This window comes from Magnolia sinica, chromosome 9 (genome assembly GCF_029962835.1).
Source record: "Magnolia sinica isolate HGM2019 chromosome 9, MsV1, whole genome shotgun sequence".
In the NCBI taxonomy this organism is placed as follows: Eukaryota; Viridiplantae; Streptophyta; class Magnoliopsida; order Magnoliales; family Magnoliaceae; genus Magnolia; species Magnolia sinica.
This window is the reverse complement of record NC_080581.1, coordinates 78439450-78504145: the sequence shown is the minus strand read 5'-3', so window position 1 is coordinate 78504145 and position 64696 is coordinate 78439450. Positions and strand designations below refer to the sequence as shown.

Here is a 64696-nt window from a genome sequence, read left to right as displayed (position 1 = left end):
CTAAAACTTTTTTCTTTTAGCCACAAACTATACAAACATACTTACCCTAGCTCCAATCCTATTACCATTGTTGCTATTTAGAAAACACCATGGAAGGAAAAATCAAAGAAAGCATTCCATCAACAAATATATAGAATTCTCTTCTTCCCTTCCTCCAAAGTGCTAGAGTCCAGAAAAGCATCCCTACGCCTACTCCATATCCAACTCCAAATCCTAACCACATTAATTCCCAATCATATTTCCTTTCGGAATGCGATGTTGACAGAGTGGGCGATGGTGCGCTCTTTGCATCTTCGCATTTGTTTGATAGTGGAGGTCCACACAATCCTAAGTTTCTTTTGAATGATTCATTATTAAATGTAAGAAACTGTCGACTTTGTGGTATTGTTCCCACAAGGAGGTTTTGTGAAAGATTCAACACCTCAAGAAATGTCAGCTCTGCTAATTGCCAAGGGATCTCTCCTGACAATTTATTTTGCGAGAGATCTAATGACTCGAGATCCCTTAATTTCTCAAATGATGTTGGAATTCGACCTGTTAAATAGTTGTTGGACATATTGAGCACATGGAGCGACTTCAAATCCCCAATTGATTCCGGGATATCCCCTTGAAATTTGTTCTCTGAGAGATCCACTACGGTGAAGGCAGTAAGGATCTTTACCAATTCCATTTGTAGCCCTTTGTTGACTAGAGATACTTTGTTTTGATAATATATGGAGCCTTTTATCATTTTGCCAAGGACCGATGATTGGGATTTCTCCTCCCCCATCATTGCCTTCCAGCTCTTGAACATATTTGATGGCAAATTACCCTCGAAGCAATTGGAAGAGAGATCGATGATTTGTAATAGTGGGAATGGGTTATTTGTAAGAGGATGCCCAATGGTGCCATGAAATTGGTTAGATCTCAAGACAAGAATGCGCAAGTAGGAAAAAGCTTCCATCCATAAGGGGAAGGTATCATGCATGTGATTGTTTCCAAGGTTTAATACCTCCAAAACTTTGCAGTTGGCCAAAGACCTTGGCACTTGGCCTTCTAATTGATTTTCACTGAGATCAAGTGTTTGTATGTTACATCCCTCTTTAAATGTCTGAAGCAATGTTCCATTGAAAGCATTTCCTTGAAGATTCAACACAATAAGGGCATCACCAATCTCACTGAAACACGGTGGAATCTGACCAATGAAGCGATTGTAAGATAAATCAAGGACCGTCAGGGATTTTGCATTGCAAACTGATAGAGGGATTTCTCCACTTAGGCTATTGTTTGAAACTGACAAGAAAATGATGGAGGGCGATGGGATTGGAAGTGAGCCTTCAAGAAATGTTAGCTCTGTTAGCTTCCAAGGGAACTCCCCTAACAATTTATTTTGTGAGAGATCCAATGACTCCAAATCTCTTAGATTCTTAAATGAAATTGGAATTCGGCCTGTTAAATAGTTGTTGGACATATTGAGAACATGGAGCGACTTCAGATCCCCAATTGATTCTGGGATATCCCCATCAAATTTGTTTCCTAAGAGATCCACTACGGTGAAGGTAGTAAGGATCTTTACCACTTCCATCATTAGCCCTTTGCTGAGAAGAGATACTTTGTTTTGATAGTATATGGAACTTCCGTTCATCATTTTGCCAGGGACCAAAGATTGGGATTTGTCCTCTTCCATCATTGCCTTCCAGCTCTTGAACATATTTGATGGCAAATTACCCTCAAAGCTATTGAAAGAGAGGTCGAAAATTTGTAACAGAGGGAAAGGGTGATTTGTTAGAGGATGACCAATGGCGCCATGAAATTGGTTGGATCTCAAGATGAGAACACGCAACTGGGACAAAGCTCCCAACCATAAAGGGAAGGTGTCATGTATTTGATTGTTTCCCAAGTTTAATACCTCCAACATTTTGCAATTGGCCAAAGACCTTGGCACTCGGCCCTCTAATTGATTCCCACTGAGATCAAGCATTTGTATGTTGCATCCCTCTTTAAATGTCTGAAGTAAGGTGCCATTGAAAGCATTTCCTTGAAGATTCAACACAGACAGGGCATCACCAATCTCACCCAAACATGATGGAATCTGACCAATGAAGTGATTGTGAGATAAATCAAGGACTGTTAGGGATGTTGCATTGCAAACTGATCGAGGGATTTCACCACCAAGGCTATTGTTTGAAACTGAAAAGAATAGGACGGAGGGTGATGGGATTGGAAGTGAACCTTTCAACATGTTGAAGCTAAGGTCAATAAACTGAAAGTCACTCAACAAAAGATGGGGAGATGGTTTTATTCCCTGCAGAACGTTGTGAGAAAGATTTAAAGAGATTAAAGACCCATTGCCAACCTCCCATATCCATTTGGGTATTTCACCACTAATTTTATTGTAGGAAAGGTCCAGTTCCATCAACTGCACTTGATTTCTCAAGAAATTTGGAAATGTGCTGATGTTGCAAGAACATAACAACAAAGATTGAAACTGGGGGATGGAAACAAATGTGGAATTACCACTGCCATATTGGACTGACAAGTTGTTATCTGAAAGATCCAGAGAGTTAAGATTTTTGAGGTTTTGAAATAAGCCTAGCTCCACAACACCACTGAAATTATTGGAAGAAAGGTGAAGTAGTTGAAGCTTGGTAAGTTGAAAGATAAATCTGGGTATCATCCCCTGCAATTTATTGCTATCCAAATGGAGGAACTCCAGCTGTGAAGAAGAGGCATTGTGGAACTCACCAAGTTGACCACTAAGTTGGTTACCTCGCAGATCCAACAGTAGTAATGATGAGAGTGAAAACAATGATGATGGAATGGTCCCATTAAGCAAATTATTCCATAAGGTTATCTCTTTGAGATTTTGAAGCTCATTTCCATAGGAGGAAGGAATTGGACCGCTCAATCTATTGTGTGAAAGATCCAAGAATTGAAGTTTGGTAAGGTTTGAAAGTGAGGATGGTAATGATCCAGACAAGTTGCAATTGCTGAGGTCTAATTTACTCAAGAATTTGAGATTACTGACCGAATCTGGTATCTTTCCTGAAAACCCTGTGCCTGAAAGGATCAAAATCTGTAGAGTATTGTTTTGAGGGAACTCCGGCAAATTGATAGCTACAAGTGGATTGCCTGATATTTCAATGATTTGTAGATTTGGCAGCTGGAAAACACTCTCAGGGAATTTTCCATGCAATCCACACTCTGTAAGGAGCAGGGACGTCAAGGAGGATAAGTTCCCTATGAAATTGGGTACTGCAGAGGAGAGATTGGTATAGCTGAGGTCGAGTTCAGATAAGAAATGGAGCTGTGAAAGGGAAGAATAGATGGAGCCTGAAAGACCACATTCTCGTAAGCTCAACTTGCGGAGAGTAGGGAGTGGCAAATCTAAGGTCTGGCCCTGCAGTAATATGTGTACCCAGTCCAGATAGAGTTCACTCAGATTGGACAGGTTTTGGACGACTGCTCCAATGCTTGGGTTTTCGAGTTTCAGGTGTTTACCGGAGGAACCATTCCAATATTCATTGAAAGAAAGATCGAGAGAAACCAAAGAGGTCAAGCGGGAGATTTCCAGTGGGATTTGGCCATAAAAGGAAAACGAAGAGAGGTTGAGATGGGTCAACCTGGTGAGCTGGTCAAACCCAGATGGGAATGGAGAGTGATCGAAGTAATTGTAAGCGAGGTTGAGCCTCTGGAGGCTCTGAAGACGAAAGAGGCTTTCAAAATCAATCCGACCAGAGATATAGAGCTCACTGAGGTCGAGGCTGATCACGTGACCAGTGGGTCCATCGCACGTGATGCGTTCCCAAGTGCAGCAATCGGTATTGTTTGAATTCCAAGAGGGGAGAGTAGAGAGGGTGTAATCATCAATGAAGTTAAAACGATGCTTGAGGTGGAGTAAAGCAGAGAAGTGATGATGGTTGCATTGTTGGGTAGTGAGAAAGAGAAGAGATGATAAAAAGAAGAGAATGAGAAATGCTGGGTTGTTTTTAGAAGAAAGGAAGAGAGCCATTGGTCAATAATAGATGGGTGTTGGGAGTTTGGGATGTGTAGGAATAGGAAGCGTCAGCTTTATTTATAGACAAAGAGTGAAGAGGTTACTACTGTTAAGGCTCATACGTGTGAAATACGAGAGCCGCTCGTGGTGCCCGTTTGATTTTCCAAATTCCAATATATGTGGGGCCCACCATGAAGTATGTGGCTTATCCACACCGTCCATTCATTATTTCAGCTGAATTCAGTTAATTAGAAAACAATTGAGGAAGATCAAATTCTCAAGTGGACCACACCACATGGAAAAGGGAATTTAACACCGACCGTTAAAAACTTCATGGGGCCACTATTTCCTTTGGTGTGGGCCACTTGAGCTTTGAATATGAATTATTTTTGGACTCAATCACTAAAATGATCTCGTCAAATAGATGAACGGTGTGGATATAATAAATACAACATTGTGATGCCCATGCAACTTTGATCTCATTTGACGAGCTCGGCAAGCGTCAGCGGTACGGGGATTTCCAGCCAAAGTCTTTCCCATGAAGTTCCTGCATTGTGATGCTAATGGGGCCCACCGTGATGTCTACCAGAAATCCACACCGTGCATCCGTTTTGAGAGATTATTATAGTATCTAAGACCAAAAGTGAGGTGGATCCAAAAATCACGTGGGCCGCACGGGAGGAAACAGTAGGAATACAGTGACCACGGTTTGGATAGCATATAAACATCTAGCTAGATTTGGATTGCATTGTTGGTACTGGTTAGTGGTTGATGTTCTCTAAGCCTACCGTAATGTATAGTTTTTTTATACACTTAGGTGAACAATACCATTGTTTCCTTTGGTGATTGACTGCTATATAGGGCATATCATGATGTACTTATTTAATCCACACTGTCCATCCATTTTACTAAGATAATTTTAGGGCATGAGCCCAGAAATGAAGGAGATTCAATTCTCATGTGGACCATTTTAGAGGAAACAGTGGTGATTAAAGGGCCACCATTAAAAACTTCTTATGGGTTATAAAAGTTTTGGATCAAGCTGGTTTCAGTTTTTATCCTTCATCCAGGACTGTGTTCTTATCAACAGGGGATGACAAATGAACATCATGATGAGCATTATGGTGGCCATTCAATTAGCATCCTTTCTTATGGTATGGTCCACCGGAGATTTGGATCCTCTTAATTTTTGGGTTCATGACCTAGAAGAAGCTGGAAAATGGATGGATGGCCTGGATATACAATACATACATCAAGGTGGGCCCACGGTCATGGCCACACCCAATCTGGAAACCTCATCCTAACTATATATGCAATCCGCATCCAAAGAAATTTGCTGTTTTTTTATTTTTTATTTTTTTAATTTTTTATAATAATATTAATTACTAATTTTACTTTTAGATGTCTATTTAATTCTTTTTAAGCAATTTTATTAATTGGTGGATATTTTAATTATTTTAGAAAAAATTATAAGAAAAGTGGGAGAAAACTAACAGAAGGTACCTTGACAATAACTTAGGGCTGTACATGAGCCAAGCTAGCTCAAAAAGCTCGCTCGGCTCGGCTTGACTCAACTCAAATGATGACTCAAAGTGAGCCAAGCTTCATATGACATGGCTCGTTTTAAAAATGAGCGGAGTTCGATCATAATGGATTTCAACTCGACTCAACTCAACTCAAAGCTTGAGCTCAAGCTCGACTCGAATATTATATATATATATATATATATATATATATATATATATATATATATATATATATATATATATATATATATATATATTTAAAAATAAAAAATTTAAAACTTAAACCCTACTCTATTCGTCTGTCCCTTTCTTTCTATTTTCCCTTCCTTACCTAACTCGCGTGCGCCTAAGCTCCGCTCTTTCCCTCTCTTGTGCTCGAGCTCCACAGTCCCTCCATCCATCTCTCTCTCTCTCTCTCTCTCTCTCTCTCTCTCTCTCTCTCTCTCTCTCGTCACTCCATTGAAAAATGTTGGGAGCTCTCTCTCTCTCAGCACCAACAATAAGGTACCTCTATAGCTTTATTTAATATTGTATATATATTATTAATTAAATATTTGATTTACGAGTTGGGTCGAGTGTGGGTTGGGTTAGTTAGGTCGGGTGGCTAGGTTGAGTCAAGTATCGATTGGGTCAGGTTGCTGGGTTGGGTTAGGTTGGGAGCAGACTCGACTCGACTTGATGTAAGCTCGCCTCGACTTAATCCACTAGCTCACATCGAGCTCAACTCAAAAGGTTTAACAAATAATCCAAGCTCCATTGGTAAGCTCGAGGCCAAGATCGAACTCGAAGAGAGCACGAACGAGCCAAGCCAAGCTTGGCTTACCTCGACTCGACTTGCCTCGATGTACAGCCTTACAATAACTTCATTGAGGAAGTACCTTAATAAAAATTTAATTTATAAAGGTATCAGGATGTTAATGCCACCTTAATAAGGTACCATTTTGTAAAATTCCTTTTGATGGAATTTAAATAAGGCGCATGATAGAAACAGTGAGGATTGAACATCAATGGTTGAAATGATCTTGGGGTATAGAAATTTTAGATCAAGCTAATACTTTTGTATTTTCAGTTCCTCCCCAGTAAAAGTGACTTTATGAACAGTAAATAATATATAAACATGATAGAATCAGGGAGATTTCAACTGTAGGCATTTTCCTACTCGCTTTTTCTTACTGTATGGCCCACTTGAGTTTTGGATCTACTTCATATTTTGGTTAATCTCATAACAGAGTCTGTTAAAATGGATGGACAGGGTGGATTTCTAACAAACATCACAGCCGGCCCCACCTAGCTAGCTTCTGAGTAGGGAACTTTGGGCCGCTATTTCCTATTGTGCTGCCACTTAAAGTTTTGGATTTGCCTCATTTTTGGGCTCATGCCCTAACAAAACCTAGAAAAATGGATGGAGGAAGTGGATTTCTCACAAACATCATAGTTTGGCCCCACTTAGCTTCTAAGTACAGGAACTCTCAGCCACAGTCTATCCAAGCAATCCACGTACTGGATTTAGATATTCAGACGGTCCTGATCCTTTTAGGCAACATAGATAGATAAGGTGGATTTCTCACAAATTTCACATTGGCCCACTCAACTTCTGAGCATAGAAACTTCCTGTGATAAGTTGTCTTAGGTAATTTGCATCCCACATTTAGATATTTAGATGGACCAGATCCTTTTAGGCAAGGCATCCACACACTGATAATCAACTGACTACATGAACTGGTATCATTGGCTGTTATCATTCAAGGAAGGCAACGTCAAGCATTAACCATCTCTATCTCATAAATGCCATCAATCCATTTTTTTTCAAATGGAACACTTCCACACGCAAACACATATACATGCATGAATTTGACATTGCCCATTAGACATGGAGCCCAATGTGCTTTATTTTCCAAATGCTCTTGGAATTCCTAACTAAACAATCTCGCCAAGTCAAGCAAGCCATGACTGTAAACAGGTCAAGCACAGACACCATTTATTCATGCAAAAGTGTCCGTGCACTTCTTTTTTCTTTTTCTTTTCTTTTTCTGTTTTTAGTTATTGACTATCCTCATTTCTACATTTCTTACTAAGTTGGTAAATTATAGTTAGCGCGCGCGCACACACACATATATATACACATGCATAACTGTACGTACAAAACTGGATGGAAAACTCCCATAAGCCTTACCAATGTATATGTGAGAATCATTTTTCCATTGTTATTTATGGTGTGATCCACTTGAGCTTTGGATATGACTTATTTTTAGGGTCATTCATTAAAATAATCTTGCCAAATAGGTGAACGATATAGATATAATAAATACATCATTGTGCGGCACATGTAACTTTGATCTCATTTGAACCGTTAATACAACTCCGAGCTCGCATGCGTGGATGCAGATTTCCAGCAAAAAAAAAAAACCTAGTGGGGGCTACCATGATGTTTGTGCGGAATCTACATCAGTCTTGTGAGATCATTCAGGGACTTTAAACTAAAAATGAGAAGTATCCTGTACTCAAGTAGTATGCATTAAAGGAAAAGGTGCGAAGGGAGATTTTTAAACGTTGAAACCTCTCCTAGCATCATTCCTACCGAGATGAACTGAAAACACAAATATTAGGCTGATTTAAAACTTATGTGGCCACACGAATATTTTATTTCAACTGTGAATGTTTAATCCTCACGTTTTCAGCCCACTTTAGTATTGGATCTTACTCTCTTTTTTTTTTTTTTTGTCTCATTTCCTAAAATGATCTAAAAAAAAACATATGAACGGAGTGGGTTTCGCACAAACATTATGGTAGTCCTCACCTAGGTTTCCAGGGACTTATTCTAAGGAATTAAGGAAATCACGCGCGTGGGGGAGCATTAATAAGGGCGCGGATTTCCTGCCAAAGGCTTTGGCAGGAAGTTCCTGTGCTGGGATGCTAAGTGGGGCCCAGCGTGATGTTTATAAGAAATCTACACCATGCATCCGTTTTGAGAGATCATTTTAGGAAATGAGGCGAAAAATGAGTTGGATCCAAAATTGAAGTGGGCTGCGGTGGGAGGAAACAGTAAGAATTCAATGACCACCTTTTGAAACATTAGTATGGTCAAAAAGCTTCATATCATGCATAGTTTTTGGTGTTTTCACTTCATCCCAGTGAGAATGAACTTATAAACAGTTTGGATGGCATATAAACATCAAGGTAGATGCCATAGAAGTTTCAACGATGGTAAACTCTTTCCACAGTTTCCCTTCTGGTATGGCCCAATTTAATTTTGGATCCACCTAAATTTTTGTAGCATGAACTAAAATGAGCTCTTAAAACAGATGGATGGTGTGGATTTCTCACATACATCATGATGGCCCCACCTAGCATTCCCGCACCAGTCAAGTTGGTCGCGTGTGGTACAGCAGCCTTTCCGCTTCTGCGTGGCAGAATTTTACGAGAGCATACTTCTTTATTATTATGTTATTTACATCCTGCTACCTTTTTAAAATGATATCACTTTTTTTTCTAAAATAACTAAAATGCCCACTAATTAATAAGGTTGCGTAAATAAGTGTTATATATATATATATATATATATATATATATATATATATATATATATATATATATATATATATATATATATATCAACCGGCCGCGGATTGCATTGCTGGTACTGGTTGCTGGTCGATGTTCTATGAGCCCTAGAGTAATGTATATTTTTTATACACTTTGGGTGGAAACAACGGTGATTGAGTGCCTACTATTAAAAACTTTCTAGAGCCCACTTGACATTTGGATATTCCTTATTCTTATACTCATGCCATAAGATGATATGGAAAAATGAGTGGATGGCGTGGATAAATCATATATGGAGCCCATAAAACACCATAAGTGGGTGTCTTTGTAGCAGAAATGTCAACGGGCCAGATCAGGGATTAGTCTCTGCCCGGATTTTGAACTCTTTCTGGCTGACTGCTATGTTTTTTCAGGCCAGAACCTGGCACACTGACACCCATACTTTGTGATAGGTTAAAACCTATCTGGATTAGGTGCCCATCCATATTTCTGCTTCTTTTGAGAGCATTAACACAAATAATAATAATAATAATAAATAAGCACGTCCAAATCTCAAATGGACTACAGTGTTGATTGAATTCCCACCATTAAAAATTTCCAATGGCCCACTGTAAAACCCACCTTGAGTTTATTTGCCATCAAACCTATTGATAAGGACACAATGACTGGATGAAGGGAAAAACAAATATCAGCTTCATCCAAAACTTTTGTCACCCACCAAATGTTTTTAGCAGTGGATGTTCAACAACTATTGTTCCTCCAGTGTGGTCCACCTAGATTTGGATCTACTTCATTTTTTGGCTCATGCTCTAAAATGATCAGGAAAAACTGTTGGAAGATGTTGATATACAATACATGTAAGATTTCGATAAAGTGGGCATTATTGATTAACGGTCTGAATTGTCCTAAAGGTTGAAAAATGTGATCGGGTAAACTAGTGGGCCCCACTGATACTTCCATAAAATATACGTAAGGGGTGGAATGCTATAGCTGTGATATACACACTGCTATTTCAGCGAAACTAGGATCTGCTTGCGTGTGGAGCCTTTCATAGAGAAGTTTTAATGGTTTCAAACTCTTTTGCTCTCTGCTAGTATTTAGCAGGCTGGGTCCCCAATCCAGCACCATGACAGGAAGATAATTCCATCATATTTTCAGTAAGGAGGTTTATCTGGTATTCGATTTCCACATTAAGAAATCTAACAATACATACACCACGGCTAATAGAGTACCAATAGGATCCTTGCTCTTGCTCGGGTGGCAGAATCCCAGGAGTTTCAACACCTGGTCAAGGGTTCGAGTATCCATAGGTGGTGAAATGTGTGTGCTTGTGTAAAAAATAAAATAAATAAATAAGAGTACCAATACATTACAAAGCTCACGATAAGCATTATGGTGGGCATACATCAAGATGGGCCCCACGGTCAGGGCCACACTGAATCCGGAGATCCTCATCCTAACTATGCAATCGGTGTCCAGAGAAAATTGTTGATTTTTTTTCTTTTTTCTGATTTTTTATAAAAACATTAATTAATAATTTTATTTTTGGATATCTATTTAATTTTTTAAGCAACTTTATTAATTGGTGGATATTTTATTCATTTTAGAAAAAATATAAGGAAAGTGGAAGAAAACTAACAGAAGTACCTTGACAATAACTTCATTAATGAAGTGCCTTAACGAAAATTTAATTTATAAAGTTATGAGGATGTAAATGCCATGTTAATAAGGTACTATTTTGTAAAATTTATTTGATAGATTTAAATGGGCTGCATGACAGAAACATTGAGGATTGAACATCAACTGTTGAACATTTGTGGGGCTATAGAAGTTTTAGATCAGGCTAATACTTTTGTGTTTTCAGTTCTTCCTAATAAGGGGGACTTTATGAACAGAATCAGTATGTATGGATGACATATAAACACAAGAGACCTAGGGAGGTCTCAACTATAGGCATTTCTCTGCCCACATTTTCCTACTGTGTGGGCAGGTTATCCTTGGCAATCCGCATCCCACATTCTGGTATTCAGATGGACCTGATCCTTTTAGGCAAGGCATATATATACACTATCCTGATTGTCTGGTGATTGGCTTCGATCAGGTGGTCACTACTCTATCTTGGCCCCAGTCTCACAAATCAGGGCCAGACATGTATCAAGATGTGAATGATTGATAAAGCGAATTATAGTCATCACATTCTGTATACATATATGGGCCCGGCTCTTTGAATCAAGGCATCTTCATCATGAGGATTGCCTAGTGAGTGTGTCTGATCTTACACGTAACTTTTTCTGTGTGTTTATTGAGTGCGGAAAGAAGGTGCACTGAACAAATGTATGCATGCATGCATGCAAGCACAAATATGATCTTTTGTCGTACATATTATTCATGCACCGTGTCCTACCTTATAAGTTGACTGACGGGATCTTTTTTTGTTTCTCCAGCCAGGGCATCTATGCGGTGACCCTACAGTCTGTAAATTCCATGTTATTATCACGTGTGGAGTCACGTACCGTGCACAAGTGGGGCCAACTTCACCTTTTACCCATGATGTAATGTGGAAGTTGGGCTTAAGCCTTTTAGATGGGTGGGATAAACTTTGCCCTATTTCCAAACACTGATAATCAACTAACTACATGAACAGGTATCATTGGCATTAATCATTTAAGAGAGGTGGCATTAAGTATCTCACTTTCCATCTGTAGTGCATTTTTCTTGAAATGGAACACTTCCACACTCAACACGGCACGTATACATGCATGACTTTAACAATTGCCATTAGATGTGGGGCCAACATGCTTTAATTTTCAACTGCTCTTGGAATTCCTAACACAACAATCTCACTGGGTCAAGCCAGCCATGAACATCAGCAGGTCAAGCATCGTGGCACCTTCTATTTATGCAAAGGAGTCCGTGCACCTTTTAAAAAAAAACCATTGACTGCCCTCATTTCTCCATTTCTTACCGACTTTATAAATTATAGTTAGCAAACAGTACAAGCTACAGAATAAGATGACAAATTGTCGTACAACTAGAGAATCCTTGCGCACGAACGCTGTCAGTATCCCATCGTCCGCTACTCCCCTGCCACCAGCCAATGGCTGGTGGTCATTGCTATGTGGGCCCACCATGATGTATGTGTTTCATTCATGCCGTCCATCTATATTTGTAGATCATTTTATGGTATGAGACTAAAAATGAGGTATATCCCAATCTCAGGTGGACCACATTACAGGAAAATAGTGTTGAATAAACGTGGAACATTAACAATTTTTTGGAGGCCATAAAAGTTTTGGATCAAGCCGATCTTTGTTTTTTTAATTCATCTGGGTCTATATGACCTAATCAACAGATTGGATGTCAAATAAAGAGTACATTGGGCCTTAGGAGAATTTTAATGGTGGATATCCAATCACTATTGTTTTCATATGGTGTGGTCCACCTAAGATTTATATTCCTCTCGTTTTTGGTATCAAGCCCTAAAATGATATTTAAAAATGGATAAATGGAATGGATGAAACAGATACACCATGGTGGGCTTAGAGAAGTGTCCCATGTTAAAAGTTGGGATGTGTATACGCAGGGATAAAATCTTTCCCCCTTAAAAAAACAATAATCACTGAACGCATTCTTCATTCCCCGTTAAGCTAGACTCCCTGAAAAATTTCAACACAAAGGACTCCTATCACTGAAAATTTTCAACGTAAAATCATGGAGTGCTTTCCTTCTTATGCGTTAACAAACACCACTAAACATGGAACATTTTCCAAATTTCGAGTTAAGTACAAAAATTCAACATTAACAAATAGGCCCTCAGCTAGTTAGTAGCTAACCCGCATCCCATGAAAACGAAAGAATGATAGAATTGATAGCCAATCTCCACACATCTGCGCCGATTTTCTGGGAAAGCCTTTCGCAGAAAGTTCGCAACGATGCCAGGTGGGCCCACAGATATGTTTGTTAGAAATTCACCATGTTCATCCGTTTTGAGTGTTTATTTTAGGAAATTCGACAAAAAATGAGGTGGATCTAAAACTCAAGTGGGTCACACAAGAGGGAAAACTGGGGGAAAATTTTCCTACCGTTGAAACTTTTCTGAGCTCTACCTTAATGTTTTATATGCAATCCAAACCGTTTATAAGGTCATTACCACTGAGATGAAGTGAAAATACCAAAAAAATTTGCCTTAAATAAAATTTGTATCGCCCAAGAATGTTTCAATGATTGACAATGAATCCCCACTGTTTCCTCTCGTGTAACCCACTTAAGTTTCGAATACACATTATTTTTTGTTGCATTTTCTAAAATGAGCTATCAAAGCAGATGAACGGGGTGGATTTCTCACAAACATCTTAATGGGCCCCACCCAGCATCCTTGCACAGGAACATGCTTTGGCCGAAAATCTGCGTCAATTAGCTAATGGCCCTAATTCTTTAAGGAAGGCATCTACATGGTCAGGATTGCCTGATCAACGCTCAATCTCACTAGATTGCTAACATGCATGTTCCAAGTGGATGCTATCATAGTGGTGTCTCTATTCTACCATGACTAAAGACTTTAAACCATGATATTTACTTCAAATCCTTTTATAAAGAAGTTGTGGTACACAATGTACACAATGACAACCACCGTTGAAGCCTTCCTAGGGCCACCATAATGTTTTTTCACCATCCAACCTGTTCATAATTGGGAAAGAGCGCAACTAAGGGTCACCGCCTATCAATACAGAGATGCTCGACATTACAACCACTACAAGAAAGAGGGTTTTTAGCGACGAAATTTTTAGCGACGAAACATATTTTCGTCGCCAAAAGTAACTTTTAGCGACGAAATAGTTTTTCGTCGCCAAAAGTGTACTTTTAGCGACGAGATTTTTAGCGACAAAAATTTTCGCAGCTAAAAATCATGGATGAGACTTTTAGCGGCGAAAATTTTCGTCGCTAAAGGCCGTAACCACCTTTTCCACTAAAACGAATAGATTACTTTTAGCTACGAAAATTTTCGTAGCTAAAAATCATCGGTGAGACTTTTAGCGGCCAAAATTTTCGTCGCTAAAGGCCGCAACCAAAAAATGAGTAGATTACTTTTAGCTACGACGATTTTCGTAGCTAAAAAATGTGGATGAGACGTTTAGCGACGAAATTTTTCGCCGCTAAACGGTGCAAACGTTTTACTTGTAGCTACGAAACTTTTCGTAACTAAATATCGTAGATGTACTTTTTAGCCACGAAAATTTTCGTCGCTAAAGGCTGCAACAAACTTTTCCATTGGCTACAAATCGTGGATGAGACTTTTGGCGACGAAAAGTTTCGCCGAGAAAGGATGCAAACGATTTACTTTTAGCTACGAAAAATTTCGTAGCTGAATATCGTAGATGAGATTTTTAGCCGCGAAAATTTTCGTCGCCAAAGGCTACAAACAATTTCTCAGCTTATTCGAATCGATTACTTTTTGCTATGAAATTTTTCGTAGCTAAAATTTGTGAATGAGAATTTTAGCGACGAAAATTTTCGTTGCCAAAGGCTACAAACAATTTTTAAAAAAATTACTTTTAGCTACGAACCGTTTCGTAGCTAAAAAACCTGGATGTTACTTTGATGACGAAAAGTTTCGTCGCTAAAGGCCGCAACAATTTTAAAAACAAGGATAAGACTTTTAGCGAGGAAAATATTCGTCGCTAAATACTTTTACCTACGAAATATTATATAACAGGTGTTATATAATATATTTCATCATATTCACATTCACATCCATCTAAACCCAAACTATGTAAATTCATCCAAACATAAACTGCATCCATCCAAACACAAACAATCTTATAGAAAAAAAACAAATGAAAAGAGAAAGAACATATAAGAGGTGATCCAGACAAATGAAAAGAAATCAGGTTTAGGTTATAGGTTATAAGTTATAGGTTATAGCTTTAGGGAATTGAGAATAGGTTAAGGTTTAGGTTTAAGAAATCAGGTTCTGGTTCAGGTTCGGTATTGGGTTTAGGTTTGGGTTTTCAAGTTTAGGTTTAGGTTTAGGTTAAGGAGTTGAGATTAGGATTAAGTGTAGGTTTAAGTTTAAGGATTTGAGATTACATTTAGGTTTTAGGTTTAGGTTATATGTTTAGGTTTAGGTTATAAGTATAGGTTATAGGTTTAAGTTTAAGTTACGTTATAGGTTAAGGTTTAGGGAATTGAGAATAGGTTAAGGTTTAGGTTTAAATTAGGTTATAGGTTAAAGTTTAGGGAATTGAGAATAGGTTAAGGTTTAGGTTTAGGAAAATCGGGTTCGGGTTCGGGTTCGGGTTTAGGTTTGGGGTTTCAAGTGTAGGTTTAGGTTAAGGAGTTGAGATTAGGATTAGGTGTAGGTGTAGGTTTAGGAATTTGAGAATACATTTAGGTTATAGGTTTAGGTTATAAGTGTCAGTTATAGGTTTAGGTTATAAGTGTCGGTTATAGGTTATACCTTTAGGGATTTGAGAATAGGTTAAGGTCTAGGTTTAAGAAATCGGGTTCGGGTTCAGGATCGGGTTTAGGTTTGGGTTTTCAAGTTTAGGTTTAGGTTTAGGTTAGGGAGTTGAGATTAGGATTAGGTATAGGTTTAGGTTTAGGGATTTAAGAATACATTTAGGTTTTAGGTTTAGGTTTAGGTTTTAGGTTTTAAGTTTAGGTTAAGGTTATAGGTTTAGGTTAGGTTTAGGTTATAGGTTATAGGTTATAGGTTATAGCTTTAGGGAATTGAGAATAGGTTAAGGTTTAGGTTTAGTTTTGGGAAATCGGGTTCGGGATTGGGTTTAGGTTTGGGTTTTCAAGTCTAGGTTTATGTTTAGGTTAGGGAGTTGAGATTAAGATTAGGTGTAGGTTTAGGTTTAGGGATTTGAGAATACATTTAGGTTTTAAGTTTAGGTTTTGGGATTTGAGAATAGGTTTAGGTTAAGGTTGTAAGTATAAGTTATAGGTTAAGGTTAAGGTTTAGGTTTCGGCTATAAGTATAAGTTTTGGAATTTGAGAATAGGTTTAAGTTAAGGTTATAAGTCTAGGTTTAGGTTATAAGTTATAGGTTAAAGTTTAGGTTTAGAAAATCGGGTTCGGGTTCGGGATCGGGATCGGGTTTAGGTTTGGGTTATAGGTATAGGTTTTGGGATTTGAGAATAAGTTTAGGTTAAGGTTACGAGTCTAGGTTTAAGTTATAGGTTAAGGTTTAGGTTTAAGCTATAAGTATAGGTATAGGTTATAGGTTAAGGTTAAGGTTTAGGAAATCAGGTTTGGGTTCGGGATCAGGTTTAGGTTTGGGTTATAGGCATAGGTTTTAGAATTTGAGAATAGGTTTAGGTTAAGGTTGTAAGTATAGGTTATAGGTTAAGGTTAAGGATTAGGTTTCGGCTATAAGTATCGGTTTTGGTATTTGAGAAGAGGTTTAGATTAAGGTTATAAGTCTAGGTTTAGGTTATAGGTTAAGGTATAGGTTTAGGTTATAGGTATATGTTTAGGTTATACGTTAAGGTTTAGGTTTAGAAAATCGGGTTCGGGATCACGTTTAGGTTTGGGTTATAGGCATAGGTTTTGGGATTTGAGAATAGGTTTAGGTTAAGTTTGTAAATATAGGTTATAAGTTAAGGTTAAGGTTTAGATTTCGGCTATAAGTATAGGTTTTGGGATTTGAGAATAGGTTTAGGTTAAGATTATAAGTCTAAGTTTAGGTAATAGGTTAAGGTTTAGGTTTAGGTTATAGGTATAGGTTTAGGTTATAGGTTAAGGTTTAGGTTTAGGTTATAGGTATAGGTTTAGGTTATACATTAAGGTTTAGGTTTAGAAAATCGGGTTCGGGTTCGGGACCGGGTTTAGGTTTGGGTTATAGGTATAGGTATTGGGATTTGAGAATAGGTTTAGGTTAAGGTTATGGGTCTAGGTTTAGGTTATAGTTTATGGTTTAGGTTTAGGCTATAGGTATAAGTTTCGGTTATAGGTTAAGGTTTAGTTTTAGAAAATCGGGTTCGGGTTCGGGATCGGGTTTAGGTTTGGGTTATAAGTATAGGTTATAGATTATGAGAATAGGTTTAGTTAAGGTTATGAGTCTAGGTTTAGGTTATAGGTTTTGTTTTAGGTTTAGGTTATAGGTATAGGTTTAGGTTATAGGTTTAGGGAATGGTTTAGGAAATCGGGTTCGGGTTTGAGATTGGGTTTAGGTTTGGGTTATATGTATAGGTTTTGGGATTTGAGAATAGGTTTAGGTTAAGGCTGTAAGCATAGGTTATAGGTTAAGGTTAAGGTTTAGGTTTAGGTTTCGGCTATAAGTATACGTTTTAGGATTTGAGAATAGGTTTAGGTTAAGGTTATAAGTCTAGGTTTAAGTTACAGGTTAAGGTTTAGGTTTAGGTTATAGTTATAGGTTTAGGTTAGGTTATATGTTAAGGTTAAGGTTATAGGTTTAGGTTTAGGTTTAGGTTAAGTTTATAGGTTTAGGTTTAGGTTAGGTTATAGGTTATAGGTTTAGGTTTAGGTTATAGTTATAGGTTTTGGGATTTGAGAATAGGTTTAGGTTAGGTTATAAGTTATAGCTTTAGGGAATTGAGAATAGGTCAAGGTTTAGGTTTAGGAAATTGGGTTCGGGTTCGGGACCGGGTTTAGGTTTGGGTTTTCAAGTTTAGGTTTAGGTTTAGGCTAGGGAGTTGAGATTAGGATTAGGTGTAGGTTTAGGTTTAGGCATTTGAGAATACATTAAGGTTTAGGTTATAGGTTTTGGGATTTGAGAATAGGTTTAGGTTATAGGTTTAGGTTTAGGTTTAGGGATTGGAGAATAGGTTTGGGTTATAGTTATAGGTTTAGGTTTAGGTTAAGGTTATATGTTAAGGTTAAGGTTATAGGTTTAGGTTTATGTTAGGTTATAGGTTATAGCTTTAGGGAATTGAAAATAGGTCAAGGTTTTGGTTTAGGAAATCGGGTTCGGGTTCGGGACCGGGTTTAGGTTTGGGTTTTCAAGTTTAGGTTTAGGCATTTGAGAATACATTAAGGTTTAGGTTTAGGTTTTGGGATTTGAGAATAGGTTTAGGTTATAGGTTTAGGTTTAGGGATAGGGACTTGAGAATAGGTTTAGGTTATAGGTTTAGGTTTAGGTTAAGGTTATAGGTATAGGTTTAGGTGAAGTTTATAGGTTTAGGTTTGGTTAGGTTATAGGTTTTTGGTTAAGGTTTAGGTTATAGTTATAGGTTTTGGGATTTGAGGATAGGTTTAGGTTAGGTTATAGGTTATAGCTATAGGGAATTGAGAATAGGTCAAGGTTTAGGTTTAGGAAATTGGGTTCGGGTTCGGGACCAGGTTTAGGTTTGGGTTTTCAAGTTTAGGTTTAGGTTTAGGCTAGGGAGTTGAGATTAGGATTTGGTGTACGTTTAGGTTTAGGCATTTGAGAATACATTAAGGTTTAGGTTTAGATTTTGGGATTTGAGAATAGGTTTAGGTTATAGGTTTAGGTTTAGGGATAGGGATTTGGGTATAGGTTTAGGTTATAGGTTTAAGTTTAGGTTAAGGTTATACGTTTAGGTTTAGGTGAAATTTATAGGTTTATGTTAGGTTAGGTTGTAGGTTTTTGGTTAAGGTGTAGGTTATAGTTATAGGTTTTGGGATTTGAGGATATGTTTAGGTTATAAGGATATGTTTAGGTTAGGTTATAGGTTATAGCTTTAAGGAATTGAGAATAGGTCAAGATTTAGGTTTAGGAAATCGGGTTCGGGTTCGGGACCGGGTTTAGATTTGGGTTTTCAAGTTTAGGTTTAGGTTTAGGCTAGGGAGTTGAGATTAGGAATAGGTATAGGTTTAGGTTTAGGCATTTGAGAATACATTAAGGTTTAGGTTTAGGTTTTGGGATTTGAGAATAGGTTTAGGTTTAGGGATAGGGACTTGAGAATAAGTTTAGGTTATAGGTTTATGTTTAGGTTAAGCTTATAGGTTTAGGTTTAGGTGAATGTTATAGGTTTAGGTTAGGTTAGGTTATAGGTTTTTGGTTAAGGTTTAGGTTATAGTTATAGGTTTTGGGATTTGAGGATAGGTTTAGGTTAGGTTATAGCTTTGGGGAATTGAGAATAGGTCAAGGTTTAGGTTTAGGAAATCGGGTTCGGGTTTAGGCTAGAGAGTTGAGATTAGGATTAGGTGTAGGTTTAGGTTTAGGCATTTGAGAATACATTAAGGTTTAGGTTTAGATTTTGGGATTTGAGAATAGGTTTAGGTTATAGGTTTAGGTTTAGGGATAGGGACTTGAGAATAGGTTTAGGTTTAGATTAAGGTTATAGGTATAGGTTTAGGTGAAGTTTATAGGTTTAGGTTAGGTTAGGTTATAGGTTTTTGGTTAAGGTTTAGGTTATAGTTATAGGTTTTGGAATTTGAGAATAGGTTTAGGTTAGGTTATAGGTTATAGCTTTAGGGAATTGAGAATATGTCAAGGTTTAGGTTTAGGAAATTGGGTTCGGGTTCGGGAACGGGTTTAGGTTTGGGTTTTCAAGTTTAGGTTTAGGTTTAGGCTAGGGAGTTGAGATTAGGATTAGGTGTAGGTTTAGGTTTAGGGATTTGAGAATAGGTATAGGTTATAGGTTTAGGTTTAGGGATAGGGATTTGGGTATAGGTTTAGGTTATAGGTTTAGGTTTAGGTTAAGGTTATAGGTTTAGGTTTAGGTGAAGTTTATAGGTTTAGGTTAGGTTAGGTTATAGGTTTTTGGTTAAGGTTTAGGTTATAGGTATAGGTTTTGGGACTTGAGGATAGGTTTAGGTTATAAGTATAGGTTTAGGTTAGGTTATAGGTTATAGCTTTAAGGAATTGAGAATATGTCAAGGTTTAGGTTTAGGAAATCAGGTTCGGGTTCGGGACCGGGTTTAGGTTTGACTTTTCAAGTTTAGGTTTAGGTTTAGGATAGGGAGTTGTGATTAGGATTAGGTGTAGGTTTAGGTTTAGGCATTTGAGAATACATTAAAGGAAAAGGTTTAGGTTTTGGTATTTGATAATAGGTTTAGGTTATAGGTTTAAGTTTAGGGATAGAGACTTGAGAATAGGTTTAGGTTATAGGTTTAGGTTTAGGTTAAGCTTATAGGTTTATGTTTAGGTGAAGGTTATAGGTTTAGGTTAGGTTAGGTTATAGGTTTTTGGTTAAGGTTTAGGCTATAGTTATAGGTTTTGGGATTTGAGGATAGGTTTAGGTTAGGTTATAGGTTATAGCTTTAGGGAATTGAGAATAGGTCAAGGTTTAGGTTTAGGAAATCGAGTTCGGGTTCGGGACCGGGTTTAGGTTTGGGTTTTCAAGTTTAGGTTTAGGTTTAGGCTAGGGAGTTGAGATTAGGATTAGGTGTAGGTTTAGGTTTAGGCATTTGAGAAGCTTTTAAGGTTTAGGTATAGGTTTAGGGATTTCAGAATAGGTTTGGGTTATAAGTTTAGGTTTAGGTTTAGGGATTTGAGAATAGTTTTAGGTTATAGGTTTAGGTTTAGGTGAAGGTTATTGGTTTAGGCTAGGTTAGGTTATAGGTTTTTGGTTAAGGTTTAGGTTATAGTTATAGGTTTTGGGATTTGAGGATAGGTTTAGGTTAGGTTATAGGTTATAGCTTTAGGGAATTGAGAATAGGTCAAGGTTTAGGTTTAGGAAATCGAGTTCGGGTTCGGGACCAGGTTTAGGTTTGAGTTTTCAAGTTTAGGTTTAGGTTTAGGCTAGGGAGTTGAGATTAGGATTAGGTGTAGGTTTAGGTTTAGGGATTTGAGAATAGGTATAGGTTATAGGTTTAGGTTTAGGGATAGGGATTTGGGTATAGGTTTAGGTTATAGGTTTAGGTTTAGGTTAAGGTTATAGGTTTAGGTTTAGGTGAAGTTTATAGGTTTAGGTTAGGTTAGGTTATAGGTTTTTGGTTAAGGTTTAGGTTATAGGTATAGGTTTTGGGATTTGAGGATAGGTTTAGGTTATAAGTATAGGTTTAGGTTAGGTTATAGGTTATAGCTTTAAGGAATTGAGAATAGGTCAAGGTTTAGGTTTAGGAAATCAGGTTCGGGTTCAGGACCGAGTTTAGGTTTGGATTTTCAAGTTTAGGTTTAGGTTTTGGATAGGGAGTTGTGATTAGGATTAGGTGTAGGTTTAGGTTTAGGCATTTGAGAATACATTAAAGAAAAAAGTTTAGGTTTTGGTATTTGATAATAGGTTTAGGTTATAAGTTTAGGTTTAAGGATAGGGACTTGAGAATAGGTTTAGGTTATAGGTTTAGGTTTAGGTTAAGCTTATAGGTTTATGTTTAGGTGAAGGTTATAGGTTTAGGTTAGGTTAGGTTATAGGTTTTTTGTTAAGGTTTAGGCTATAGTTATAGGTTTTGGGATTTGAGGATAGGTTTAGGTTAGGTTATAGGTTATAGCTTTAGGGAATTGAGAATAGGTCAAGGTTTAGGTTTAGGAAATCGGGTTCGGGTTCGGGACCGGGTTTAGGTTTGGGTTTTCAAGTTTAGGTTTAGGTTTAGGCTAGGGAGTTGAGATTAGGATTAGGTGTAGGTTTAGGTTTAGGCATTTGAGAAGCTTTTAAGGTTTAGGTATAGGTTTAGGGATTTCAGAATAGGTTTGGGTTATAAGTTTAGGTTTAGGTTTAGGGATTTGAGAATAGTTTTAGGTTATAGGTTTAGGTTTAGGTGAAGGTTATTGGTTTAGGCAATGTTAAGTTATAGGTTTTTGGTTAAGGTTTAGGTTATAGTTATAGGTTTTGGGATTTGAGGACAGGTTTAGGTTAGGTTATAGGTTATAGCTTTAGGGAAGTGAGAATAGGTCAAGGTTTAGGTTTAGGAAATCGGGTTCGGATTCGGGACCGGGTTTAGGTTTGGGTTTTCAAGTTTAGGTTTAGGTTTAGGCTAGGGAGTTGAGATTAGGATTAGGTGTAGGTTTAGGTTTAGGTATTTGAGAAGCTTTTAAGGTTTAGGTATAGGTTTAGGGATTTGAGAATAGGTTTGGGTTATAAATTTAGGTTTAGGTTTAGGGATTTGAAAATAGTTTTAGGTTATAGGTTTAGGTTTAGGTTAAGCTTATAGGTTTAGGTTTAGGTGAAGGTTATTGGTTTAGGCTAGGTTAGGTTATAGGTTTTTGGTTAAGGTTTAGGTTATAGTTATAGGTTTTGGGATTTGAGGATAAGTTTAGGTTAGGTTATAGGTTATAGCTTTAGGGAATTGAAAATAGGTCAAGGTTTAGATTTAGAAAATCGGATTTGAGAATAGGTTTGGGTTATAGGTTATAGGTTAAGGTTTTAAGTCATAGGTTTTGGTTTAGGTTAAGGTTATAGGTATAGGTTAAGGTTTAGGTTTAGGTTTAGGTTTAGGTTTAGGTTATAAGATATAGGTTTAGGGAATTGAGAATAGGTTAAGGTTTAGATTTAGGTTTTGGATTTAGGTTTAGGTTTTAGGTTTTAAGTTAAGGTTTAGGTTTAGGTTTAGGTTAAGGTTGAGGTTTAGGTTATAGGTTAAGGTTTTAGGTCATAGGTTTTGGTTTAGGTTAAGGGTATGGTCCCTGCAAAGCAAATACAGATATAAACAAGGCCATCCGACGCAAATGCCAGGCCCCTTCCAATGCTATCTATAAAAAATGGACAGCTTCATCATGGTCATAATAGCGGTTCCCTCTTTCCAGGGAACCCTGCTCTTCCGAATAGCTCCGACGCACATCCGGGTCTGCTCCATTAATTTGGATCAAATACATAAACACGGCCTGTCCAAATGGCCAAGACCCTCCAATGCTGTCCATAGGAAATGGATAGCTTCATCATGGTCATAACAGCGGTTCCCATCTTCCAGGGACCCCCGCTCAAGATCTAGATAGCTCTGACGTACATCCAGGTCTGCTCCATTAATTTTGAGCAAATACATAAACACGGCCTGTCCAAATGGCCAGGCCACTCCAATGGTTTAGGCTTTCTTTATCTTCCATTGAATGCTTTCAAGGTGCAGATGGCCATTGAAACACACATACATCTTGGGAATTGCTTCTCAAAACCGCAGACTGGTTTTGTTTTGAAACTCGTTCATCTCACCTAAAAACCTGTCACATAATGAATCATTGTAACCACAATGATAACTATTGTCTATGCACTATAATGAACAAATTATTATTATTATTATAGATATTTGTAATTACAACATGGATGTTGGAGTCACTTATGAATGGGTAGAATTGCATATAAAGATTATAATCGACCTTAGAAATATAAATGCCATTATAGATAACTGTAATTACAACATGGATGTTGTGTGTGTCTATTTCATATGCACCTCAACATATATGTCTGTGTGCATGTGCAGGTGTGTGTGTGTCCATATATATATATATATATTGTATTAGAGAAGGGAAGGAATTATTTAAATCATTAACAAAAGAAATATATGAATATTAAAAGATGTTGACTTCTTCATAAAATGCTCAGGCCTATAAAGAAATGGAACCAATGTCACCCATGAATATCTACTATATAGAATTTCTTAAGGGCCATAGAAGTTTTGGATGAAGCTTATTTTAATGTTTCCCCTTTGCCCATGCCCGTATGATCTTATGAATAGGTTGCATGACAACTAACCATCTGCCAAAGGTTCATATAAAACCTCTATTTTAAGGAATGGCTAGAGGTCGGTGCTCTGTGGACCCCAACATGAAGTATATGTCCCATCCATGCTTTCCATACATTTTTTCAGATAATTTTATACTATGAACCCAAAACTGAGGTAGATCAAAATCTCAAGTTGGTCACACAGTGTTGATTGAAAGCTCACCATTAAAAACTTCTTGGGGTAAGCTAATATTTGTTTTTTGCCTTCATCCAGGTCTGTATGGCCTAATATACAGGTTGGATGTCAAATAAACATTACAGTGGGCCCTATGAGGTTTTTAATGGTAGATATTCAATTACTACTATTTTCCCATGGTGTGGTCCAAATGAGATTTTGATCCACCTCATTTATAAAATAAATATTTAAAATGACGTGTGAAAATGAATGGACAATGTGGATAAAACACATAAATCATGGTGGGGCCCACATAGCACCGACCACTAGCCATCAGGCTGATGGCAGCATTACCAGCCAAACCACGGCCCTATTTTAAATGGTTAGCTATCTCATTTATCTATATATAAACAATGTATTTTGCTCATAAAGTGGAACTATCTCATTCAAAATTTGGCAAAATTTGCAGTGGATGTGGACATTCATCATTGCCTTTCATATATGGGCTGTAATGCTCAGTCTAAGATTTTTATATTTTGGCATTGCTCATTTAAATTTTTATTAAATAAATGCCTTAGATCACAAAAAGATCCCAAATCTAATATCCTCATGTATTTTACTCTAGTATTTAGGGGTGTCTTTTAGAAAGATTTTTTAAAAAAAATCTTTTCTGGAACTCTCATTCAGCTTATTGTAAATGTTATTTAATTGTTTATGTGGGGCCTACTAAAATGTATGGATATGTTAACTTAGTCTTACAATGATGATAGGATACTCAAAAATTAGGTCTATAAATTTTGTAGGAAATTAGGCATATGCAATTGTTAGGTAGGCCACACCATCGAAAACAATGCACATCGATGTTAAGGTTTAAGTTCATCCAGATGTTTTTCTTTTACATGGGCTCAGTCATTATGTATTAATGATTTGTCTTAGGCATTGCTTGTTTGTTTTGCACATTTTCTGGGGTGAAACGACTTTATTTTTGTAGATGATAAGTAACACCAAAACAAACAGCTAGACAAGGCTTCAGAAAGCTTAGATCCCTACAATGCTGAAAGTATGGAGAACAAATCCCTAATCAAAGAAAGTGCCTTACTAATACCAATTAAACTCTATATGTTCTTTCAAAAGATAAAGTCCAAACAAATCTGAATCAGATAGACTAACCAGCCTGAGAAAGCAGTCAAAGAAGGCAAAACATGGAAGCCGTGAATGAACTTCCCAAAATCCTAAAATCCCCCATTTTGAGGTCCTAATTGTCTTATTTGTTTGGACAATGAGAGAGATTGAGAGAATCCCTAAATCCAGCCAGTTTGGACAATGAGAGAGATTGAGAGAATCCCTAACCAGCCTAATCAAAGCAGTCCTCAAATCCCCAAAATCACAAAATCCCTAAATCCCCCATTTTGGGGCCACATTCAAATCGAGAATCTACAAACTACTAACTCCTAATTTCCTAAATCGGCATTAATATTGAGAGAGATTGAGAGAGAGAGATATACCTCGCTGTCGTGAATGAACTTCAACCGAGCCGACGGAGAGAGAGAGAGAGAGAGGCCGTGCATGGGTAGGGCGCTCGGCAACGGTCCGGAAGAGAGATCAGAGAGAGAGGAAGAGATAGACGGAGAGAGAGAGGAGGCGAGAGAGACATAGAGAGGAGAGGGCGGAGAGATCAGAGAGAGAGGAAGAGAGAGATGGACGGCGAGAGGACGGAGAGGGAGCGAGAGAGAGAGAGAGAGAGAGAGAGAGAGAGACAGAGAGGAGACTGCCGTTTGGTTAAGGTAGTCTCTCTCGGAAACAGATTGGCTACTCCCCCTGACACCAGCCATTGGCTGCTGGTCGGTGCTCTGTGGGCCCCACCATGATGTATGTGTTTCATCCATGCCGTCCATTTATTTTTACAGATCATTTTACGGTGTGAGACTAAAAATGAGATATATCCCAATTTTAAGTGGACCACATTACATGAAACAACATTGAATCAGCCTCAACCATTTAAAAAAAATTTGGGGCCATATAAGTTTTGGATCAAGCTGATTTTTGTTTCAACGGTGTGAAATTTTAGAGAGTAAAAGATGCTAGCTTAATTCCCCCACTGTCATCAATGATTGTAGATGAGAGAGCTGGAGATTAATACCGCCGGATCAAGGGCTAGAATTTGCCTGACTTTCGAGAGCGGATGGCCAACCTACATACTTTGGCATAGTGAGTAATCTCTCTAAGTCCACGCGGGATGTATATGTAATATCCACGCCATATCCATCCGTTTTATCAGCTTATTTTAGATCATGACCATAAAATTGAAGCATATCCATAGTTCAAATGGACCATTTCAGAGGAAACAACAGAGATAATGACCATCCGCCGTTGAAGCCTTCCCAGGGTCCGCAGCTATGTTTACATGCCATCCAACTCGTTTCATGGGTTACAGAGACATGGATGAAGGGAAAATACAAATATCGGCTGGATTGAAATTTTCTATAGCACCAAGGAAGTTTTCAATGGTATACATTTAATTCCCATGGTTTCTGCTACCGTGGTCTACTTCTAGCTTTGGATATGCTTTAATTTTGAGTTCATGCTCTTAAGATGGCAGCAACTGTATTTATACGCTTTCAAGGGCGGTAGTGTATATAATAATGCATCTTGGATAGTGACCGTGTATTATGGAAGACATCTTCTTTCGGATGCGGCTGAAGTTGAGACCTTAAGCAGGGGTGATTTTTTGGGCCTAAAGCATTCCATAGTCTTCAAGTTTATACATATGTACAGTCCATTTTTTACCATAACAATGTATCCATCCAATTTAAATGAGCAATGCCAAAATATATATATGAATCTGTTTGACTTAATCAAAAGATTGGATGGAAAATAAACATTCCAGTGTATCATAAGAAGTTTTTATGGTATAGTCTTGAGTTTTGATACACGATTTTGTGATAAAATGAGTTGAAAAAACTATTGCACGGTAGGTATATACATGCATCAAGGTGAGCCATGGTCAGGGAAACATCTCAACTATATATGCCAAGGGGTGATGCGTCTTCCACCATCATTGGTCTTTTCCTTTTCTTTTTTCTCTGTTGTTTTTATACGACGCGTCTTCTACCTTTTGTCTTCCAATGGTGTCATGCCTCATATAAAAACGACCTGATGAACAGTTGGGATTCAGTGACCACCGTTGAAACTATATATTTTAGTTACTTTGAATTGCAGTCACTTGTATGGAGAATTTATCTTTGACTATTCTTGGGCTGATGCCTACTACAGTTTTTTGGGCAACTGAGTTGAAATAGATAACGTCAATATCTTTGTACAGACTGGATAAAAACCAGAAAACTGAGTTGAATAGGATAACATCCAATATGGAAGCCACGTCGATGCACATGTTCATGTCGATATTTGTTTTATAGCTGGCAAGCAGTTATACTTTTATGCTGCAACATGTAGAGTTTTGTTCTATGAGAACTCGCAATCAGTTCATCTTAGTTCATCTTGAAATTTAAGAGTCACAAATCCGGAAACCTGTAAACATGCCGTTTGGTTGACAGATAGTGATTGGATATCCACCATTAACTGTCTGTTGGTTTTTTCCTTTTAAGCTTTTATCCAGACCACATGTAAATTATAGTGATTGGATATCCACCATTAAAACCCTCATAAGGCTCACTGTACTTTTTGTTTGACATATAATCTGTTGATTAGATCATACAGGCCCAGATGATGGGAAAAAATAAAAACCAACTTGCTTCATTCATTATAGGTAGCAAATAAACCTTACATTGGACCCTAAGAAGTTTTTAATAGTGTGGTCCACCTGAGATTTATATTTCCATGTGATATGTCCATACCTTACAAGATCCTCCAAATTTCCAAGAATATTTGATATTATTAGTCTCAATTTCATCATTAAATTTCAATTAAATACTTTTATTTAGTATCATTTTTAAATCCTAATTTCATTTATTCTGTGGGGCCCACATGATGTATGTGTTTAATCCATGCCTTCCCCGTGAGGTCAAGTTGTGTGGGCCCAACCATGGCGTGTGTCAAACATCAACAACATGCATTTGATGGGTCCCCTTTAAATCATGGGATATCCCAAAAATCAGCCATATACAGAACTCCAGTGGGCCATACCATCTAAAATCATGTGAAGACATGCCTAAAACATATAAAAGCACTTGGTGGGCCCCACCTGAAATTTGGATGCATCTTAAACTTGGTATGATCCCTCGTCCAAGTGGCACACACATAATGGATGGGCTGGATTTGTGGACCACATATCTATGGGCCCAAAAAATAATTATGAACGTTTTAATGGAGGGTAATCCCTCTCAACTTTTGTATGTGGTGTGGCCCACACAAGTCATAGATTGATTTGATTTTTAATCCTTGGGCCCAACATAGGATGATGCATCTAACTGATGGGGTAGATGTTTGACACGCATCATGGTGGGGCCCACAGAGCCATACCAGACCCCGCCCCAAATTTGGGCGCGCTCTCAAATAGTGGCCCGCCCAAAGAAAACCCCCAAATCTCTCTCTCTGTCTCTCTCTCTCTCTCTCGCCCTCGCACGCGCAGGCTCCATTACTTAACCCTATCTCCCTCCCGATCTTGCTCCAACTCTCTCATCGTCCACCCTCTCTCTATTCAGTCCCCAATCTCTCTCTCTCTCTCTCTCTCTCTCTCTCTCTCTCTCTCTCTCAGATTCAGCACCTCAGAAAACCTTAGAGGACCCTTCATCATCTCGATTGGAGTTCCATTATTGACTTGTCTCGGTGCATCTGGAACTACTGGTTTCCCTCTTTGTTGCTAGATTGAGAGGCGCCATTGCAAGAACTCCAAGAAGAAAAAGGTATATGCTTCTTAAAAAAACATTGGATTTTCTGTTTTAGATTCGTTTTCTTCATGAAATGCATGGATTTGGTTTCATTTGTGGTGGTTTCTGTCTCTATTGGCGGTGAGATCTGGATGATTGGATCCGTGTTGTGGTCTGATATGAGTGGATTTGATGTGATCTGGTATGAAATTAATTATAAAAATTTAATGGATTCTTTTCCTCCTTTGGCCCAGCTCATAGAATAGAAACTGTTTCTTGCAAATGACATTGTTTATGTTATCAATGAAAATTTAACGCAGGCTAAGGTACCTGCATCTGTCCTGCCCGAATCGACTATGTAACCCACAGGGAAAAAAAGCACCGAAGAAATTCAATGCTCTCAAAATCATTATCATATCACAAGTTGTAAAAGGGGATAAATTGTATTGAATCACAAACAGTATTGTAAATCATAAGATTTTTTCTGATTTCTTAAAATTTTTAAGAAATCAGAAAAATTAAAACTCATCAATTATCCACTTTCCATAAATGTGTAAAAAGTAAAACATGTTATGATATTGGCAATTGATAACTCGTACATGAATTCAGTGTCACCAAAGTCCTATAATTTATGATTTTCGATTGAGTTGAATCTTAAGCTGATTTGAATCCCAACTTGAATCCTTTTTGCATGAATCCTACGATTCTATGATTTGAATTCTACCATTTATGATTCAAATTATAGTTGTTCTCTTCTATTTTAAGCTTCACTTGGCTTTCATTTTATAGTTCAAATTGGTGGGGCTTTAAGAATCCTTTAGAAAAGGTAAATTATTTTATTTTGTTCTTTATCAAAGATTAGTGTTATATGTTTTTTTATTTTATTTTATAAAGGTAATTACCAGGTATTTGAACCCTGGATCACTCACACACACTACACTTCTCTACCTGCTCATCTAACTCTTCAACGTTCAATCATGGAGCTTTTTTTTTAATATTTTATTTTAATCATTTCTTACTTCTTAACTGGTCCAAACACCAAATCAATGTATGACTTATCTGGAATTTTTTATGGATAGTTACAATCATCTAGACTTATATGACTTGTGGAATGATGGTTAGAAATCAAAATATCTTTTTTGTCAATCTACAAAATCAGTAGCCGCTTTCCCAATGTGATTCTACATTCAAGAAAGGTAATATATATCTATATATATATCCTTTAAAAATGTAAATTATTAAAGGATCCTCGTATGGCTTTTAAGGGAAATTTCTTGAAAGACAAAAATAGACAAGTAAATAAATGCATGAATGAATAAAGGACAGACAAGAATCCCTTAATGCTACCATGACATGGTTTTACTTGGTGCATATTGATGGCAAAAGGATGGTTGATGAGCTTTTATTTTTTTATTTTTCCCTGATTTATATTTTTTCAATTTGTAAAGAAAATCATAAAAAATATTATGAACTAATTAGGTGAGATCCCTTATTTTCTTCAAATATTTTATAATACTATAACAGTCTTCCAATGACTCAATCTTGGATTGCTTTATTATTGGTCAACCTCTCACACTGAGGCAATATCTAACCTTGTAAACATCATCACATACATAAGACTTCCAATAAGATACTTGTAGGGAACAATATTTTTTATATGGTGTTTATGATGCTTAAATCAATCCACTTGGATGTGTGGTAATGATGCAAATATCAGCCCACTAGAACATGTGTTTGTTTCTAATGCTTAAATCAGTCCACTTGTCCACTTGGAATATGACACCCATACACATATACTCCAATTGTACACGTGGCATAACATATAAACACAAATTAACCACAGATTGCTTAATAAAAAATTTAGTGTCATGCATGTATTGGATGTGCAAACTTAGAATTCTTAATAATTAACTTAGCATTTGCGTTTGGCATGAGATATGTTTTCTAATACTTGTGATGTAGTTCGAAATTGATTGTTTAATTTGCCAAATATGGATTTGCTTTGTATCTAAATTTGAATTTACATTATTTTTCATTCGGCTATTGTTGATATGAAGAATGTATTTCTTGTAGCAGATCATTTTTAGGATAAATTATTCATATATCATTTTCTTATCATAAATTATTCATATTACAGTTTATAGTTGTGACTTATAATTTATAGATTTGTAAGTTAGATAATTAGTTACTCGTTTGAGGATTTCTATGTGGCCATACATAGATATGGTGTGTTTTTGGTGGCACAGAAATCGCTCAAATTGTCCCATTTTGGACAATTCAATGTTAGATGGATAGTATACTTTCATATAATCTATTTAAATGTTCATGTCTAATCCGCGGTTCATCTCCTCATTTCTCTCTAGATATGTTTCTTTTGTTCTATATCCAATGCCAAATATCTTTACATTGTTTTAGATATTTGGCATCGGAATGTAACGTAAGATCAACTTATCTGGAGAGGCATGGGGAGATGCTGCCGGATTTTCGGCGTGGACGTTTAAGTAGGAATATGAAAGTATTACAATCTATCCAACCTTGGACGAGTAACTAATTTAGGTTTTAATTGTATCATCTCGAAATTGATGGAGTAGACCTGGATGTGCGTCGGAGCTATCTGGATCTTGAGCGGGGGTCCCTGGAAGATGGGAACCGCTGTTATGACCATGATGAAGCTGTTCATTTCCTATGGACAGCATTGGAGGGGCTTGGCCATTTGGACAGGCCGTGTTTATGTATTTGATCGAAATTAATGAAGCAGACCCGGATGTGCATCGGAGCTATTCGGAAGAGCGGGGTTCCCTGGAAAGAGGAAACCGCTATTATGACCATGATGAAACCGTCCATTTTTTATGGACAGCATTGGAAGGGGCCTGGCATTTGCGTCGGATGGCCTTGTTTATATCTGTATTTGCTTTGCAGGGACCATACCCTTAACCTAAACCAAAACCTATGACCTAAAACCTTAACCTATAACCTAAACCTCAACCTTAACCTAAACCTAAACCTAAACTTTAACTTAAAACCTAAAACCTAAACCTTAACCTATTCTCAATTCCCTAAACCTATATCTTATAACCTAAACCTAAACCTAAACCTAAACCTTAACCTATACCTATAACCTTAACCTAAACCAAAACCTATGACCTAAAACCTTAACCTATAACCTATAACCCAAACCTATTCTCAAATCCGATTTCCTAAACCTAAACCTTGACCTATTCTCAATTCCCTAAAGCTATAACCTATAACCTAACCTAAACCTATCCTCAAATCCCAAAACCTACAACTATAGCCTAAACCTTAACCAAAAACCTATAACCTAACCTAACCTAACCTAAACCTATAACCTTCACCCAAACATAAACCTATAAGCTTAACCTAAACCTAAACCTATAACCTAAACCTATTCTCAAGTCCCTATCCCTAAACCTAAACCTATTATCAAATACCAAAACCTAAACCTTTTCCTTTAATGTATTCTCAAATGCCTAAACCTAAACCTACACCTAATCCTAATCTCAACTCCCTAGCCTAAACCTAAACCTAAACTTGAAAACCCAAACCTAAACCCGGTTCCGAACCTGAACCCAATTTCTTAAACCTAAACCTTGACCAATCCTCATTTCCCTAAAGTTGTAACCTATAACTTAACCTAAACCCATAACTATAACCCAAACCTATTCTCAAATCCCTAAACCTAAACCTATACCTAATCATAATATCAAGTCCCTAGCCTAAACTTAAACATAAACTTGAAAACCCAAACCTAAACTCGGTCCTGAACCCGAACCCGATTTCCTAAACCTAAACTTTGACCTATTCTCAATTCCCTAAAGCTATAACCTATAACCTAACCTAAACCTATCGTCAAATCCCAAAACCTATAACTATAGCCTAAACCTTAACCAAAAACCTATAACCTAACCTAACCTAAACCTATAACCTTCACCTAAACATAAACCTATAAGCTTAACCTAAACCTAAACCTATTCTCAAGTCCCTATCCCTAAACCTAAACCTATAACTTAAACCTATTATCAAATACCAAAACCTAAACCTTTTTCTTTAATGTATTCTCAAATGCCTAAACTTAAACCTACACCTAATCCTAATCACAACTCCCTATCCTAAACCTAAACCTAAACTTGAAAACCCAAACCTAAACCCGGTCCCGAACCCGAACCTGATTTCCTAAACCTAAACCTTGACCTATTCTCAATTCCTTAAAGCTATAACCTATAACCTAACCTAAACCTATACTTATAACCTAAACCTATCCTCAAATCCTAAAACCTATACCTATAACCTAAACCTTAACCAAAAACCTATAACCTAACCTAACCTAAACCTATAAACTTCACCTAAACCTAAACCTATAACCTTATCCTAAACCTAAACCTATAACCTAAACCTATACCCAAATCCCTATCCCTAAACCTAAACCTATAACCTATACCTATTCTCAAATCCCTAAACCTAAACCTACACCTAATCCTAATCTCAACTCCCTAGCCTAAACCTAAACCTAAACTTGAAAACCCAAACCTAAACTCGGTCCCGAACCTGAACCCGATTTCCTAAACCTAAACTTTGACTTATTCTCAATTCCCTAAAGCTATAACCTATAACCTAACCTAAACCTATCCTCAAATCCCAAAACCTATAACTATAACCTAAACCTTAACCAAAAACCTATAACCTAACCTAGCCTAAACCAATAACCTTCACCTAAACCTAAACCTATAACCTAAAACTATTCTCAAATCCCTAAACCTAAAACTAAACTTATAACCCAAACCTATTCTCAAATCCCTAAACCTATACCTAAACCTTAAAAGCTTCTCAAATGCCTAAACCTAAACCTACACCTAATCCTAATCTCAACTCCCTAGCCTAAACCTAAACCTAAACTTGAAAACCCAAACCTAAACCCGGTCCCGAACCCGAACCCGATTTCCTAAACCTAAACCTTGACCTATTCTCATTTCCCTAAAGCTATAACCTATAACCTAACCTAAACCTATCCTCAAATCCTAAAACCTATAACTACAACCTAAACCTTAACGAAAAACCTATAACCTAACCTAGCCTAAACTAATAACCTTCACCTAAACCTAAACCTAAACCTATAACCTAAAACTATTCTCAAATCCCTAAACTTAAACCTAAACTTATAACCCAGACCTATTCTCAAATCCCTAAACCTAAACCTAAACCTTAAAAGCTTCTCAAATGCGTAAGCCTAAACCTACACGTAATCCTAATCTCAACTCCCTAGCCTAAACCTAAACCTAAACTTGAAAACCCAAACCTAAACCCGGTCCCGAACCCGAACCAAATTTCCTAAACTAAAACCTTGACCTATTCTCAATGCCCAAAAGCTATAACCTATAACCTAACATAAACTTATACTTATAACGTAAACCTATTCTCAAATCCTAAAACTTATAACTATAACCTAAACCTTAACCAAAACCCTATAACATAGCCTAAACCTAAACTTATAAACTTAACCTAACATAAACCTATAACCTTAACCTTAACATATAACCTAACCTAAACCTATACTTATAACCTAAACCTATTCTCAAATCCCAAAACCTATAGCTACAACCTAAACCTATACCTATAACCTTAACCTAAACCTAAACCTATAACCTAAACCTATTCTCAAATCCTTAAACCTAAACCTAAACCTATAACATAAACCTACTCTCAAATCCCTAAACCTAAACCTAAACCTAAACCTTAATGTATTCTCAAATACTAAACCTAAACCTAAACCTATAACCTATAACCTATAACCTAAACTCAAATGCCTAAACCTAAACCTACACCTAATCCTAATCTCAACTCCAATTTCCTAAACTTAAACCTAAACTTATACCTAGTCTCTATTCCCTAAACCTAAACACATAACCTAGCCTAATCTTAAAGCTATTTTCGTAAACTGACTATAGTCATTTCATTGTAGACATGAATAAGAGTTGGATGCGAGCTAAGAACAGGTTTGACCCAGAGTATAAGCAAGGGGTTCAAGAGTTCATGGAATTTGTGCGAAATCGGGCAGATTCAAGGAATAGGATTAGGTGTCCATGTCGAAAATGCAAGAACATGATATATAAGACTTTAGACAAAGTAGAGGATGATTTGTTCATAGTTGGGATTGATCAGGGTTACACTTGGTGGATCTATCATGGTGAAGATATGACTCATAGAGTTGAGCCTTCCAAAGTCCTTGTTGACCCAATTGTGCTGGATGACAAGGATGAAGACGTTGACGAAATGCAAGATATTATAAGGGATGTGTTCAGGGGAACAACTGCGGATACTGATTTTGCAGCGACAAGCAGTAGCCAAGATATTCCTCCAATGGGTGATGTCGAATCAGAAAAGTTTAGTAGGTTGTTGAGGGAGGTAGAACGTCCACTTTATCCGGGGTGTCAAAACTTCTCCAAGTTGAATTTTCTTACAAAGTTACTTCATTTGAAGACAATAAATCGTTGGAGTAACAAATCGTTTGACATGTTGCTTGAGTTGTTGAAAGAAGTGTTACCGGACGGTGAGATATTGCCAAAGTCTCATTACGAGGCAAAAACATTGATGCGAGACTTGGGCCTTGGTTATAAACTCATACATGCATGTATAAATGATTGTTTATTATATTGGAAAAAGCACGATAAGGCTGAAGAGTGTCAAGAATGTGGAGAGTCTAGGTGGAAGAATGACAGAGCCGGGGGTAAGAAAATCTCGCGAAAGGTGTTAAGGTACTTCCCATTGAAACCCAGATTGCAAAGATTGTTTATGTCTCGTAAGACGGCTGAAGATATGAGGTGGCATAAGGAGAAACGCGTTCATGATGATAGTACACTGAGGCACCCTGCGGACGCTGAAGCCTGGCAAAATTTTGACAAGCAACATGGCTGGTTTGCAGAAGATTCTCGTAATGTTCGACTAGGCCTTGCAAGTGATGGTTTTAATCCATTTGGTAATATGAGTAGCTCGTACAGTATGTGGCCAATGGTACTTATGCCCTACAATTTACCTCCTTGGTTGTGTATGAAGGAGTCATTTTTCATGATGTCATTGCTTATTCCTGGACCCAGGTCACCTGGAAATGACATTGATGTGTATTTACGACCGTTAGTAGACGAGTTAAACGAGTTGTGGAGTCAAGGTGTACAAACGTATGATACATTTACAGGACAGACATTCCGATTGCATGCAGCGGTCTTGTGGATAATAAATGACTTTTTCGCATATGGAAATTTGTCTAGGTGGTGCACGAAGGGCAAGTTGGCTTGTCCTACATGTGGTATTGAGACTTGTTCATTGTCATTGAAGCATGGTAGGAAAACATGTTATATGGGCCATCGTCGCTTCCTTCCGAGCGATCATAGTTGGCGTAGGAAGACGATGATCTTTGATGACAAACAAGATCATAGGCCACCTCCGAAAGAGCTATCTAGAGAAGACGTGATGCAACAACTGAGTAACATTTCACCGGTTAGATTTGGTAAGACATCGCACTTGAAGAAGAGGAAACGTACAGTATTAGACTATAATTAGAGAAAAAAGAGCATCTTTTTTGAGTTGCCCTATTGGAGTGATCTGAACTTGCGACACAACTTAGATGTCATGCATATTGAGAAAAATATATGTGACAATGTCTTTGGAACATTGATGAACATAGAGAAGAAAACAAAAGACAATTTTAAGACTCGATTGGATCTACAAGAAATGGGTTTAAGGAAAGAGTTGCACTTGCAACCACATGGAAATTCATATACTATACCAGCAGCCTGTTACACGTTGACAAAACTAGAGAGAAAGCGTTTATGTGAATGGTTGAGATCGGTGAAGTTTCCTGATGGGTATGCGTCAAACATATCTCGGCGTGTAAACGTTACGGACTGTAAGGTAACAGGAATGAAAAGTCATGATTGTCACGTCCTTCTGCAACGCCTACTGCCGGTTGCGATTCGTGGATTCTTGAGCAAGGATATCGGTGCGGTACTGATTGAGTTGGGAATATTCTTTAAGGATTTGTGTTCGAGATCGTTGAATGTAGATGTTATTAAACGACTGGAGAGGGACATTGCTGTATGTTGAGGGTCAAATATTGCATATCAGACCCAGTTATTGCATGGATTTACAAGCATGATACCATTTAATAACCTGATTTAATCGTGTTTGTGATGCAGAGTGTATTTACAAGCATGAACTGAAAAAGGGTGTTTAAACCATGGATTTAACGCTCTGATGACACCCAAGGCAAGGGACGGACTCCAGGGGACCAAGATCGATGGAATTACACACCAGGGATCCGAGGAAATCAAGCCATTCACGTTAAAGAGGCCCGAAATTGGTGAAAAATGCAAGATCACATAGTTCTCGCCATCTGATTGGCTTAAAACTTCATACATGGCCGAGGGCCATAAATCAACCGTACATATCAAATTTCAGCCTTGGATCACTATGAAAGTACCCCAACTGACAGATCAGCCCATAAACTATTGATTCTGGGCCCACCTGATATCTGGAACTATCTCAACTTTGGTCTCGACAGTTTAAATAAGAGGAGGAAACAAATGGATGGATCGGATCTTACATATACATTATAGTGGGGCCCGTATATACAGCGTGTGTACGTGAGGTACACACGTACCGAGCCGCACCGAACCATGTAAGGCGGGTCAGCGCTGCTGACCCGCTTCTTCTTCCTAAAACGGCAACTGCTGTATTGGCGCAGGAAACGGACGGACACTGGCCGTTTTGCGGACGCCAGTGGGCCCCACACATTGTCCTAGTGAATGATCCAAGCCGTCCATCTTGTAGAGGGCCATGAGTTCTTCAAACCCATGCTAAACTTTTGGACCCATGCAAGCACACGTGCACGATACAGAGGCCATAAGTGGACTGCCTTGCAACGTTCAAATTGATGTTTGGGTGATTTCTTCTCTGATTCCGTGTCAATGGACGTTCAAAACTACCCATTCTTGACCAAAATTTTGTCCTGAATCCAATGGACGGGGTGGATTTCTTTGAAAACACCTCTGTGGGGCCCACCGATCACGTCAGCGCCGGACGTGCGAAAGGCTACGCACGTCCGCGAAATCGGATTTTCCAGGCAGTTGTGGCCCACCATCTTTGATCATATGGCAGATCTGAACCGTCCATCGTGTAGACCAGCCAAAATACTTCCAAGAGACGCTGATTTTACAGGAATAACGCAAGGAACGTGAGAGTTATGAAGCTCCGAACTTGGCTGCGAAAAGGCTTTCGCTGCACGTGCGATAGCTTCCCAAATCCGATTTCCACCACTCCAAAAGCTATAAAAAGAGTTCCAAACGTGGAGAAGAGGGTATGCTTGAATAGGGGACGTCAGATAGGGAGAGAGAAAGTGAAGTAGCCTGGTTTTTCTTCTTCTTTTCCTTTATATTTCTTTTATTTTTTAGGATTTAGCCCATTCATGTGTGGCTAAACCTCTTAGCTAGGGCTAAGAGGTGAAGCCTGTAGCGAGATGGGAGATACTATGTCATGCTTTTAATTTCTGAACTGAATTTGATTTTAGTTGATTATTAAAGAAAGGTTTTCTTAGTCTTTAATGGTCTGTTGTGACTGAAAGTACAATGGGTTTGCAATGACTTTGAATATTTCTTCTCTCTTTTGATGTTTATGACGTCAGGAAGCCCTGTTGTTCACCATCGTCTCCTGGGCATGGTTGGATGATGGTACCCTTTCTAACTTTCATGCACTATTGATTGGTTGGTAATTAGTTTAATCCTGTTATTTGCTTTGTCTCCTGGGCATGGTTAGATGATGGAATCCATTCTAATTCATATACTTTTCATCTTGTGAAGACTAGATCAAGTAAGTTCAGTTTGAATTCCATAATCCTTGATGCAGGCATAAGATCTCCCTGATCTCTACAAGTGGATCCTCTGAATCCCTAGTTTCCTTTCTCTGAATTCACTAAAGTTTTTATTCCACAATTATTCCTCAAATCACAATTGGTTTAGATTTCATCTTAGCCTAGTTCTAGATTTGGTTATTTTCAGATAACGTACAGGTTTCAATCCCTGTGGATTCGACCTCGGTCTTACCGAGTTTATTACTACATCACAACCCTGCACTTGGGGTGTGAACAAGTTTTTGGCGCCGTTGCCGGGGATTGACGGCTACGTTTCCTGAAGATAACTGGTTTTAGGATTAGTTTAAGATTAGGACTTTTCTGATTTTTAGGATTTATTTTAGAATTTTCTAATTCCAGGTTTTCCTTTAATTTTTTTAGAAATCTTCTATTTAAACAACTTTCTATTTTTAGATAGTTTTCCTTTTTTTAAAAACTAACCCAACTTTCTTATTTTGTAAGATTCTGAGATAGGTTTCTAAATTGGTAATTTCTCTCTTCCTTATATTTCTAGATTAGGATTCCTTTTTAGTAAGTTTCTAATTCTAACTCTTTTGAAATCTAATTTTGTTTTCTATTTTATTTTTAGAAATTTTCTATTTTAAGACTTTCTGTTTAGAAACTAACTTTTCTGTTTTATAGGCTTATTAGAAATTTCTAAATTTGGTACGCTCTTTCTAAATTTCTACTTTCTAATTTAGGAATTCTTCCTTATTTCTTTTTTTTCTATATTTCTCTTCTTAGGAATTTTATAGGCTTGCTATTCTTAGAAACTAACTTGTTTTGTTCTATTTTGCAGGATCTTAACATAGGAACTTCTCATTTGGTAACATCCTTCTAACTTCTCCTCTTACTTTATGTACTGCTATAGGAATTTTTTATTTTCTTCTAGGATTAGAATCAGAATTAAGGTTCACCATGGAAGCTTGGGTACGTGTCTATGCTGAGATGGATAAGCAGTTTTGGGGAATGCCTGAGGGTTTTAGAATTCAACGTATACATCAAGATTTTTCTCCATAGAGAACTGACATTGAGAACCGACTAGAACGTTATGCTCCATCGGCTAATAGGTCTGTATACGATCATAATTATGGGAATGAGGATTATTATCAACCATCATGTTCTCCCATGTATGATCAGTATGACTATAACCAGTGGAACCATCAAAATTGGGAAGATGAACCAACAACATGTTGTAATGATTATTCTCTTGGATACCCTACCTTTGAGAACCAACCAGAAACGATCCAAGAGAATTCATTTCAGCATAATATGGAGTGTCTTGCTGAAATTAGAAAAGCAATGGAAGCACTCAATTCGCACCTCGATAGGATAGAGGAAGCTCGCTCATCCCAACTACAATCCAATCCAGAAATACAATGCGAGGAAAATGATCCTCACTCGCTTTTGAAGAAATCTGAAATTTGGAATGAGGAGTTGGATTCCATTAATGAGCATACGGTTCAATTCCCCGATGAGTCGATCTCAATGACTGTTCAAAAGAATGGTGGAGATAAATGGGTGTCTTTCAAATATAATGATGATGATATACTTCACTCACATGATGATCATACATGGGAGAACCATCATATTCTCCCATGTATGATCAGTATGACTATAACCAGTGGAACCATCAAAACTGGGAAGATGAACCAACAACATGCTGTAATGATTATTCTCTTGGATACCCTACCTTTGAGAACCAACCAGAAACGATCCAAGAGAATTCATTTCAGTATAACATGGAGTGTCTTGCTGAAATTAGAAAAGCAATGGAAGCACTCAATTCGCGCCTCGATAGGATAGAGGAAGCTCGCTCATCCCAACTACAATCCAATCCAGAAATACAATGCGAGGAAAATGATCCTCACTCGCTTTTGAAGAAATCTGAAATTTGGAATGAGGAGTTGGATTCCATTAATGAGCATACGGTTCAATTCCCCGATGAGTCGATCTCAATGACTGTTCAAAAGAATGGTGGAGATAAATGGGTGTCTTTCAAATATAATGATGATGATATACTTCACTCACAGGATACACTAGATTTCAATGATGAGAGAGAGGTTGGTTTATGTGAACCTCAACCCAATCTAGGAATAGAATGCGAGAAAAGTGATCTCATCCCAAATGTGCACTGCACTGAACTAGAATATGATGAGTATTGGGATGACGATCATGAATGTGCACCCCCAGTTCCCCTGGAATTAATCTCAAGTTTGGTCCAGGTCAATGATCAAGAAGTGCACGAAGTGAGTGGTCATAATGAGCTACTCCACTCACCTGACATATCTGATTTAAAAGTGGATGAGCTCATTACAACCAACCCTTCTATCTCTTGTGAGACATGTTTGGATCACTCCCCTGAATTACATGATGATATGATTCGGGAGATGGACAAGTCACTCGATACGACTCTGGAATTTAAAACCACCCAGTTGAGGCCACCATCTGAACTATTGGATTTTGACGATTCAGTTTCTTTTCAACAGAGTCCACACATCAATACTTCGTCTACTGACCCTCTATCTGTTTGCGTAGGGCTGGAGCAAGAGAGCATGCGTCCATCCACTTCAAAAGACGATGGAATCCTTGGGCTCATCATCACAGACTTCGATGCAGGAGACGAGTCACTCCCAGCTGACTTTCCCACATCTTTAAACTCATGCTTGGCACACCTTGTGGATTCCAACGACCTCATGATACAAGAAAAGGTGGACTCCTTGCATGACACTAGCTCGGTGGTTGTCACGGACCAAGCGAACCCTTACTCTGAAGCCCCTTCTTCCACAGATCCTGAATGTTTACCATTAAGGGAGGAGGAACTGAACATTGAACCGAAGACTGACACTTCGGAATGTGTTAAGACTACATTACTTCTTGCGAAGTTTTCTAAACTTTATCTACTTGTAGTTTCTGATTCACTATGGGATACTAACGATGAAACTTCTTCTGTCACAGGTGAATCGTATATGCTATGGATACCTCAAGCACTTCAACGGAAAATTTCTTATGAGGTACATAAGTTTCTCTGGAAGGTCATGTTCCAAGGCGTCCAAGCCTATTGCAAAAAGGGCCTTTGGATGATCCTGTTGAGGAACTTACTAAGAAACTTATCAAGATATTGGCCGAAAGAGGAACCTTACGGCTTGACTCAGTAGTTTTTCCTTACTTTCTTAGGACTAGGGTAGTTTCCTTTATGTTGTTTTAGGATAGACGGTAAACTTAGCGCTCATAAGAGCCAATCTAACTTTTCATTCCATTTCATTTTCCTAGTTAGTTAGTTCAATGTTTATGGGTAACATTGTTGCAAACCCTCACGAGACTACAACTCGTCCACTAGGGGTAACCTAGGGGTTTAAAGGCTTGTTGCATACGCTAAATGCAATCGAGAGTACCTGCGAAAGTGGTGTAGGTAAGATATTATTTTTGTTATTTTTATTTTACTTCTGTTGGTTTCTCTCTTGTGCTGACCCGCTCTTACGTAGATATCTTTGGAAAGCCTCTTGATTCTTTTGTCCAGGTACTATCTTTCCATCACTTCTCTTATATTTTTGTTGTCCCATGTGCATTGCATGCTTACTTCCTTTACATTGAGGACAATGTAGATTTTTAGGTTGGGGGTGGGAGATTAGATTTCCTAATCAGTGTTTTCTTGGTATTGAGCAAAAATTGTGAAAATTTTTAAATTTTTCTGGAATTTCGTATGAATTCGAAGTAATTTTGACGGCCATCTTGGATTTAGAATTACAAGATAAGTGGTGTTGGAATTTATGACTCTTGGATTCAACTATTTATTAGATTTCACAGTTAAGTTCGAACTATTAATCCATGATTAGAGGTTTTAAATAATGATTGAGTCAGGATTTCACAAAACACGTCTCGCTTGCACATTAAGGGTTCAGTTCGATATTAAAGGATTAACTTGGTGATCACTAAGCTTGAAAGGAACCAACCTGAGAAATTGAAAGGATTGGGCGAATGGTCTACACCATAGGTTTGCTCCCTATAGGTGTAGATTTAATTCCCTATGAATGATATGTGAAAAATTTGGGTGTACAGTCTTCATCATAGGTTTGCTCCCTGTAGGTGAGGATTTGATTCCCCTTCTTAGCGTTACTTTTAATGGAAAAATCAAAAGCTGAAAGAATGAAAAGATGATCTGTGAGGCAAGTTTTGGTTATCATGAATCTTCTTATTGGTTACCAGTGATATCCTGAAATAGAGAAGTGAATTTTAATGATGATAAGCTGAGATTACACTGTATGCTCATAGATCTCAATGATTAGAATTTTTCTAATTAATGGAATAATACTTTGAACTTGATTATAAAGTTTACCGTGCGCTTGAGTCTAGGAGAAAGTAATATCCAACATTCATGAATCTGGAAATTCTCATATTTGGATTATTCTACAAAAATCACTCGAGTTTATAGAAATTGTTCTATAATTCTCAACTTACTTTTCGCATATTTTGCTCGGGACTAGCAAAATGCTGGTTGGGGTTGGTGAGAGCCGAGTATCCTATTATTGCATATCAGACCCAATTATTGAGGGTCAAATATTGCATATCAGACCCAATTATTGCCGAGTATCCAGGCAATAATTGTTCTGTAATTCTCAACTTACTTTTCGCATATTGTTCTGTAATCATTTGCAAACTTGAAAGAATATTTCCACCTGCATTTTTCGATGTCATGGTACACCTAGCGATTCACTTACCACACGAGGCGAAGCTTGCAGGCCCAGTACAATATCGTTGGATGTATCCAATTGAAAGGTGGTACCAATATCTTAAAATTTTTATTCATTCAATAAACTACATATCCATGTTTTTATATGTATAACATAGTGGTTTTGTGTATAGATACCTTCACACACTGAAACAATTTGTGAGGAATAAGGCACGACCGGAGGGGTCGATAGCTGAAGCGTACATTGATAATGAGTGCCTTACATTTTGCTCCATGTATCTTCGTGGCATAAAGACTAGATTCAACCAAGAAGATCGGAATGCCGATGAAGGGCAGGAGCATTAACAAGGACCCATATCTGTATTTGCACATAACGTTCGTCCTTTAGGTTCCCCGACGTTTCAAGATATGGACCTTGGGCATCTAGCAAAGGCACGGTGGTATGTGTTGCATAATTGTGAAGAAATAGAGTCGTACTTGGAGGAAGTCTTCCCTCGATTATTATTTTCTCTACATACGATGATCTTAATGTTTCTTGCTGATGACGTGCCATTTATGTGTAGCGAACACATAGACGAGATGAAGTCCAAATTTCCCACAAATTATGATCAAATGCATCAAGATCATTTTCCAGAATGGTTCGCCAACCGTGTAAGATTTCACATTGTATTTCACCACACTTAGCATTTTCGTTGTATTGCACATTATTTCAACCTATGAAAATCCCTAAACAATTATATTCTGTACATGATAATAGATGAAGATGTTGCGCACAAGCAACTCTGCGGATGCGTCTGATGCGTTATACTCACTGGCATATGGCCCTGATAGACATGTATCTAGATATACAGGTTGTATTGTAAATGGGATTCGATTCCACACCGAAGAACGTGAGAAGTATAGGACCACACAAAATAGTTGGGTGGTTGTGAAGGGAACAAATGAGGAGGATGAAATTGAGTTTTATGGCATTTTGACAGATATTATCGAGCTGAGTTATTGTATGAGAAAGCGGGTGTACTTATTTAGATGTGATTGGTGGGACATTGGAAATAAGAAGTTGGGAATACAAATTGACAACTACTTTACGAGCGTAAATTTATTTCGAAAGTGGTTTAGGACGACCCATTTGTCCTCACCAGTCAAGCCGAACAAGTATTTTATCTCGCTGATACCAAGTTAGGCGGCTCTTGGCACGTGGTGCAGAAAATAAAGCCCAGGAACGTATTTGACGTTCCCATACCAGAAGTTGAAGATAGCGAGGACAGGAGAAATGACACGTTTATGGTTGAAGAAGCATATCAAGAAGACATGACATCTAGGGATACAGGGACTGATTCAAGTGTTGATATTGATGTGGTACAATTAGATAGAGATGATGTGCCACCTGATCATGTTGATGCCTCAATAATACGTGATATTGTTACAGATGATAGCGGTTTCATTGATGACGACGTTACGGACAATGAGGATGGAATACTGATCAGTGATAGTGATGGTGAAGAAATAGCTCTAAGCGATAGTGATACAGACGACGATTATTAAAATGTACACATGATTTCATGTCATTTTTCAATTCGAATAATTTATGTATTCCATGTATACGTGAAAATTACAAGTTATGAGTAATTCTTTTTATTGACTTGTTTATAATCTACATTTGCAGTTGGGTCAATTTCTGATCATGTCCTCCTTAAACCGGAGCGTAGCAGAATCACGCAACATACTTCATCAGCTGTTACAGATGGATGTTTTGGTCCTATCTTCTTCTGGTAGGGCCATAGAGATACCCGGTCTGGTCGATGAGTGTAGAGTGGAATATATCGACGATGACTCAGAGGAAAGATTATGCTATCTCAAAGAAATTCCAGAGCTGATGGAGATATATAACTGCGGAAAACGAGATATGGAAGATGCGATTCTGTCACTTGCACATCTGAATGGAGTCACAAGAGACCAGATATCTCCTATTGTGACTGGCATGTTGGCTATAAATATGTCGAGTGCTTCGCACGAAATGACATATGCTTCTGAAGTATACGATAGCTTACGCAGGTAGTACTTCAGATAGTTTACCTCAAAGTTCTTTCGTATTACAACGAAATATGTGTATTTAATATAGAATGACAATGTATAATGGAATTTTCAATGATTATAAATTAAAGTTTACAGTTTTATTATATTCTACTTGCATTATAGTGTAATGGTCTAATCATATTTTAATCATCTCTCTAAGCATAAACACATGCATTGTGCCATCAACACTACTTGTATAATGTTTTAGTATATTCCACTTGTATTGACATTGTTTAAATTTATAAGTTCGTAGCTCGCACATATTCAGTGATGGCACCAGGTGGGAGACCACGTCGTTCGCGCACTGGATCTACCCCTTCTACTCATGATGCGATGGAAACAACATCGTTGTCACATGTTGCATCGCAGGCGTCTGATCCCTCAGTCGCGCATACACCGAGCACTGCATGTAAGTCTAGGCGTATATTTCTTTTAATGATTTCTGTTTATGTTTAAACTTACATATTTCTTTTGCAACAGCGTCGTCGACTAGCCGACGAGGACGTGGACCCACTCGTGGGTTGCTTTTAGAGCGACTTACGCGTGAGGGTAGGGTGACAGTAGAGTTCCCACAGGACTGCATTAGACCTGTTGGGAACAATGCCATGTTGTTTACGTCGGAGGTCGGTGTCTTATGCCGATCTCTGATCCCCCCCACCACTCCCCATTGGGGGGACGTGACAGATGATGTGCGGCAGCTCATCCGTCAGCGCCTTCAGGTAAATTTTATTAAATTAAAATTTATTTTGTAAAAGTTTATTTACAGTTAAGTTATTTTTTAAATAAGTTTATTATCTTAATCTATTATTTACAAAACTGCAGGATAAATTTGACTTGGATTTGAGTGTTCCGTACATCTCTCATGCCGTCGACGACATGATGAAGGAGCGGTTCAAGGATTACCGCAGTAAGTTACACCAGCAATACAAGCGGTGCATGAGCCACCAGGAGGCCGTACAGTCCGCACCGCTGCACGTGACCGATGAGGACTGGCGGATACTCTGCGATAGGTTTTCGTCTGATTCTTTTCAGGTAATATTTACATATTTATGATATCTTAACGTAATAATTAAATTCACAATTAATAACAATGTATTATGAATAACGTGTTCAGAAGAGGAGCAAAATAAATTCTGACAATAGAGGAAAGTTAGAAGTGAACCACGTAGCTGGTTCAAAGTCATTTGTACGACTTCGTCACGACATGGTAAGAAAGTACTGGTAATTATTATGTTTATATATTCTTTCATGCATTTATATTAAGTCTATTGTCTTTTCGATTGCGCAGCGAGATTCCGTCACTGGCCAGGAGCCCGGACCAGTAGACTTCTCTATCGGCAGTCGACAGGATCTTGGGTACATCCTAGAGCCAGCGAGATTTGGGTAAAGATCCTTACATTGTAAAATTTATTTACATTAAATTATAATAATGTCATTTATTATGAAAATTTATATGTTTTCATTACAGGAGGAGATTAACACCTTACGCAGTCAGCCCACTCTCGATGGTACTCAGCGGAGTGAGCCAGAGATCCTGAGTCAGGTGCTTGGCATCCGTTCTAGATATGTGCGTGGGTTTGGCCATGGTGCCAAGCTCATGGCACCCGCTAGAGCTGCCTTCAGCTGATCCATCGTCATTGGCGACAGGGCCGTACGCCGAGCTGATACTGCAGAGAGAGAGGTTCAGCAGTTACGGGTCGTCGTCGATGACATCAAAGATCAGCTGGACAGACAGAGGGAGGAGCAGGAGAGGAGGATGGAGGAGCAGCTGGCAAGGCAGAGGGAGGAGCAGGAGAGGAGGATGAACGATCAGCTAGCGAGGCAAAGGGAGGAGCAAGAGAAGAGGATGTAGGAGATGCGGGTGGAGCATGAGCGACGGATGATGGAGATGTTTCAGGTTATCGCTGCACGCTTATCCACTGATGCCCCAGCACCTCCGCCTTCATCTGTGTGATTTTTTTATATATTTGTTTATTATGTTAAGTTTTGAATGAATGTGGTGCGGATTAGATTGTTTGTGTTTGGATGAATGTAGTTTATGTTTGGATTTGAATTAATTTAATTAGATGGATGTGAATTTGAATATGATGAAATATATGTATAATAGGTGTAATCAGGATGAATATGATGAAATATATTGTTAACAGGTGTATATCAGGAATTTTGAGCACAATTTTAAGAGGAATATTAAAAAAAAAAAAAAAAGGACTTTTAGCAACGAAAAATTTCGTAGCTAAAAGTATTGTAATTTTTAGCAGCGAAAATATTCGCTGCTAAAAAGGCTTGTAAAGTTTTTTAGCGACGAAAACATTCATCGTAAAAAACGGAAATACTTTTAGCAGCGAAAATTTTCGCTGCTAAAAGTCTTGTACAATTTTTTTTGCAATGAAAATTATCATCGCTAGAAAGGAACGAATTTTTAGCAGCGATAACTTTCGCTGCTAAAAAGTCTTGTACAGTTTTTTTTTGCAACGAAAATTATCGTCGCTAGAAAGGAACGAATTTTTAGCAGCGAAAATTTTCGCTGCTAAAAGTATTGTACAGTTTTTTTTACAACGAAAATATTCGTCGCTAGAAAGGAACGAATTGTTAGCAGCGAAACTTTTCGCTGCTAAAAAGTTTTGTATAGTTTCTTTGCGACGAAAATATTCGTCGTTAAAATAGAAATACTTTTAGCAGCGAAAATTTTGGCTGCTAAAAGTCTTGCACAGTATTTTAGCAGCGAAAATTTTCGCTGCTAAAAGGCTTGGATAATTTTTTTGGACGAAAATGTTCGCCGCTAAAAACAGAAACTTTTGGCAGCGAAAGATTTCGCTGCTAAAAAGTCTTGCGCAGTTTTTTTAGCAGCGAAAATTTTCGCTGCTAAAAATTTTTCAAAGTTTTTTGGTGACGAAAAGTTTCGCTGCTAAAAGTAGCGAATTTTTAGCAGCGAAAATTTTCGCTGCTAAAAGTCTCGTACATAGATTTTTAGTGACAAAAATTTTCGTCGTTAAAAGTCATTCTTTAGCGACAATTTCATTTTTTCGCCATTAAACCGCATGCACGTCGGTCTTTTAGCGACGAAGTTGGCGACGAAAATTTTCGTCGCTGAATGGTTTTAGCTACAAAAATCTGACTTGTAGCGACGAAAATTTTCGTCGCTAAAGGTGGTATTTCTTGTAGTGAACTCTAGGGTCAAGATACACAGGTTCCGAGCGGGAGAGCTAGTTCTCTGTAAGATTTTTCAAAATACCAAGGAACTTGGCTCAAAGCTCTAGGGCCGAACTGGGAAGGACCCTACAAGGTGGCAAGTATGGTTCGACCAAAGACCTATCAGCTAGAAGATATGGAGGGGTTGCTTTTACCTCATTCATGGAACGCCGAACATCTAAAGATCTACTACCCCTACGGGATTTCTACAAGTGTTACAACTATGTCCGACCAACCCGACTTGATAAGGAGCTACATGAGTTCAATTATGAGAAACCTCCCTTAGTCAAAAGGAAAAAGGTCCTCCTTCTCATTTCTACTATTTTACCTGTTGTTATTGCGACCTACGAGATCGACTATGAGAAACCTCCCTCAATCAAAGGGAAAAATGTTCTCATTTTCATTCCTACTATTTTATCTACTATTATCGTGACCTACGAGTTCGACTATGAGAAACTTCCCTCAGTCAAAGGAAAAAAGGGTTCTTCTCTTCGTTTTCACTACTGTGGTTACCATTATCGTGACCTACAAACTCGACTATGAGCGACCTCCCTCTACTGAAGGGAAAAAAAGTCCTCCCTCGATATATTGACCCTATATACTTGACACTGAGTGCCAAAAAGGGGCCACACGTGAACAGACCAGCTATACAAGAATTGAATCAAACAATATATATATATATATATATATATATATATATATATATATATATATATATATATATATATATATATATATATATATATATATATATTCACTGATAACAAGGGAGAGTGTACACAAAAAGAAATGGCAAATACAAGGATAGTGGGGTCTATTCCCCCAAAGGCTCCTCAGCTTCAGAAGGGGCAATGACAGGGTCATCTGGAGTGTCATCATCCTAGCGGTACAAATCCAAATCCAGATAACTTTGTTGAATATCTTCTCGGCACCGCTGGAAGCCCAGGTTGAAGATATCCTCCAGCTCGACTGCTGTTGAGGGTCAAATATTGCATATCAGACCCTGTTATTGCCTGGATTTTCAAACATAGTATTGTTTAACGGCCTGATTTAATCATGTTTGTGATGCAGGGCGTATTCACGAGCTTGGACTGGAAAAGGGTACTAAAAGCATGGATTTAATGGTCTGAAAGCACCAGAGCATAGGACGGACCCTAGGAGACCAAGACCGACAGATTTGCACGCTAGGGATCCAAGAAAATTGAGAAATTGAAGCTCAAGTGGCCTGAAAAGTGTTCAGAATGCAAGATCATAGGGTTCCCACTATCTGATCAGTTCAAAACTCCATACGTGGCCTGAGGACCATAAATGAACCATACACGTAAAATTTCATCCATTGGATCGCTGCAGAAGTGGCCCAACGATCATTTCAGCCCATAATTTACTGATATGGGGCCCACCTGATCTCTGGATACGCCTCATCTTCGGTCTCAACGTCTTAATTTTGACGATTCAGAAGATGGACGGTGCAGATTTCTCGCGAACATCATATGTGGATCCCATATGAGACAGATGTGCATGGTGCATAAGTGCACTAGCCGTGCACGGCATTAAAAGAAAAAAATCAAATCGTCTCTGACCGAGACTCTTCTTCAGCGCCGTGATCCTTTCTTCCAGCGTCCGCACACGGACGTGCGGACGAATCTTTGTGGGCCCCACCACGCATCAAAGGGCAGATCCGGACCGTCTATAAGACGCACGTGCCCCCTATCACTCAGGCCTAGGTGGATGAATGTCAACCGATACCGGAGATTGGTTTTCGAGCGTTAAAATGGATGACGGACGGCTGAATGAAAACATCCATGGACCACACCAATTTGGATCAAAAAACAGTGATTCCCGCCCGAAATTTCGAGAGGAATCTGGTGGACGGAGTGGATTTCCCAAAATAACATCAAAGTGGGCCCCACCAACTTCGACAGCTAGCCAGCGTGCGTAGACCCTGTTTCCACGTCCGGTTGAGTCCGGGATTTGCGGGGGATAGTGGGCCACGGTCATCGATAATTTGAGTGATCTATACCATCCAATGTGTCCACAGGGAAGCCAATATTCTAGCCAAGATCTCAGAAATGACGGATAGTTTGATATCGCGCCATAAATACAACCCAAACGCAAGATATTTTGCGTTTTCACTGCGAACGCGAACGCGGCTGCGTAAATAGCTATCCTTCTCTCCCTACGCAACAACTCAGACTTGGGCATGAAGTCTTTGATTCGCAGGGGACCAGGATATAAGGGAAAACAGAAAGAGGAACCGGGAGCGGTGGTTTTGGGGGACGATTGAAGGGATTTTTTGGTGTGAAAGGAGGTTGGTTGCTGCTGCACGTCAGGGAGAGAGAAAGAGGAACGGAGGTTGGTTGCTGCTGCACGTCAGGGAGAGAGAAAGAGGAACGGAGGTTGGTTGCTGCTGCACGTCAGGGAGAGAGAAAGAGGAACGGAGGTTGGTTGCTGCTGCACGTCAGGGAGAGAGAAAGAGAAACGGGGGGGAAACGAGTGGCGGACGTAAGGAGCAAGACAGGAAGGAAAGTTTTCTTATTTCCTTGGATTATTTTTCTTTTCTTTCTTTCCCTTATGTCTTCTAAGGTCCTTAGCCTAATCATGGTTGGCTAAACCTCTTAGCTAGGGCTAAGAGGTGAAGCCTGTAGCGAGATGGGAGATGTTATTTCATGTGTTTAAATTTCTGAACTAAATTTGATTTAGTTGATTATTAAAGGAATAGTTTTTAGTCTTTAATGGTCTGTTGTGACTGAAATTACAATGGATTTGCAATGGCTTTGAGTATTTCTTTCCCCTTTTTATGTTTATGAAGTCAGGAAGCTCTGTTGTTCATCATTATTCCATGGGCATGGTAGGATGACAGTACCCTTCCTGATCTTCATACATTGTTGATTGGTTGGTAATTAGTTTAATCCTGTTGTTTGCTTTGTCTCCTGGGCATGGTTGGATGATGGAATCCATTCTAGTTTATATACCTTTCATCTTGTGAAGACTAGATCAAGTAGGTTCAGTTTGATTTCCATGATTCTTGATGCAGGCAAAAGATCTCCCTGATCCCTACAAGTGGATCCTCTGAATCCCTAGTTTCTTTCCTCTGAATTCCTTAAGTTTTTACATTAATCTCTCACCATTATTCATAAATTTATATTTGATTTAGATTGCATCTTAGGCCAGTTCTAGTTCTATTTAGTTTTAGGAAACGTACAAGTTTCAGTCCCTGTGGATTCGACCTCGGTCTTACCGAGTTTATTACTACATCACAACCCTATACTTGGGGAGTGAACAAGTTTTTGGCGCCATTGCCGGGGACTGACGGTTACGATTTTTCTGAAATTAATTAGTTTTAGAATTAGGTTAAGATTAAGATTTTACTTACTTTAGGATAAAAGTTTTTATTTTATTTTATTCTATTGTTTTTTTTTTGAAACTTAACCTGTTTTCCTGTTTTGTAGGATCCTGACATAAGTTCTTAAATTGGTAATTCCTTCCTAATTTCTCTACTTTTTCTGTTTTTTTTAAGGTTTAAATCTTAGAAATTTTCTAACTCTAGTATTTCTCTGTTTGTAGGAAATAGTTTATTTTTAGAAATTTTCCTATTTTGTTTTTAGAACTAGGTTAGTTATTTCCCTTTTTAGGAATTTACTTTCTAATTTGATTTTTGGGTAACTTTCTAATTTTAACTCCTTTAGAATCTAATTTTGGTTCCTCATTTATTTTTAGAATTTTTGTTTAGAAATTAACCTTCCTATTTTGTAGGCCTTTAAAATAGAAATTTCTAACTCAGTAAGCTCCTTCCCTACTATCTATTTTTCAGTTCTCTTTTAATAATTTACTTTCTAGTTTAGGTCTTTCCTAATTTATTTTAGAAATTTCCACTTTCTTTTAAGAATTCCTTTTAGAAATTAATTTACTGTCATTTCCTTTTAAAGGATCGTTCTTCTCTTTTTAGAATCTAACTTATTTTTGTTTTATTTTGTAGGTTTTTAACTTAGGACTCCAATTTGGTAATTTCTTTCCAACTCTCCCTCTCTTTCCTTTTTCTTTTCCTTTCTTAGGATTAGGCTTTGAATTTGATTGAGGGCTGCGAGTGTTTCATGCCCAAGTGGGCCCGTGACGACACTCGACGTCTCTTGACTGAAGGAGGATTGGTTGAGGGGTTGACTATCCATCGCAGGACTAGACACCGCTCGAAATCCCCTGAGTTAACTGAAGTTATGGCTGAAGACCAACCTCCTCTACTTTCACCTAGGGTGGAGGATACCCAAGATGAAAATGAGGTGCAACAGGCACCCCCGCCTCGTACTTTACGAGATTATCTACAACCGGCTAGAGTGAGTATGCCCTCATGCATGATTTTTCCTGAAAACACAGAACAAATGGACATCAAGCCAGGAGTTATCCAACTCCTTCCCAAATTCCATGGACTTGAATCAGAAAGTCCATATTTACATTTGAAAGAGTTCGATGAGATTATAGCTACATTATGTTTTCCTAATGTATCTGAGGATACAATTAGGCTGAAACACTTTCCTTTTTCCTTAAAAGAGAAAGCTAAGACGTGGTTACATTCACTGCGTCCTAGATCCATTGGCACATGGAACGACATGCAGAGGGAATTCATAAAAAAATTCTTCCCACAATATAAAACGATTACCCTCAGAAAAGCAATCATGAACTTTGCCCAAAAGGAAGATGAAACATTCTTCCAATGTTGGGAAAGGTTCAAAGATTTGGTCAGTTCATGCCCACAACACGGATTTGAAACGTGGCGCATTACAAATTTTTTCTACGATGGACTGACATCTTCCATGTGCCAAATGGTCGAGAAAATGTGTAATGGAGAGTTCATTAATAAAGATGTCAACGAGGTATGGGACTACCTCGACAGTCTAGCTGAAAAAACACAATCATGGGATTATTACCCAAAGTCGAACACCACGTCTAGGCCGACTCAATTAAAGGAGAAAGGTGGATTATATCTCTTGAAAGAAGAGGATGATCTCAAGTGTAAAGTGACTACGCTCATAAGGAAAGTTGAGGCCATGGAAGGAAAGAAGGATAAGGTCGATGAAATTGTTTGCGGCATCTGTGATTGCAACATTCACACAACTGAAAACTGTCCTACAATACCCGCCTTTCGAGGAGTGTTGAATGAACAAGCCAATGCCATAAACAATTATCAAAGACCTTTTACTGGACCTAACTCCAATACATACAATCCTGGCTGGAAAAATCATCCAAACTTTAGTTGGAGGAATGGACAAACGGCGACCCCTCCAGGTTTCTTCAATCAAAATCCAAATCAAGTGAAACCTCAAGAGGAACCGGTTCAAAATCCCATACAAGAGCTGGCTCAGGCAATGCAGGAAATTACAGATTTTATGCAAAAGATAGATTCTCGTATGACGGTTATAGAAAAGGGGATGCTTGCTGCACAACCTCTCCCCAATCCTAAACCGCAGTACGAGATTAATGATCCCAGCTCTTCAAATCAGATGGTGCACGCTAAATCCATCACCACTCTTAGGAGTGGAAAGATCATTGATAAAACCCTTCTAGTTAGGCCCAAAAAGCCTCAAGAACCAGAAGAGGACAACAATGATGGCGCTAGTGATGCCCCACAAAAATTAGAATTGGAACTTCTAGAGAAGCCAGTTGCTCCGTTCCCCCAACGGTTGGTTTCACCAAAACCTCTCTCTAACTCTCAGGATATCCTAGAGGTGTTGAAACAAGTGAAAGTCAACATTCCTCTACTTGATGTCGTGAAACAGATTCCTTCATATGCCAAATTTCTGAAAGACTTATGCACGACCAAAAGACGAAAAATTATTCAAAAGAAAATCTTCGACTGAGAAAGTGAGTGCCATCCTGAAGCAAGACGTGCCGCAGAAATTCAAGGATCCTGGTAGCCCAACCATATCATGTGTAATCGGGAACCATCGAATTGATCACGCACTTCTTGACTTAGGAGCGAGCGTCAATCTGATTCCCTACTCGGTATACAAACAGTTAGGTTTGGGTGAATTAAAACCCACCCTAACCACACTACAACTTGCTGATCGCTCTGTTCGTATACCAAGAGGGATAATTGAGGATGTGTTAGTCTAGGTCGATAGATTTTACTACCCTGTAGATTTTATCATCCTGGACACTGAACCCATCAATAACATGAGCACTCATATTCCCGTCATTTTTGGTCACTCATTCCTTGCCACGTCAAATGCAATTATCAATTGCAGGAATGGTGTCATGACTATGTCTTTTGGAAATTTGACATTTGAGTCAAATATTTTTTTCAATAACGGCAGCAACTCAGAGGATGATGACGATTTCCACGACATTAACATGATTGACTCTTTCGTGGAAGATACAACACCACTGACCTTATCCTCCGACCATGTGGAGATGTGCCTGGCCCACTCCCATGATTTTGATGATGACATGATTAGGGAGACGTGTGCCTTGCTTGATATTGCACCAGTACTTGAAGTTAACCGGTGGAGGCCACAATTTGAAGAATTGCCACAAACTGATATAGTGCCTCTACCGTCTAACCTCAAGCCGCCGAAGCTTGACCTAAAACCTTTGCTCTCTAATTTGAAATATACCTATTTAGGTCAAGATGAAACATACCCGGTGGTGATCTCTGCCCACCTGGAGAAAGAATAAGAGAGTATGCTCATATCTACTCTCATTGAGCATAAAGGAGTCCTGGGATGGACGATAGCGGACCTCAAGGGAATCGATCCCTTGATTTGTACTCACCACATATATCTTGAGGATAATGCAAAAACCGCTCGGCAACCACAACGTAGACTAAATCCAAACATGAAGGAAGTGGTTAAGGCCGAGGTTCTTAAACTATTGGACGTGGTTATTATATACCCTATATCTGATAGTCAATGGATGAGTCCAACTCAAGTGGTCCCTAAGAAGTCTGGAATCACCATCGTAGCCAATGCTAATAATGAACTCGTGCCAACTAGAGTCACTACTGGTTGGAGAATGTGCATTGACTACAGGAAGTTGAATACCGTCACGAGGAAAGACCACTTTCCTTTACCATTCATTAATCAGATCCTGGAAAGGTTAGCTGGTCATTCCTATTACAGTTTTCTTGACGGGTATTCGGGCTACAACCAGATAGAGATAGCCCCTAAAGACCAGAAAAAGACCACATTTACATGTCCCTACGGCACCTTTGCTTATCGAAGGATGCCTTTCGGACTATGTAATGCCCCTGCCACCTTTCAGCGATGTATGCTTAGTATCTTTTCTGATATGGTGGGGCAATATCTAGAGGTCTTCATGGACGATTTCTCTGTTTACGGTCCATCTTTCAGCAAGTGCTTGGAAAGTCTTAAATGTGTGCTGAAAAGATGTGAAGAAAAGAACTTGGTACTTAATTGGGAGAAGTGTCATTTCATGGTTCAGAAGGGAATTGTCCTTGGGCATATCATCTCATCTAAGGGAATCAAGGTGGATAAGGCAAAAATCGATCCTATCTCTAACCTACCTCCACCCAAGAACATCAGAGACGTGCGATCCTTCTTAAGACACGCAGGATTTTACAGGCGATTCATAAAGGACTTTAGTCTCCTCTCTCGTCCTTTATGTAATCTTCTTCAAAAGGATGCTCCGTACAAGTGGACTGAGCAATGCCAGGAAGCTTTCACCAAGCTTAAGGGCACGTTAACCACTGCACCTATCATGCAGCCACCCGACTGGAGCCTTCCTTTTGAGCTTATGTGCGACGCTTCTGATTATGCTTTTGGAGCGGTCCTAGGCCAGAGAAAAGATAAGCAGCCCTACGTCATTCATTACGCAAGTAGAACTTTAAATTCTGCCCAGGTGAACTACTCGACTACGGAAAAGGAACTCTTAGCTGTAGTGTTCGCCTTGGACAAATTTAGGTCCTACTTGATCGGATCCAAGATCATTATCTACACAGATCATGTGGCACTTAAGTATCTTCTTTCGAAGAATGATTCTAAGCCCCGTTTGATACGATGGATCCTTCTACTCCAAGAATTTGATTTGAAAATTAAAGATAAAAAGGGAGTAGAGAACGTAGTGGCCGATCACCTTTCTCGCCTTAATACCTCTGAGTCTCTTGAGACGACTCATATCAATGACATGTTCCCTGATGAACAACTGTTCAGAGTCTCCCATTCACCTTGGTTTGCTGATATTGCTAATTATCTTGCTACAGGAGCCATACCGACACAGTGGACTGCACAAGATAAGAAGAAAATTTTCACCGAGGTGCGCAACTTTTTCTATGATGATCCTTATTTATTTAAATATTGCCCAGATCAAATTCTAAGGAGATGTGTACCAGACGATGAGCATCAGAGCGTCATCTCCTTCTGTCACTCAGAGGCCTGTGGTGATCACTTTTCTGCTAAAAAGACCACGGCCATGATTCTGCAGTGTGGCTTTTACTGGCCCACTATGTTTAGGGACACTCATAAGTTTTGCAAAGCTTGTGAGCGTTGCCAGAAATTGGGAGCATTGTCCCGTCGAAATATGATGCCTTTGAATCCCATCCTTATCATTGAAGCATTTGATTGCTGGGGCATCGATTTCATGGGACCATTCCCCCAATCATTTGGAAATCTGTATATTTTGCTCGCCGTGGACTATGTCACTAAATGGGTTGAAGCGATTCCGTGTCGAACTAATGACCATCGCACGGTCATTAAATTCCTAAAAGAAAACATCCTTTCTCGATTCGGAACGCCTCGAGCCATCATTATTGATGGGGGCTCACACTTTTGTAATAGACCATTCGAGAGCTTAATGAAGAAATACGGTATCTCTAATAAGGTGAGCACCCCGTACCATCCACAGATAAGTGGGCAAGTCGAGATTTCTAATAGGGAAATTAAACACATCTTGGAGAAGACGGTCAACCCTGATCGTAATGATTGGTCAATTCGATTGACCAATGCCTTATGGGCATACCGTACTGCATTTAAAACCCCTATTGGAATGTCTCCCTTTAGACTTGTCTATGGGAAGGCTTGTCACTTACCTGTGGAGCTGGAACATAAAGCGTACTAGGCGATCAAAAATCTTAATTTCAATCTGGACAACGCTGGCTCGCTACGCAAACTTCAATTGAATGAACTTGAAGAAATCCAGAATGATGCGTACGATAATTCGAGAATTTACAAGGACAAGATGAAAGCATTTCATGACCAACACATTTTGTGAAAATCATTCACGCCTGGTCAGAAGGTCCTTTTGTACAATTCTCGATTACATCTCTTTCCGGGTAAGCTTCGATCTCGTTGGACCGGCCCTTACATTGTTGTTACTGTCTTTCCTCATGGGGCCGTTGATATTAGAGATCCCGCCAATGGCAAGGAGTTTAAAGTCAATGGACATCGATTGAAACCATTTATCGAGAAATTTGATTCAGAGGATATGTCCATGCCCCTGACTGCTCCTGTTTACCAGGATTAATCTCCTAGTCTGATGGAGGTACAGGTAAGTTTATCGCTTTCATAGGACTAGGGTAGCTGCTTTATTTGTCTGGCTGAAGACGGTAAACTTAGCGCTCCTGGGAGGCAACCTAGCTCTTCATTTCATTTCGTTTATATCATTAGTTAGTCCAATGTTTGTGGGTAACATTACTGCAAACCCTCACGAGACTACAACTCGTCCACTAGGGGCAACCTAGGGGTTTAAAGGCTTGTTGCATATGCTAATGCAATCGAGAGCACCTACGAAAGTGGTATAGGTAGGATTTTGTCTTTACTTTTGTTGGTTTCTCTCTTGTACTGACCCCCTTTTACGTAAATAGCTATGGAAAGCCTCTTGATTCTTTCAGGTATTATCTTCCCATCACTTCTCATTTACTTATTTTGTCCCATGTGCATTGTATGCTTATTTCTTTTACATTGAGGACAATGTAAATTTAGGTTGGGGGTGGGAGATTAGGTTTCCTAATCAACGTTTTCTTGTTTTTGAGCAAAAATTGTGAATTTTTTTTTTAATTTTTAAGGATTTCTGATGAATTCGAAGTGATTCTGACGGCCATCTAGGGCACTTAGAATTTCAAGATGCGTGATGTTGGTATTTTATGACTCTTGGATTCAGTTACCTATTGAATTTCACAACTAAGTTTGAATTGTTAATCCATCACTAGAATTTATAAACATTGAGTAAATCATAATTTTACATGTCACATCTCGCTTACATATTAAGGTTTCATTCAATATTGAAGGATAAATTTGTTGATCACTAAGCTTGAAAGGAACCAACCTGAGAAATTGAAAAGATTGGGCGAATGGTTTTCACCATAGGTTTGCTCCCTACAGGTGAAGGTTTGATTCCCCAAGGTTGACATTTAAAAATAAAAAAATTAAAAAAAGAAAAAGAATTTACATAGTGTGAAATTCATCAAAAGCTGGAAGAATGAATCAACCTTCGAGTTAGGTGTTGGTTATCACGAATTCTAGTGTGGTGTTGGAGTGAAATTTAATGGTGTTAAGCTGAGATTACATTATACACTCATGAAACTCAATATTTAGAATCATTCTAATTAATGGATTAATATTTGAGCTTGATTATGAAGTTTACTGTAAACTTGATTTCAAGATAAAGTAATGCCAACATTCGTGAATCTAAGAATTCTCATATCTGGATTATTCTGCAAAAATCACTCGAATTTATGGAAATTGTTCTGTAATTCTCAACTTATTTTTCGCATACCTTGCTCGGGACTAGCAAGATGCTGGTTGGGGGTCAAATATTGCATATCAGACCCCAGTTATTGCTAGGATTTACAAACATAGAATTGTTTAACGGCCTGATTTAATCATGTTTGTAATGCAGGGCGTATTCACGAGCTTGGACTGGAAAAGGGTACTAAAAGCATGGATTTAATGGTCTGAAAGCACCAGAGCCTGGGACGGACCCTAGGAGACCAAGATCGACAGATTTACATGCCAGGGATCCAAGAAAATTGAGAAATTGAAGCTCAAGTGGCCTGAAAAGTGTCCAGAATGCAAGATCATAGGGTTCCTACCATCTGATCAGTTCAAAACTCCATACGTGGCCTGAGGACCATAAATGAACCGTACACGTAAAATTTCATCCATTGGATCGCTGCAGAAGTGGCCCAACGGTCATTTCAGCCTACAATTTACTGATCTGGGGCCCACCTGATCTCTGAATACGCCTCATCTTCGGTCTCAACGTCTTAATTTTGACGATTCAGAAGATGGACGGTACAGATTTCTCGCGAACATCATATGTGGATCCCATATGAGACAGATGTGCATGGTGCATAAGTGCACTAGCTGTGCACGGCATTAAAAGAAAAAAATCAAATCGTCTCTGACCGAGACTCTTCTTCAGCGTCGTGATCCTTTCTTCCAGCGTCCGCACACGGACGTGCGGACGAATCTTTGTGGACCCCACCACGCATCAAAGGGCAGATCCGGACCGTCTATAAGACGCACGTGCCCCCTATCACTCAGGCCTAGGTGGATGAATGTCAACCGACACCGGAGATTGGTTTTCGAGCGTTAAAACGGACGACAGACGGCTGAATGAAAACATCCATGGACCACACCGATTTGGATCCAAAAACAGTGATTCCCGCCTGGTTTTTGGAGCAAAATACAGTGGACGGAGTGGATTTTTCAAAACAAAATCTATGTGGGCCCCACCTACTTTGACAGCGAGCCAGCGTGCGCAGGCCCTGTTTCCACGTCCGGTTGAGTCCGGGATTTGCGGGGGATAGTGGGCCACGGTCATCGATAATTTGAGTGATCTATACCGTCCAATGTGTCCACAGGGAGGCCAATATTCTAGCCAGGATCTCAGAAATGACGGATAGTTTGATATCGCGCCATAAATACAACCCAAACGCAAGATATTTTGCGTTTTCACTGCAAACCCGAACGCGGCTGCGTAAATAGCTATCCTTCTCTCCCCACGCAACAACTCAGACTTGGGCATGAAGTCTTTGATTCGCAGGGGACCAGGATATAAGGGAAAACAGAAAGAGGAACCGGGAGCAGTGGTTTTGGGGGACGATTGAAGGGATTTTCTGGTGTGAAAGGAGGTTGGTTGTTGCTACACATCAGGGAGAGAGAGAGGAACGGAGGTTGGTTGCTGCTGCACGTCAGGGAGAGAGAAAGAGAAACGGGGGGGAAACGAGAGGCGGACGTAAGGAGCAAGACAAGAAGGAAAGTTTTCTTATTTCCTTGGATTATTTTTCTTTTCTTTCTTTCCCTTATGTCTTCTAAGGTCCTTAGCCTAATCATGGTTGGCTAAACCTCTTAGCTAGGGCTAAGAGGTGAAGCCTGTAGCGAGATGGGAGATGCTATTTCATGCGTTTAAATTTCTGAACTAAATTTGATTTAGTTGATTATTAAAGGAATAGTTTTTAGTCTTTAATGGTCTGTTGTGACTGAAATTACAATGGATTTGCAATGACTTTGAGTATTTCTTTCCCCTTTTTATGTTTATGAAGTCAGGAAGCTCTGTTGTTCATCATTATTCCATGGGCATGGTAGGATGACAGTACCCTTCCTGATCTTCATACATTGTTGATTGGTTGGTAATTAGTTTAATCCTGTTATTTGCTTTGTCTCCTGGGCATGGTTGGATAATGGAATCCATTCTAGTTCATATACCTTTCATCTTGTGAAGACTAGATCAAGTAGGTTCAGTTTGATTTCCATGATTCTTGATGCAGGCAAAAGATCTCCCTGATCCCTACAAGTGGATCCTCTGAATCCCTAGTTTCTTGCCTCTGAATTCCTTAAGTTTTTACATTAATCTCTCACCATTATTCATCAATTTATATTTGATTTAGATTGCATCTTAGGCCAGTTCTAGTTCTATTTAGTTTTAGGAAACGTACAAGTTTCAGTCCCTGTGGATTCGACCTCGGTCTTACCGAGTTTATTACTATATCACAACCCTATACTTGGGGAGTGAACAACTGCATGCACCTCGGAAGCTTTAAATGCCTCCACAGCCGCCGCCTCACTTGCGGGAACCAAGGATTCGACCTCTGCCACTCTAGCTTTCGCACCAGTCACTCGCCTCTTCGTCTCAGAAAGGCAGGACTCGACCTTCATCGTTTAGGTTGCCAGCTCAACCTTCTCCCACTGTTCCGCAATCAGATGGGTAGTGCAAGTGGCCCTGTGCTCCTCGACAACCCTCAAGGCCATCCGCAGGGCCTCAACCTTGGCACAAGTCGCCGCAGCCGCTTCCAGCTTCGGAGCCTAGGCTTGGATCTTGGCCCTGACCACCTCGAGACTCCGACTTGCCTCTTCGAGGCGACCCCTTATCTCGAGGAAAGCATGGTGGGAGGTTAAAACCCTCGTGGCACCCTGCAAAGAAAAAGCAATAAAAAGTCTGTCAACCAGAAAGAAAAACACATACAGGGAAAGACAAAAAGCACACATCTTTATGTTGGTTAGCATCGATGCCACCCCACCCAGCAGGGGTTCAGGTTTCAAGGCAAGCATGGATCTGACCTCCTCCTCGCTCACGATGTGGTTGTTCCAATGCGCTAGCATCACCATATGCCGGGGAATGGGTGCAGGAGCTGTCGAACCCACAACTCACATGGATGCCTAACGGCCCAAGCTGCTCCCAGCTCCAATCTTCGGCCCTCTTCCTCTGTTTGAGTCGGGGGTGACTCAAAGTCGACAACCTCCCTTTGGACCAAATTAAAAGGAGAGACGCCCCAAATTGAACCATCTAGGGTAGCCTCTCCCCTCCTCCAACCTCAGCTTCGATAGCCTCCTCCGTAACCCTGGCTACACGGCTTGGGGAAGGATCTCATGGGCAAACATCGGACCGCCAACGTCGATCTCCGCAGCCTCAACTAGGCGGACTGAGGATGAGGGGGCATCCTTCCTAGCATTCCTCCTCATCCGCTCTAGCTCAGTTGTGGAAGGGAGCTTTAGCCTTTTTGCCTGAGGACATTCTATCATTTTTGTAAAAGAAGTAAAAAGAGGGGCAATCAACCCTACAAAATTGAAGAAAATAAAGCAACAAATCCTAAAAGCGACATACCCGACGATCCGAGTGATCAGCTTCTTCTAATTCCTCTGATCTCGGCTACACTCCCGACCGAGCCTGACTTAGTGGAGCTGTAGCTGGGTAAGATCTGGCTGGTGCTGGGACAAAGAACGACCAGATTCAACAAGAAAAATAAAAGAAACAAGGCCAACAAATGAAGCTGTGGCTCAAGAACTCCGACCTAGTAATCCAAACTTGATAGGGACCTGAGAGCGTAATCTACCCAGCTCCATCGTCGAAGCCTCCCACTCTCCTGAAGCGAAGAACCATTTGTCCTTCTAGCCCTTATTGGAAGAGGGGTTATCAGTGATGAGGGTCTAGCCTTTGTTTGAGTGGGAAAAAAATAATACCAGCTTCGAGAACCTAGGTTGCTCTTGGCTCTGTACAAGTACAGGAGCTCGTCTGCGGTCAGCTCGACATGTTCCATTTGAAGCCAGAGGATATAACTACCAAAAATGGCCCACCACATATTAGGGTTAAGCTGCCAAGAGACAAGCTTTTAGTGGTGCAATAGAAGAAACCAGAATAGATGGCCACCTCCCTCTCGGGAAGATGGTCTGAGAGTTCCCCAATCTCGGGGAGCCACAACACCATTGAGTCAGGGATGTGAAACTCTGGCCTGAGGGAAACCAAATTCGCCTCCTAGAGTCTCAATCCGAAGGGGCCCACCTAAAGATGGACCTTCAGAAGACATGGAGCCCAGCCCCTCTTGGGGAGGTACAACCTCCTCTTCCTAAGTTGTCATTACCGAAGATGGCCTGCTCGATGATACATTTAACCAGGAGTCCACACTGTCATGGATAAACTCTCCGTGGAAGGCCCCTGGCACATATATCCCCCAGGAATCTTCCGACGACATCACGGAAAGGAAAAAATTAAAATGAGAAAAAAAGAACAATGAGAGGAAAGAAGAATAATATGAAAGCACATCAAAGGAAAGCCTAAGTGACCGGGCAAAAAGAAAATAAAAGGAAATGGAAAGGTTGACACAGCTCGAACACCACGTGAATTAGTGGGTGAAGAGAATGAGGTCAAACCTTTATTTATAAGGATTTGGGAGGGGGCATTAATGCCTGCATTTATTGTAGAGACATGAAAAGATCCCTTGACACACGATCTCCTCCATATGGCAGCCCATAGTTCACTCTCAACCCTCATTAACTCAACAATGACAGGTGTTAACCTATAAGTCGCTCGAAGGCGAAGCAACGCTCGTCACTCCGTGCACGTCCCCTCATACAGAGCCCTGTCATAATATCCTCCTCGATCACATCAACATACGCTGTCTCTTTCTAATTCTCGCATTAAACACCTGACAACAAATCCAAGAAGTACCCATGGAACGAACTGACCTCTCACATATGTTAAGAATCTCCCGCTCATATGTCAAGACAAATCGGCTTACTTCCCGAGCTCATGAACATGGAACTTAGAAGTATGGGGCAACTGTTGTGGAGAGAATCGAGCTAACTTGATATATGAGACACGTGGCAAAAAGATAATCTAAACAAATTCTTTGAAAAACCTAAGCATTAGAGAAGATAAGCCGAGCAAAGGGACTCGATGACCGAGTTGAAACAATTGACTTGGCTTGAAGATAAGGCTCATCAACAAACCTACAGATCTTGACTACAAGCATCAATCTCGACCTTACATGACTGAGCTCGACCTCGAGGTCAGACCTTGGATGCCGACCTCGACCACAAATTCCGACCTTGACCACGGATACCGACTTTGACATCGGAATATAAACATCCAGATAAAATTTCACGCCATATATGAACAGGACTGCCCAGAGAGATCCTAACCAAAAATCACGCTAATTGAGGCATAATTTGAGAAATATTTGAGAGCAATTTTCAACTCCAAGACGGGCCCTCCAGCGTATCCAACAGATCCACTCAAATATGCAAACCGCCTAGAAAGCCTATAAATACACCCCTTGGATGAAAGGTACATACAAATATATCTCAAATTTATTACACCTATCTTGAGTCCCCCTACCTGACTTAGGCATTAAAGGGTCTCCGGCCACAATCGGCGCCCCCAGTATCCCTTTTATTTTGCATAAATTTGTAAGTATCCTACAGCTCACAAGAAGTGAGGCACGATCAACTAGATTTGAGTAACAACAAAGAGCAACACTTAAAAGTCAAATACGCACGACACCATAAGTGCATTACTTTGACAATTTCCATTTGA

The 64696-nt window shown here is 39.1% G+C and overlaps 2 protein-coding genes, 1 non-coding gene and 1 pseudogene across 3 annotated transcripts; 2 read left to right on the top strand and 2 right to left on the bottom strand.

Moving 5' to 3' along the window:
* Nucleotides 1-73: 73 nt before the first annotated feature.
* Nucleotides 74-3991, bottom strand: LOC131255195 (receptor-like protein 7). The gene is made up of 2 exons (XM_058255891.1): nt 3322-3991; nt 74-3183 (listed from the first exon to the last, which is right to left on the bottom strand). Exons 1-2 carry the CDS (start codon nt 3989-3991, stop codon nt 74-76), a joined length of 3780 nt encoding a protein of 1259 aa, XP_058111874.1.
* Nucleotides 3992-35220: 31229 nt separating this feature from the next.
* Nucleotides 35221-61487, top strand: LOC131255194 (uncharacterized; annotated as a pseudogene).
* Nucleotides 45426-46976, top strand: LOC131256492 (uncharacterized). The gene is made up of 6 exons (XM_058257368.1): nt 45426-45659; nt 45731-45969; nt 46073-46282; nt 46365-46457; nt 46539-46633; nt 46719-46976. Exons 1-6 carry the CDS (start codon nt 45521-45523, stop codon nt 46786-46788), a joined length of 846 nt encoding a protein of 281 aa, XP_058113351.1. The 5' UTR covers nt 45426-45520; the 3' UTR covers nt 46789-46976.
* LOC131257041 (small nucleolar RNA R71) lies at nt 53089-53195 on the bottom strand. Its single transcript, XR_009177064.1, has one exon. It is a non-coding gene; the product is annotated as a small nucleolar RNA R71 (small nucleolar RNA).
* Nucleotides 61488-64696: the final 3209 nt, after the last annotated feature.

Excerpts from the sequence above, each read along its gene's own strand:
- LOC131255195 (XM_058255891.1), bottom strand. The coding sequence starts at position 3,991 with ATGGCTCTCTTCCTTTCTTCTAAAAACAACCCAGCATTTCTCATTCTC. Across the intron at positions 3,184-3,321 it reads GTTGAGCTTACGAGAATGTG|AGTGTGGATTGCATGGAAAA; the intron begins GTCTTTCAGGCT and ends TGCTCCTTACAG.
- LOC131256492 (XM_058257368.1), top strand. The coding sequence starts at position 45,521 with ATGGCACCAGGTGGGAGACCACGTCGTTCGCGCACTGGATCTACCCCT. Across the intron at positions 45,660-45,730 it reads GCATACACCGAGCACTGCAT|CGTCGTCGACTAGCCGACGA; the intron begins GTAAGTCTAGGC and ends CTTTTGCAACAG. Across the intron at positions 45,970-46,072 it reads TCATCCGTCAGCGCCTTCAG|GATAAATTTGACTTGGATTT; the intron begins GTAAATTTTATT and ends ACAAAACTGCAG.